The sequence below is a fragment of the Chroicocephalus ridibundus genome, chromosome 2 (genome assembly GCF_963924245.1).
Source record: "Chroicocephalus ridibundus chromosome 2, bChrRid1.1, whole genome shotgun sequence".
In the NCBI taxonomy this organism is placed as follows: domain Eukaryota; kingdom Metazoa; phylum Chordata; class Aves; order Charadriiformes; family Laridae; genus Chroicocephalus; species Chroicocephalus ridibundus.
The window spans coordinates 9,800,560-9,872,304 of NC_086285.1; the positions used below are offsets into that span (position 1 = coordinate 9,800,560).

General features: G+C 45.8%; 1 protein-coding gene across 1 annotated transcript; it reads right to left on the minus strand.

The window, feature by feature from the left end:
- Window positions 1-22,758: 22,758 nt before the first annotated feature.
- SHH (sonic hedgehog signaling molecule) lies at window positions 22,759-33,354 on the minus strand. Its single transcript, XM_063324411.1, has 3 exons — window positions 32,746-33,354; window positions 27,587-27,848; window positions 22,759-23,550 (listed from the first exon to the last, which is right to left on the minus strand). The coding sequence occupies exons 1-3, from the start codon at window positions 33,052-33,054 to the stop codon at window positions 22,844-22,846; spliced, it is 1,278 nt and encodes a 425-aa protein (XP_063180481.1). The 5' UTR covers window positions 33,055-33,354; the 3' UTR covers window positions 22,759-22,843.
- Between the last annotated feature and the right edge of the window lie 38,391 nt (window positions 33,355-71,745).

The following is a 71,745-nucleotide window of genomic DNA, read 5'->3' on the forward strand; positions in this document are numbered from 1 at the left end:
AATGCTTCCGAGAAAAAGGTAAAAGGAAGACGTTCTGTTTGTTTTGATAGTGGTCAAAAGGTATTCAGGGGGTTGGGATGCCTGGCTGCTCCTGCAGCCCTCGTCGCAGAGGAGGTTGGGCTCTTCAAGCTGGTTTTTTCCAAGATCCATCGCGGGGAGTTTGGGCACCTTCTCCGGTATGAAGCATCTATTTAGCGCTGCACAGAGCAAAATGGTCCTGGGTCGGGTACTCGTGAGCGTGGGATGCTCTCTGGGTAATATTTATGTTAGCAGTGGTGTTCGGCGTGCGGGCAAAATCGAGTTCGCTAGCATGGTCGGATCGTGGAGAAATTATAAAATCCTTCTGAAATCTAACACTTTAAGAGAAGTTGGTAGAAAATCAAATTACAAATAACGCTCTGAACACCCGTCATCTGAATCCTTACTATTTTGTGCTTAGATAGGTCTTTAATAAAACAGAGGGTCTGCTGTGAATTTTGCTCCGGGATGGATTTAAGATCTCTCCGCAGATATTCTTTGTCCCTGATATCTGTCTATTCTTCGATACTTCTTATCATTTGCTGTCCTTTTTTTTAATTATTATTATTATCATTATTAACCTTATTACTGAAACTGGGGCTTCTGCAAACAACGGCTGGATGCAAAATCTGGGTCCCGGGGAAATAACTGGGATTCGGTCGATGGGAGCCCGAGATGCTGTTTGAGAACCCCTGCACTGTAAATATGTCCTTTTTTATTTCTAGCCTGGATTTTTGGGTGAGAAAATCAGTCCTGGAAGCCCAATCCCATTTAACTGAATGAGGAGAATCATTTCTTCGTACATTCTCCATCTTAAAGACTGCCACAAACGGGCCTCTCTGCAAAGCGATACCTACGGTTCCTATTGCTGTAAACCTTCCAGGCTGTTTAAAGGTGCCGGCTTATTGGAAAGGGCTTGTTTTCATTCACTAAGGTCAGGAAAATTCATGGATCGCATCAAAACAGGGAAGACGCGGTTGTTCCCAGGTCTTCCCTGCGTTACTGTTAATCAGCTGTATCCAAAGGGAGGATGCACGTCGCTTTAATGGGGGTGAGGAGCAGGGGGAATGTAATCATCCCTCATCAGCGAGACCCTCAATCACTGCACTTCAAACAGCTGGGGGTACGTAACCTCATCTTCATTTGAAAATTTTAGTACCTTTTCTCTTAGCCGCCTCCATTTTATGCCTTTTCCCCCCCCCCCTCATAAATTTTTATGATTTTTTTTTTTTTTTTAAAGGAGAATTTATGGGCGAAATGGCAGAGACCGTGTGAAATGTGGAAGAGCTAAAAGGCTATCACGGCGGTAAATGAGGCTAAATGGTTCTCTACCACCAGCTGTTCAGAGTTCAGTGATTGAGCCTAACTGACAAGAAATAATTACCCCCTCTCAGAGAGGTGAAATGGGTCCTCACACAGTGAATGCTGCTGATGAAGGGGCCGTCCCGGGAGAAGGCAGGAGCCTTTCCGACAGCTTCTACGCCTACATCTCGGTTGCTTAAACCCCTGGCGAGCATCTTGCGCTAAGGTTTTTCCTGTATAGGGTGAAGTCCTTCGGTGACTCAGCGCGTCTCTGCCGTCTTTCAGGTCTCAGGGAGGTTCAAAACCTCGACGTATCCCTTGTCTTGCAGGGATGAGCCCAGGGCCAAAATATTCCCTGCATTATTGATTAAAACGTGCGTGTCTCAGCCCTTTTTATTTCAAAGCCGGAGACCTTGTGTTTCTTATTGCAAAGATGCGCATTAGCACCTAAAAGCACCTTTTTTTTTTTCTTCTTCTTCTTTTCTAATCAATTGCAGGGAACAAATGTGACAAGTGCGTTCGTTTGCAGGCTGGAGAGGGTGAATACCTTGATGTCGATTTGGGAAGGGAAGGTCTTGCAGTGCTCCAGTGTGAAACCTGCGTCCTCACAGACAACACTGAAGCCAAATCCTTTTTTTTAAACACAAATTAACCCTAAATGTTTTGAGCATGCAAGAAACATGAAATGAGACACAGAAATAAGCATGATTGTGGTGGCTTGAATGCCACTATGCTTCTCTGGCTTTATTAGTTACGCTACTGCCTTGATGAGGATGCAAACACTTTGGATGCAGGGAAGTAGACGGCTAAATTAATTATTACTGTGCAAGAGCCTGTCCAGAGCTTTGCTGCGTCCTGCCCAAGCAAAACCCGGTGCCATCACAGGTCAGCTCAGGAGGGTGGGAGGACGCTGTGGCCACAGCCTGGCAGTGCTCTGTCACCATCACTCATCTCGTTTCTTTAGACGACGATGGCCGTGGTCACCAGATGGCTGCCATGAACGACTATGGTGCAAACAGGGCTTGGTGGGAGCTTCAGCAGCGAAGGAACAATTTGGTGAGGCTCTGCTTTGGTCTCTGTTTCATTGCTCCTCTCTTAAGCTGCTGTTTCTGATGATACTCTGTGTTTGAAGATGAGAATTTCAGCCATGGGCTGAGGCCCCATGGGTTGCAGCAAGCCATTCAGGGCGCATGCAACGTGTCGCTGTTTTGGCCCTCTCCTGATATGCCGCCTGAGCTTCCTCCCTCTCGGTTTGGTCTTGGAAGGAGATGGCGTGGGCACTGGTGACAAGGCAGCATGCTAGAGACCGCCGAGCCTCACGGCCACCCCAGCGACAGCCCCTGGCTGAGCCCGGAGGTCTTCATCGGGGGGTGCATCTCCACCGAGCCCGGGGAGAGCAGCCATAGTGTCCCCCGAGCTCCTCTCCCTGCCGTGCTGACAGTGTTCTCTGTTTTGGTAGGAAAGGATTCACTCATTTTTCTTTGCTGGGAAAGGGAAGGGTTAAGAAATGTATCTGGGAGCTGCCGCATCCTCACTTTTCCCTCTCCTCCTGTGGGAACAGTTAAATGAAGCAAGGGGGTTTACTGAGCACAGAAACGCTTATTTTACCAAAAAAGTATAAACAAATACCCCCAAAAGCCTAAAAATATCCCCAAAGAACCCCAAAATCCCACCCACAAAACCAGCCAACCCACCAAATGAAAAGAGTCGAGCGGGAAAGGGCTCTGTCCGTCCATCCACCGCCGGTGGTGCTGCTCACCAGCAGATGCCCTGCGCCTCGCCCAGCTTCATGTGCCTGCCAAAAAGCAAACGTTGAGGAGATGAATCAGAGCCAGGATGGCCGGCCAAGGGGGCTTGGCCGCAGGGCGAGGAGCCAGGTGAAGGTGAGCCTCACCCCAGGGATCAGGAGGAGACCTGAAGGAAGGTGAGGAGAAACCTTCAATGCCAAAGGATGGTCCAGGTGACCAGACGCTCTGGTGAGGAGACAACCAGAAAGAAATGGGTTTTCCTCCCTCCTGGAAAAAGCAGAGTTTATTCCCCTTCAGGCTTTTTCCTGTGTATCTGTCTGCTTCTCTTTGCAAAGCAAAAGAAGGGATTGGGGTGACAGGAGCCCCCAGCAAACAGCCCTGGCCAGGGTTTGGGCCGCAGTGCGTGAGGGAGGCTCAGCTGGTGGGGAAACACCTTCTCACCACCCTCCAGAGCATCCTCAAATCTCCATCTCCAGGAGCCACGTCATCAGCACCTACCTCCTCACCGGCTCCTGTCCATGGGGTCAAGGTGTTGAAGGCAAGTGTTTCGAAGCATCAAAAACCTGAAAGCAAATTTAAAAAGTCCCGACATGCTCCATTCAAATCCCCTGGGTTTATAAAAGTGTGGAGTGGGCAACAGAAGGGATGGGAACCTTCTCCAGGAAGGTGTTATTTAGTTACAAGAGATTTGCATTTGCTTCCTGAGTGAAGGTGCGAAGTTACCCATGACAAGAAACACAAAAGCCAAGCTTCACAATATCCTCAGGGCTTTTTTTAGGTTGCCTTATGTTGGTGAGTGTATCTTCAGGGGGGATGTGCCCATGTGAGAGACAGAGCGAACGGCGGCTGCCAGCTCTCTAGAAGGTATGAAGGAAGGTGATTTTTGGCCCTGGTTGCGAGGCCTCATGTTGGGCATGATGGTACAAGGGCTTTTCTTCTTCCTCAACCTCATAAAGTTAAATAATTACGTCTGGTATATGTCCTTCAACCACACCTTTCCCATCCCCGGGACAGCAGTTCATGATGCAATTCCCGCAGCCGCGGGGAGAGATTCTGCCCCCGGGACGGCACCTCCCCATCCCCCTCCCCATCCCTCTGCCCTCTCCCAGCGCGGGCGGTGGGACGGGCATCCCAAGAAGATCCTGAGCCCCTCTCTAATCCATTGTTTGTTAAGCGCTTACCTTCCCCTTCCTCCTCCTGTCTCTACCATAAGATTTCACGATGGAGGGAGGTGGACGCACGTGGAGCAATGGGGTGGGCAGAGGCGATGCTGGGCCACCAGGGAGGAGCGATGCTGAACGTGGCGTTGGTCCTGCCAGAGTTTTTCCTGCTCCTGCCAGGCACAGCGGTGCCGGGAGAGGGGTCTGGGCAGGGGCTGGGGTCCGCCGAGAGGCGCTGGGGGTCCGGGCTGCCCGGCCGGGCGCTGCCCAGCTCCCCGTGGGCCAGGGGCTGCCACCAGGCGGGAAGAGTGAGACCACGTTTCCTGCAGGAATATGGTCCTTGTGCCACTATTAGAAGTGCTCCTGGGAAACACAAAAAAAAACCCAAAGAAGCCCTTGTTACAGCTTTAGACCAGCTTTGTTTATACCAAGTGCCCCAGAATATTTTCAGAGAACTGGTTTTAACACGTGATTTTGGAAAGGGCGTGAGAACCCTTAGGTCAGACTCAGATGAAGATGTAACCAGGTTTGAAACCCAGCTACAGGAACCAATTACAGGGAGTCCGGGTGTGGTTTTTTTCTCCCCCATTGCATCCCCAGCAAAGTCTTTAGACAGAAGCATAACGAAGAGGTAAGGAAGCGACCAGCTTTGGGAACGCCGCCCGCTGCGGCGCGGGGAGACAGGGACAATGCTCCTTGCAGGACACATCTCCAGGAGCTGGGGCCGTTGTGACCTGCGGAAACCAAATGAAACACCGGTGGCAGCTGGTTACCTGGTGCCGGCGCTGAGGAGCCCAAACCCCCCCAGCATGGGGAGGGGGGCTCAGCCCTGTCCCCCCATGCTGCCCTCGCTGCCCACCACAGCGGGGCTGCAGCCCACGGCGGGCATTTGGTCCTCTCTGTCACCCTCCTTGCTGTGGCCGAAGGAGGCCAGGGCAAGATTTGTACGTCCTCAGTCCTTTCACTGGGTTTTAGCTTCAGGGGAGAAGGTTCCCCAAGCTCTTGCGTCGTCCTGGCTGGAGGACTCAGTGGAAACACCGTCCAGCTCACGGCCCGCCTCCAGGTAGGAAAACAAAGTAGCAGATTTACAGAGATCGCGTAGAAGGCAATAATTTAACTCAATTTTGTTGCTCAGTTACAGTGTTCGAGGGATGCGGGAGCCTGGCTGGTGTGCGGCAGAGGGGAGGGTTAATTCAGGGAGAGGTGGAAGGAAGGAGAAGCGATCGCTGCCAGTGAAACCTCTTCACCTGCTGGTGGATGGCAGGGAAAACCCACAACACACCACAAAGCCGAGTCCACCGAGACGGTTTCTCCTCTGTTATTTGGCAGAGATGAAAACTCCCAGGCGTCGCGAGGCTGTTTTTAGGAGCGGTGTCGGCAGGTGGTGCTGGGTGGCAGAGCATCCCTCAGCCGCCGGCACGGCCGCATGCGGGGCAGGGGAGCGAAGCCCGGAGTGTCAGCCCAACCTGGAAAAAGTGATTTGGACGGCAGCGGGAAAGAGGCGAAAAGCCCGCAGTGTGATCCCCGTCCTGCTGGCTGCTTTCTAAATGAGCTTCATTATACACATAATTAAAGGAAGAGATATTTAGCGGCGGTTTAGGGGTATTAATTTCAAGACTAAGGGCACCTGGAGATTAAATGAATTAACTCACAACCGAATCAGGTTAATTGTCATTTTCTTTACCTGGAGTGAAGCCGAAAAAGGGGAGGTTTTGATTCAATAATAACTGTGGCTATATTAAAGAAAAGCAGGTTCTTGAGCAGAAGGAAACTCGCTGTGAGAAAGAGTGAACTGGGAACAGGAGCGGACACGAGCGGAGCCGGGCGGCAGCGTGGGCTCCAGGGCCGGGGGGGGATGGAGCAGGCACCCCCGGTGGGCAGCGGGGACGTGACTCAGCCACCCACATTCCCGACCAGGGAAGGGCCCCGACGCTCCCCTGCCCTCCTTGTTCCCTTCTGGCTGCCTTGAAATGGGCCTCTGTTGTGTAGTTGGATTGGAAGCTCCCAGTTCCTCCCAGGCAGGGGTTGGGGAATGTGGGATCGGACCCGCTGCCAGGCACATCGGTCCTGGGGAGGACTCAGGGCAGGGGAAAAGCAAACACGGAGCCCGGCTCTATATGCTCGGCCTGGAAGCGTCCTTCCCGCTGATCAAAGCACTAACCCAGCAAATCTAACAGAAAACGAAGTGCCAACGCGACATGCAAATTAATCTTAAATAATTACGGGTTTTCAGTCTCAGCTCTCTCTGTCAGCTGCTTTGGAGCTCTGCCCAGGCACGGCAGGTCCCACAGCAGGACACGGGGCAGGCAGGGATGCTGCTGAGCGCAGAGACCTGCTCGGGGCTGGGGGCAGATATTTGGGGTGGGTTTTTTGCACTTGAAGGTTTGTCCAGGGAAAGGTGCCTTCATCACACTGGGGAGAAACTGGGCTCTGCTCTGAGCAGTGCACTCTGGTTCTCCATGCAGGAACAGCCCAAAATTGGACCCTCCATTGGGTGCTGCCCTGTGCACCCTTCTGTGGTGGGGTGATGCCCCTGGACAGGAGCAGAGCTGGCCTGTGCCCGCACCGCAGAGGTCATAATGTTATTTTCTAATCCACGTCATGCCAGCCCTTTCACTGCAGCCATCCAAAATAACAGTGGCTGTAAGCAAGCCCTGCGGGCATCCCACCTGAGCATCCCACCTGAGCCTCCCATCTGAGCATCCCGTCCAGGCTGCAACTCTGCACACCCACCCTGCCGCTGAGTCCGGAGCTCTCGCCTGCCAAACAGCCAGCCTCTGGTTTGACGTGCCTGATTTACCAGTGCTTGAACCTGGCTGGATATCTTCAGTGTGACCCACGCATCCACCCATCCCTTAACCACTGCTCCCGCACCTATAGGTTGGGCTTGTCAGCCCTGAAAATCTGTTCTGACCTATAAGTGCAAGCTGAACACTGCTAACAAGTAATTCGCTTTATGGATGTCTGTGAAACCTGGTGAACCTCCTACAGAAATGTGATGTATTGCTGAGTGCTTATTTTTCCATGACTGGTGTGACTGACCAGTGTTAATGTGCATGAAGGACAGGCCACCTTTCAGTAAAGGACCCATCTCTAAGCCTTCATCTTTCAGTGTTCACAAGCCCCTGGGTTTCTTCCTACATCTCTGTCATCACCACATTCACGCTAATCCTAAGCAAAAATGTCAACTTCAAACCCCCTTCCTTCCTATGCATATGTGCTGCTTCCCAGAGCTTTTCCCCTAACTCTGGTGGCAATACCTTGCCTGGTACCTCCTAGCATCATATTAGCTTTTTGCACGGGCATGCCACAGTCATGACAGTTATATGGTGGTAGCCGATGCCTGTAGGACTCATTTCTCCTCTCTTACCTCCAGTTTCTAAAGGAATAACTGCTTTTTACTCCTTATGTGGCCCAGGAGCACCTTTGATTATTTTGTTTTTACATAATTTCTATTATCTAGTCAAGGTTATCTCATGCATCCTGACTGGCCTTTTGGTCACCTTTATTGACCTTGGCGGCTCTCGCCACCCATCACAGCATACTCCTAAATTTCTGCCAGGGGTATTAGAATAGATGAGTGAAACGATCAATGCTTGAGGAAATCCATTTTGTCTCCTTCCATTCTCACGGTGAGCCCTTCCCAACCCTTGTTGCCAAGCTTTCAGCTCGCGCACTTGTTTCCATCGTCTTGGGCTTAGGTAGCATATACTAATGTAACACTGCTGCAAATTCTTCTTAGATCAATTGTTCTGTCTAAAAATAAAATAAAATTGCTGACTTGTATCAAAGAACCGTTCTACATTAACTGACACAATCAATCCGGTACTATATATCCCATTTTCTGTTTGGCTCGCTGTTTTTGATCCTTCTTTCATCTAAAACCTGTTCTGATTTCTTGTGCAATGTTGGGGTCAAGGCACTCACCCCGTGACTGCTCAGGCCCCTTTCTCCCTACCACAAATTGCAGTTTCTGCCTTTGCAGTTGTCCAGTCGCCTGCCAACACAGGCAATCTGATGGATGTGTTGAACATCATCCTTCCTGGACGCTCCATCTCACGTGTTAGTCCTCTCCTGCTCTTGGATGGAGAGCAGCAAAGCTTCTCGTTTTAAGGCCATTGAAGAACAAGTTTCATTTCCATGGTGGATGCAGTCATTTTCCATACCTTTCCTTGTCACCATTAGCCATTTTTCTGTTCCTCCCACGTTCAACACCAGCTTCCTCCTGCAAACCATGGCAAGGAACTTTTTAAGCCATACCTCAGAAGAAAGTTATCCTTGCACAGCTTCGTCTTTATCTGGGCATTTCAAGAACATTTGGCTTTTTCCTATGCAAAGCTGAGCTACAAAACCTGACTCCTGGCAATTTTCCTTGTAAAGCCTCAAAAAGATTGGTTTCTCTGCTGTTCAGTGGCTTGCCAAATTGTCTCCAGGAGTTTGGTCTCCCTGCAGTTATGTTGGTATCTGGTTCTGCTTTGTGCAACGGTGCCTAAAGAGGACTAGAACCGCTTTACTGATATCCCAAAACTGGCTCAGGAAACCTTGGCCGTATCTTCCTTTGCCCAAAACACGGCCAAGGAAGACATGGAGCAAATGGTCATTGGTTTCAGTATCTCCAAAGGGCTTCACAGTGCATTTGGGCAGCGCATCAGGACATTGTTGTTTCAGTTAACGCAAGGTTTTGTTGATAGACTGGGGGTTTTTTTTGCTTTTGGCCCCAAAATGTGTTTGTGCAGCCCCACTGGAGCCAGGGAGCCTTGTGCTGTTATTTTGTGATTTGCTCACCTCTGGTAGGAGGGAAATGGGGGAGGTAAGTTCCATTTGGAAACCCACGTGAGGAGGTTCTGGCTTCCTCCTCTGGCATTTCTAAACCCACTCTTGGGTGCCAGGGCAAGAAAAATGAAACTCCACAGATAGTCATGAAGGATCCACAGGAGCATATTATGCACCTCTTACTTCTCCAGGCTGTTTGAGTAGTCTCTGTGTCTGCTCTCCACTGTCACTCTCGTTCCCAATAAATCCGATGAAACCTTTTCTAAGGAACAGGTTGTCAAACCTAGTTTCCTTAGGAAAACTTTCCTTCAGACAGCGGTGAACCTTTTATAAAATATGCAATACCATCATGTTTCACCTCTTTCAAAAACGCCCATGGAGGGCCAGGGTGACCTACTCTCTCGCAGACAGGCTGAGCTGGGCGCGCTGCTTTCCAGACAGCGGGTTTATACTTTTCTGTAGCTTCCAGCATCAAAGAATTTAAATGTTCCACTGTGCTACTTTTGACTCCTCTCCTGATGCCAACTTCAACTGTGCAAAATTTGCCATGACACAAATACAAGATTCAAAATCAAGTTTTATTTTTAATTTCCTTTTTTTTTTTTTTTTTTTTTGCCTCCAGGTCATCAAGATTTCAGGTTAACACCTTTGCTGCAAACAGTGAAGGCTGTAAGATAACTTGAAAAAAACCAACTTAATCTGAAATTTGCATGCAATCACCTGGCCCACAAAGTCAGGAATTAAAAAATGCCTCTAAGTATTAGGATACTCAAAACAAACAAAAAAGAGGTTTAGTAAAAATACTCTAAAAAGTCCAACTATTATGCGCTGTTGTTATCTAAGAAGTTCTGTCATCAAGATGATATTTCAGCAGCTTTAGACAGCTGAGATTTCTAAAGGGGATTTCTAATTTGTATTTGTTTTTAATTTGGGGTTTGGATGACAGCAGCAGCAACAATTTGTTTTGTTGTGTATTTATGGCTGCACATGTTTAAAATGGTAAATCTGCACTGACCTATTAAACCACAAAAGTGAAACCAGCTTCTGTATTCTCATTCCTTAGCTGGAAAAATAAACCTACAGCATGCATGTATAAAATAAATTATATTTTTACAGCTTTCAGGTTTGGGATTCAAAGGCTGTGCAAGTATTTTGGATTATCACAGCCCTGGCTTTAAAAACAGGGAAATGGTTCTTAAGCAGAAAGTGACTCTTGCAAGACAAAATGCATTTTTCTAGCTGTTGCCTTTCATTAAAATTGTATCGTTTTATCCAAAATGAAAATAAAATTAATAAGGAGCTTAATAGAATGTGCAAGTTTATTTGGGAAAGAAATTAACTAAAAATGCAGGAAGACTCTGGTTTGTTTTAATACCAATAAAGATATCTAGGTGTAAAAGATAACTCGCGTTGAGCACCCCGCTTCTTCTTACCGACCTCTTTTTATTGGATACGCTCTTCGTGACAAATAAAAACTTTTTCCTTCGGTCTCTAAGCCTTAAAAGCAAACACAGGTCGAGTTGTATTTGACTTAACAGAGAAACATGAACATGGCCTGTTACTTGGCCCCCCCCAACTGTGACTCTGAAGAAGGCTTATCCAGGCTGAGCAGAGAGCCTGGGCTGGGGCTCTCTGGTAGCTGGGTTCATTATTTGATGGCAAATCCATCTTCTCTGGCTCATTTCTAAGCCCTGGACAAACACGTGCATAATTTTATTCATTCAAGTCATTTCATGCCCCAGGATGGAGGAGGCTGAATCCAGAAGATGCTCCTGAGCGGCGGCAGGTGAAACCACGGGTTGACAATTAATAACAGCCCAGCATCCACATCTCACCGGGGCATTTTGGGGGTAGAAAGCAGCAGTTATTAGGAATACGGCCCAGTTTTACATGATGGACCACCTCCAGAGAGGCAGGGGGCTCCCCCATCATCCCTCGCAGGGCAGGCAGAGCATCGGGCCGAGCTGGCGAGTCAAACACCACCAGTTGCAAAACTTCTCAGCTCCATGAGAAGTCCTTCTGAAACGTATCTCAGGAATGTCCTAAATAATACTTGCTGGTGGGAGTGGAAGGTGCTGACGAATACAGGCAAAAAAAAAAAAAAAGAAGCTTTATTGCAAATGGCTGATGAAAGTAGCACTGACCACAACAAGGGAGCACGTTTCATTACAGCGGCTGCGGCAGAGCCGCCGCGAAAATTACAGGGAATGCTGAAGGAGCCCTGGAAAGGATTCAAACAGCAGTTTGCTCTCGGCATGACCATTGCCGAGAGCCGGTAACAGGGAAAGAGAGCAAGAGGGAAGCAATGTTCTTGTCCTTCTTCCTGCAGATGCCAAACCTTGCGGTCTTTAATGGAGATGGGAAGGGAAAGAATCAAAGAGCAGGTTGGAGATGAAGTTCTTCGAAACCCATATGAAACTAAAGAAGTTAGGTGATTTTTTTCTGGCAGGAAAAGCGTCCTGGTTTTCACCCAGTTCTGGTTCAGAGATTGACATATCTAACCTATGGAAGATTTTAAAAAAAATTAAAAAATCTGCATTTTGAGTCTCAGCAGAGCTCAGCATCTCCTTCGTGCCTGTCCCTATCTCCTGCGCCAAAAGAATCAATGGTTTTCGCTGCTTTCCCCAACCCTGAAATATCCCTGGGGGATATTAAGCCAGAGCACGCAACCGTCTAGCTCCTGACAGAGCTTCCCCTGCACTGCCCCTGAATGATTACATCCCATTTCTAACCCCTTTTTCTATTGATTTTCATGGTAAACCGACACAATTTGACTGACATATATTTTTAGTTTCCCCCACCGCTGATGAATTGTCACATCCTCTCCCTACGCTCTTTTTTTTTTTTTTTAAACTTGATAGTTTGGAAGGAAAAAGATGACCTTGTCGAGGGGAAAATCTCTCTCCCGTTGTCCAGCCCGGCTGAACCCAGGGATGGGTATGGCTTGGACCCGCAGGAGCACTCCACGCTTGCTGCACAACTGGTAATAATTTTCCGATCAGCCTGCGATTGTTCCAAAAAGTAGGAACAAACGAGTTAAATCACAAATCTAGCGCACTTCCTATCCTGCCTATTCCCAAAGAACAGCACGTCAGCAGTGCCAGAAGACACATGGATGATAAGTTCCTAATAAATTCATTGTGTCGCTTATTTTTAATGGGCTAATAAAAACAATCCTCTTCTTTTAACAGTGCGCGACTTGCATGAAAAGAAACGGTAGAGTTTGGGAAAATATTTCATACTTGAATTGTAGGAATGGTCATTGGAACAGGCATCGATCGCTATAATTTAGCTTTAATCAGGTACTGATTGCGTTTCTAGCAGATGAGGGAGCGTGGTACCGTTGCACCACTCCTGCTCTGTGCTGGCGGCTGCCGAGCTGCACGGCTAACGGGGAATCACTAGAGGTCACTTCGATTCCACCTAAAGGAACAAATCCTAAAAAGGTCTGGGGTTTTGTTACGTTCTTCTTTTCTTCGGTGAGACATTTTTTAAAAGCAAACTCTTTTTGCACGTGTGCGTAGTACTGGTTCATATAAGCTCCTTGGGCTGAATTTTATTCTGGTGTAAAGAGTGAAACTTTAAAGAAGTTTATAAAACTCTGCCCGTATTCATCGAGAGGAAATTTGGCCCTGAGCTCCTATTTTAATATGAAACAGCTTCCACTGGGGTTGATGTTCTTGATAACAGATGTCATTATTTAACTCTCAATAAATACTTCTGTCCTGTCAGGATCCCTATAAATAGGAAAAGAATAGCTCCAATGCATAAAACTGCAAGAAGATGTTCTAATTCGGCTGCTTATCCTGTTACACCCAAAGGTGAAATAATATTTAGGTGTGTTTCATTCTCAGCTTCGGTTGATAACTGAAGTGCAGACATTTCCTTAATGTGAGAAAAAAACCCTAAAACTGAACACCTCGTGATCAGCTGAAACATTTCCCTGCTGCAAAGAGGAACTCAAGGGGAGCCCAAACTTGACTTCTTTTACATTCGTAAAGCGACAGTTTGCCTCCTCGGGAACCTATAGCATGAAATCCAACTTTTCTTTCATTTTCGACATCTGGGCTTGCATGGGCCCTACCCTGCCGGCTCATCTCAGTGGGGGGGTCACAAGTGCCTGAGTCCCAGGTGAGGAACCCATGTCACAGCTCCCTCCGAAATGGCATTGGTGCCACCCCACTGCCCCCCCACTCAGTCCCCGTTGGAGCAGGGGCTATACGGAGACATCCCCTTGCCCCAGTGAGCAGCAGCATCCTACCCGTCACTAAACACAGTCGTTTTATTCCTGGTTTTGGGAAAAGCAAAGCCCCCTTGCACCTCCGGGATCTTACCCAGGGAGGTGGCAATCCCTCAGTGGTGCCTGGCTCCTTCTTGTTGTCAGCTTCTGCTGCAAACTGCTGCAGCATCAGCCAGGGCCCACCGGCAAAGTCCCACAAAGCTTCACCTTTTCTTCTGCACCTGGTGTTGTTCTACACGTGATGGAAGGCCCCAAGGGACCTGATGAAACACAACAGCCCTATGTGCTGCTGGGTACGGGCTGCGTCCCTCCCACGGCAGCACCACCAGCTCAGTGCCACACTGCTCAGCGCTGACAAAAGCAAGACACCGGAGCTGATTCGAGAAGAAAACTTTTCAGAAGGGCTTGCGTCATGTCGCGTGCTCAGTACATAGGATGCCTGCTTGGGAACTAAGCCTCTCCCAGAGGTGGAAAACAGCCCTGCATGTCACAGTGTTGGTTGCACAGACCAGCGCACTTGCTTTCCATGAACAAGCCCTTTCGCACCCACACACCACAAAATAAAAGCCTGAGCAACTCCCTGGTGTCTCCATGAGTAAGTCGGGGAGCAGCAGGCGGGAGAGCTGTAGGCTGTTCTTGTTCTGTGTCTGATGCCCGGAACAGGTCCTGGCGTCAGGGCTGAGTCACCGGGACCAAGCACCGGTGCACAGACCTGGCTGTGTCATGCCCACACCCAGCCCTTTCTGACTTCTGTCCTTTCCATGAGTTGCACAAAATCTGGGCTTTGGAGGATGGGAGTTTCCTGAGATCCCAAAAGTCCCGAGCAATACGTCAGTGTTGGGTGGGTGTCAGGGCAAACCTCCATCCACACCTCCTGGCCTTGGAGAGCAGGTGGTCTTGGTCTCTTGCTTTCTCTCCTGGAAACACACAGCACTTCTTCCCTTCGGCAGCACACAGAGTAAGGAAAATCTCTTTCCAGCTCTCCATGCACTCCATGGTGCTCCCTTAGCCCTCCACAGCTTTTTATCCCCACAGCGCTGCGTGTGCCCCCCCAGAACACGTGAAGCAATGAGATGAGCACCTCTCCCATGAGCATGTATCTATTCTCCTTTCCTTCCCCCAGGGGAAAATCGAGTGGGAATAGTTTTAATTAACTACACTGTACGTGCGTGGTGTTTATACCAACGCAGGCAAGGCTGAACAAGCGTGCCTCGCTCTTGGAAACAGAGATGCTGAGGTTTGTGGCCTCTCTGAAGTCCTGAGCTCGTCCCACAGTGGAGGACCAGCCCTAGAGAAATCTCTGGCTTTGGACTACACCGGGCTTACCCTGGCATGGACACAGGGGGTGAATATGTCAACACCCAGAGCTCTGTCACTTTGTAGAGCTACGGGAAGTCTATACACTTCCCACACCAGGACAACTGGATGAGTCAAGGATGTCCCAAATGTAACATAGTACCCCATGGGGAACCTCCCCAGAAAGCAGAGGGCTGAAGTGACCTTTTGGGCAGGATTCAGCTCAAAGTTAGGACACCTACATTCAGAAACATGATTGCAGATGTCTGTGTGAACTCTTGGTGTCCCAGCTCCCTCGTTAGTCCGTGGAGATCTTGTCCACCTCGACTGCTTCAGCCAGCCATCAGGTACCTAATTCAGGGGAACAAAACTGCCCTCTGGGCCCCACTGACTGCACGAAGAGACACAATCAGAAGCCAAAATCGTGTCTTAATCTTGAGCTGGCTACTGCCTTGTGATTCCTCCTTGTGACTTACGTGCACAGGGTAAAGTTTAACACCGTGTAGAAAGCCAGCTGTCCTCTTTTCCAAAGGTATTTAGAATGGACTTAAAAATCCCGTAGGAAACATGCTTTTTTTATATATACAGATGGCTTATACTGGCAGTTGTGAGAGATTTAAAAATTAAATGCAATTTGTTAACCAGTGTATAAATAAGAGGGCTTTCAAATAGGCTGCCATGTACAGGTTCTGGATCGTCCTTGGGTTTCACCACGCACACACAGAGGAGATCCCTCAGAGTGGCACACAGCAGTAGATAATATCTGACTCGCTGTGTTTCTCATCATGTAGACCACATAGACCACAGAAAATTATCCTCAGAGATGTTTTTCTGCACATCTCTGATGAAGGCAGAGAGACAACAAGCTACTTGCTCAAAATCAGAAGAAACCCCATCAAAGGGGTAAGGACCAAACCCGGTTCACTCAAAGCACAGCATCGTTCTGGCAACTCGTTTGTACTGAGGGGTTTTTTACTGCTTTCTCCTTCAGCTGGCATTCCTACGGCTATTTATAGTTTCACTTCATAACCAGTGGTTAATATTTTCAAAGTAGTCTAGCATGTGGTCACCCACACAGAAGATGTGGCCGATTCTCCTGCGCTGCCTAAAAAGCGTTGCCCGCGATATCCAGGATCTTTCTGCAAGGGGCTGTGGGGAGCTGCTGGCGGAGGGCAGGGAAGACGCCTTGGGAAGAAATTCTTGCCGAGGCCGCGGAATCACAGAACCACACAGAATCGTTGGAAAGGACCTCTGCCACCGTGCTCTGCAGGGCTGCGTGTGAGCTCGCAAAGCCGTCACCTTCTCCAGAAGATGCCCCACTTTGGGATTTCATAGATTTACTTTTTTTTTTTCTCCTACTGAGTTTAGCCCCTCTTTTCAAAGTGCAGCTGCGTGCTCCTGAACGCATGAGTTAAACCTTACTGCACTCCAGATCAAAGACTAGTATCTCCTGCCTTCTCCCTCGCTGTCGTGTAGTGACAAAGTTCCTGGTGACTTAAGTGGGAGGGAGGCTGCCTCCTGGGAGACAAAACTTAATTGAGTGTAATACCACAGGGCACCTAAAGTAGGACAACACAGCCTGACCTCATTTTGCCCATGCATAACCCTACTGACATCAGTGGGAGCTGCACATATGCCATCAGGAGGTGACATTTGCCCACTCTTGGCTGCTCTAGGAAATTCCTGCTTGCCCGATAAATTCTATTATTTAATCATGCAATATGAAAGCGAGGGATACAGCAGGTAAAGCTGAGCAAACACAGCTCAGCTCCCTGCCTGTTTGAAGTTGTGGAAAGACTCCTTTTGACGCTGGTGGTTGTTGGATTGAGCCCACGGTACACAGTGATTCATAATCATTTTCCTCAATGAAAGCAACCAGGTTGGTTTGTTGTTATTTGTGGGATCACATGATTCATTATTTGCAAATATTTGAATGGCAGTTGGACTTTCTGATGCCTGTGAACCCCGTAGCTTCCACCGGCTTTAGCACAAAATGGTTATTCATACAAATACTGTGCCAGAACAGACTTGTTTGATACTGTACATTTATTATGCCCCTGTTTCTAGAAAAACTTTGCAGAGTAGAAAGGGCATCATTTGGCAAAGCCAACAAAGCTTACACCAAACTGGTGACTATTCCAAGAGAATTCATGAGCAATCCCGAGACTAATATTTATTTACATTCATCACAGTCTAATAATTAAAACCAGTGCTTACTGCTGTGGAAAACAGGACGGGACTGACTTCCAGAGAAGAGGTTAGCTGGGCGAGTAAAGTTTCGGCTGCCTCTGCTCAGTGCAGGCTGCAGGAGCAGAAGCAGAGCTCAGCAGACCTCTGAACGTCCCAGATTTGGAACCTGGGATTTCTTAAAACTAATCTGCTTTTAACTCTTGTGTGTCCTTCCCCCCAGAAGAAATACAACGAGAATACAAAGGGAGATTCTTGGTAGATGGAGCGTGACGCTGCAATATTTAGGCAAAGCGTTAGCTTATTTAACAAAACCAGTTACCCAGAGGGGTGGTGGCTCTCCATCCTTGGAGACACGTGGGACCTGAAGGAAGATGGCCCCCAGTAACACGCTCTAAGATGGCCCCGTATGGGCTAGAGTTGGGCTTGGGACCACAAGAGACCCCTTCCAGCCTAAACGGTTCGAAAAACCATATTGTAATGCTCCAAACTGGCCAAAGCCTGCACTATACCCTGCTTGTAAAATAAACTCCCTCCACCCAGTGAAACCCTGTGGCAGGTCTGTGACATAGTGCCTGTGTGTGATGATACCAAAAGGATGTTGCTGTAATTGCATACAGATTTATCATCCGTTCCCTTGCAGTGAATGCCATCAAAAGACTCAAAACTTGGAACGATACAGCATTCCCAAGTATATTTTTCCTGTGAGCACATCCCCTCTTCAAGGGAGACATCACGGTGTCCCAGAGAGCTGGTCCAGACGAGCATTGCCCCAAGCGAGGGGGCGAGGAAGGGCTCCCCGTGCCATCCCCAGAGCCGAGCAAGCTGGGCAGAGCCGCACAAAGCACACGGTGCTCCCGCAGCATCCCTGCTCCCCTGCCCACCTCCCAGCCCTCCTGCCCTTGGGCAGCAGCCAGATGCGAGTTTGGTGGCCAGGGGACCCTCCGCGGTCACGCCACAGAGAGCATCCCTTGTCACCTCTCCTCCTCGGTAATAGGAACGGACATTTGTTTACACCAAACTGAGCAAATCTAATATTTATTTCACATTTAGGTCACAGGACATCAAAACAAATATTTTTACCCCAAACAGATTTCCTGACCTTGTGGTTTCGCTCCTGATTTGCAGCAGCATTTGTCTGAAGAGCCAGCTTGCTCTCACTTAAAAATGGAAGGAAAAGAAGTTATACAGGGTCCTGCACTGGGCTTTAAGGTGACAGCACAACTCCCTGTGCACCCGGATCAGCTCTGGATGCCGCTCTTGATTTTACTGGCACCAGGACAGCATTATTAAACTCATATTTCCTGGATTTGCTCTCTTCTTTTCTGTCCCGAAAACCAAAATTATTGAAATACGTAAACCTAAACATCCCAAATGCAAAGGATTAAAAATTATATTTAACAGTCTCAGCATAAACAGTGCCTGTGGGCCTCGTCCTGCTGCCGTCAAAACCTGAGACAGTTCCATCGCTTGTAAAGATGCACTTTTTAAAGATGATTTTTCCCTTCCAGCCTGCGTAGGCCAAGGATTGCGTTAACAGTGCTCCACTGAAAGCTCTGAAATGTTCTGTACATGGAAAATTTACCTTTTTTTTTTTTTTGGTATAGCTTGCACTAGTTTTAAAGCAGAAATTGCTGAAGAGAGAATTTCAAAAGCTTAGGAAATCTAGTGGTCCCTTATGGCTTGCAGTAATGAGTAAAATAAAATGCTCTTTCTGATTTCCTTCCCCCTGTAATTGAAATAGATGTTGGATTGGAGCTGCAAATCTGCTGCCCAATTATCGCCCAACTGGGCTGATTTACACCGCCTGCTCAACCTCGGCGTGATGTGGAATGCTCAGGAGGGCCAATGTAAATATATTTATAGCCCAGTAGGATATGCTGAGCTCTTAATATAGGGATAATAATATTATATATGTATACATGTATGTGCATATGTATATGAAACGATATAGCTAAGCAAACTTTCGTATGTGAGGGCACAAAGAGCTGCTGGCTGTGGTACAGCGTGGCTGCCTGGCTGTGAAAGACGTGGTTTACTTCAGTGCTTTGTTTGGATTTTAATTACATAGTGAACATGATCCTCTTTTCACTGGGGTGTCCAAGCTTCCCTTTGGTTGGTTTACCTGATGTCTGAGCACCGGGGCACTGCGTGAAAGACCGGTCAGATAAACACGAGCTAGCCCCAGTCTCATTAGGGTCACTTCTCACGTTGGGTTGGATGGGGGAGGCTGGGGAGGACACACAGCCACTGGTGGGCTGACCTTCAGGGCATCTCTGCCCCCCAACAAAACCCTGCCAAATGAGTTGGCTTTGCGGAGCCACGAGGTATTTCACAGGTAAATGCTAGACTGTCTACGTGGCTCTAGGTGGAAGAAGAGGGAGGATGCCACCATCCCATGAGGCGGCAAGGGCACAATTCCTACTGTGTTTGAAGGTTCCCATGCCAAATCCCACAGGACCAAGCGCTGGGCTCCCCACAACCCATTGCAATGTCACCAGGGTAAAAACCACGGAACTGAGAGTGTGCGAGAGGAATGCCATCACATAACAGACATTTCAGGAAGTCTCTGTAATTTCTTTAATTATTCAGACAACAGAGCACAAGGATAATAGCTTCAAGTACATTCTTATACATTATTTTAACAGTAATAGATATGTATTTAGTCATAAACTATTCTGTAGCCACCACTATGTGTACATTTTATACAAACTATTGCCGTACTCAGACCCTGAAAATGGACAGTGACATTTCCTAGACGTTTTGCACAATGTTATGAGAGTACATCCTTCATACGAGAGCTGTAGCTATAGGTTGGATTGGTCCATCTAACGAAGCACTTCTAATGCACACCACGGAGGGGTGATCCGGACGTGAGGCGCCGAAGGAAGAGATGGAATAAATATATGGTGAGAGGGAGGCATACAGTCACACGAAATACGTGCGATGGAGAACACGGCACAGCATTTCTTTGCTTGGCAAACAGGTTGATCATATTATAAGACAGCATCTCAGCTTCTCTCACACTGCAAAGCTCTGAGCTCGTCTCAGCCTTTCAATGAAGATTAAACGTGGCAATGTCTCGTATGGTCCCTACTGGGGCACGTACCCTCCCCTGACACAAGCATGGGCTCTGGTCTAAAGGATCTTTTTCATTTTAGTTACCATTTAGACCAAAGCCCCCAAGCCAATGGCTTAAGGTCTATCACTGATATCCCTAAACACCTCCACCACCTGACCTCTGGAGAAAGTAGGCTCTGACACAGTCATTTTTTGACCATAAAGGGCTTACAAAATGCCAGCCACTGTTCAGAGACAGGGGTAAGAGAGCTCAGATGCCCAGACAGTACCATACAAAGGCCATACTCTTACAGCAGAGACTCATTTGTTCCACGATCACATTTTTACATGCCCCAAACCAGGCCCCGATGTACCAGCAGACCCCAAAGACATGAAGGTGTCAGAGTCCGAGCCAGGGTGGGAAGCAGGTCCACGGCACCCACCAGGCAATCCGCAGTCCCCCGTGATGCTCCACATCACATGGGCATTAGGGTGGCTTGGTTCCTGTCCCAGTGGTTCACACGGGCACTGCAACACGCAGGCGGTTGTACTGAAGTCTCACCATCATCAAGCTTCAGAGCATGGAGGCGACCATGTGAAGCTGCCGAGAAGCAGAGACCACATCCATCTGTTAGGGCTTGACACGGGGTGCTTGTGCCCGGGGCTCAGCCACCGGATCCTGGCACCGCTCTGGAAGATCCCAGGCTTTGAGCGTGGAAGAGCGTGTTCTACACTCTCTGGAGGTGGTCCCAGGCAGGGACATCCCCGGAGACCAGCTGGAGCTGCCGTCCATCTTGGTGGAGGACGTGGCTGTGTCTCTGGAGCAAAAGGTTGCCCGATGGATGAACGTCCTAGACCGGCGAGTAATGAAAACCGAAGAAAAGGTGAGAAGACATTCAAGGAAAGCTCCCTTCTGGCACGGTCCTGTCGCAGACGCGCACACACACGCACACACAATGTTTTGCGAAATTTTTAAAGGGATCCTGGAAACCCTTCGGGGAGGAGCACGCGGCGCAGCAGAACCTCACTCATCGGCACCCGGCCAGGACAAGCCCCTCGGTGGGGCTGGGAGCTGGGACCGGGCAGGGGACGCAGTACTGGCCCCACCACTCATCTAAAACACATCTCCAAAACATTCACCTATTGATGGCTCAGGATGGACTGTGATGCATTACAGCTAAGGAATGTCTCTTAGAATAAATGAATAAATTTTTATGCCTTTTTTTTTGTTTTGCAAAGGATGTTTTGTTCTTTTCTCCGTGGCCACAAGCCCCACATCTTTATTCCGGCAAGGTGGCCAGTGAAATCCAGTGGTGATCTCCTTCTTCAAGCATCAGCCGCATGAAAGCCAGTTAATTCACCAAAGTCAGTGTCGCTCCCCCAGATTTCCATCTTCCGGGCACCCAAATTAAAGCCGATTAAAATCCCGGAGCTGCCTCAAGGTGAAGGCAGCTGCCTGCTTTCAGGTTAACTTGCTTCAAAGGGCAAACTTGATTTAACGCCCTCAGAAATCAATTTTAAGAGATGTCTGTGATCTCTGGACCAGACTGGGAGGTGGACCTGGAGCCAGGGCTGGAGCTGGAAGAAGGAGCATCACCTGAGCACAGACGAGGAGCCGGGGCTCCGGCGAAGGGAAATCGCGTCTCCCGGTCACTCGTGCAAATAAGTGAGGTTCTACTGTTAGTACAAGAGATTCCAGGTTACGCGCAGGTGTGATGGATTCATTTCCCTAATTAAAGTTCCAAAATTAAAAGTTATAAGCAACACATCTAAACAAAATAACGGGCACTCCTTTAGGCATCATGTTTCCTAAATCAATAAGCAAAAAGGAAAAAAAAAAATGGGATGCACCAGGAACTCTTAGTTATTATATACTAACCAGACTGTGCATGGCACATTTTATTTCTATAAAACTATTAAAACTATTACAAAATATTCAAAAATACATTTTAGTAAATTTACAGCAGTTATTTCTCAATTTATTAATGCAAAACATCCTTTTCTCCCCTCTGTACAAACTACCATCTCCATCGTCACAGAATTGCCGCCATGTGCGCTTTTTAAAAAATATTATTTTCTAATAAATTTTTTTTTTGAAGTTAAAAATAACAAAGTTTCTTACGGTTTTTGCAAATAAAAAGTTTGTGTAACAGTCTTGACTTCCATGAACGTGGCCAAATGGTGTTTTTACAAAGCAAAACATGGAAAACAATACAGGAAATGACATTACATTTGAAACTATTTAAATTAAAATAATATATTCTCATATTTTACACTATTTCAAAAAACGAAATGTGATTCAGTTAAGTATTGATCTCTCAAAAAAATCTAATTTACAATTCTGTGTATAAAAATATAATTTACGGACCCCCATGAAGTTTGTCTTTTTTTTGTTGTTGTTGTGTATTTGTTTGTTTGCTTGCTTGATTTTTAGGCTTGCTGAAATGAAGGAGCAATGTCATGGAGAGATGGGAAAGTACAGAATTTCGCTTTCTGAAAGTCAGGACACACGTGACATGTAGAAAAATAGACTCTGCGCAGTTTTGCTTGGCCTCACAAAATAATTTTTTCCCCTGTGAGTACAGTTCACATGATAATAAATTATCAAAGAAACTATTTAAGGCTCTTGAAGGTCCGGTTCATATCATTTAAAACATCTATTCAAAATACCAAAGAAATAAATATCCAGGAGAGGAGGAAAAAAAATAATAAAACAACAAACAAAACAACAAAACAAAAGAACAAATAAAAATATATATATATTTATAAACTAAACAGAACAGAACTTCCCGGGGTCTTTGTTTCCCTTAAAGTCTACTTTGGACTGTCCTACTTAATTATTATTATTTTATTATTATTATTTTTAAGTCTTAATCCGTGCTCTCTTTTAAAAATATGTAATTTTTTTTTCGTTTAGGTTTTTCTTTTCTTTTTTTTTTTTCCTTTTTTTTTCTCCTTTCTCTCTTTTTTTCTCTCTCTTTCTCTCTCTCTCTCTCTCTCTCTGTGTCTCTGTCTCTCCCTCGGTGGCCGGCGGGTGGCCGGGGCAGTGCGGGATGCTCTCAGCTGGATGGCACCACCATGCCCAGCGGGTGCAGAGAGTCACTATCCAGCACCCAGCTGCCGATGCGGTAGAGGAGGCGAGAGTACCAGTGGATGCCGGGGGAGGCGGGGGCACCCTCCGGAGCCCCCCCTGCGGAGGGGCAGAGGGCGGCCAGCATCCCCTGGAGCAGGCGGAAGGGAGCGAACGCCCAGTGCGCCCAGCTGTGCTCCTCGATGACGGCGTAGCAGGAGGCCAGCACCCGGTTGATGAGGATGGTGCCCTGGGCGGTGAGCGGGGCGTACGCCCCCGAAGCCTCCTCCCGCAGCGAGACGCTGTGCACGGCCGCCGGCAGCAGCTGCCGCCCGCCCTCGCCCAACACGTAGACCCGTTGGCCCGGCCGTACGCGGCTGGCGAAGAGCGCCTGGCTGCTGGGGGTCCCCTCCTGCGACTGGTTGTGTTGGGGGGCCACGAAGAGGAGGTGGGCGGCTGTCAGCAACAGCCGGGCCCGGGGCTGCCGTGTCTCGATGACATAGAAGAGCTTGTGGGAGCCGTCCTCCCGGTCGAGGAAGGTGAGGAAGTCGCTGTAGAGCAGCCGGCCCTCTGCGTCGGCCGCCAGCACCCGGTCCCCAGGGCTCAGGTCCTTCACCAGCTTGGTGCCGCCTTGCTCCAGGTGCACCGTGGCCGAGCCAGGGAAGCAACCCCCCGATTTGGCCGCCACCGAGTTTTCTGTGCAAGGAGAGAGGCACAGAGAGGTTAGTGGGGTCACCCACCAGGCCGGGGCATGGGGGTATGGGGCCATGTGCCGCTTCCCTGGCAGCCCAGACCCCCCCAAGAGGCACAAGTGCAGGATGTGACCTTGCTCCCCACTGAAATTCCTCCATCCTCATCTATGAACTTGCCCCGTTTGCACTCAATGGGTCAAGGGAGAGTCCCCCTTCCAGATTTCTTCTGGTGCATCTCACTCTGGGTTAGGAGTTACAGGGGCCCTTTGTCTCATTGAGGAAATGGGCCAAAATGTTTTCCCTGAAAAAGCTGTTCCAGGACATGGACCTGTTGGACCAAGTCCAGAGGAGGGCCAAGAAGACAATCAGAGGGTTGGAGCACCTCTCTTATGAAGAATGGCTGAGAGTTAGGGTTGTTCAGCCTGGAGAAGAGAAAGCTCCGAGGAGACCTTATAACCCCTTCCAGTAAAGGGGGCTATAGGAAGTGTGGGGGGACTCTTTATCAGGGAGTGTAATGATAGGACACGGCGTAATGGTTTTAAACTGAAAGAAGGTAGACTTAGGTTAGATATTAGGAAGAAATTCTTTACTGCGAGGGTGGTGAGACACTGGAACAGGTTGCTGAGAGAAGCTGTGGATGCCCCATCCCTGGAGGTGTTCAAGGCCAGGCTGGATGGGGCTTTGAGCAGCCTGGTCTAGTGGGAGGTGTCCCTGCCCATGGCAGGGGGGTTGTAACGAGATGCCCTTTAAGGTCCCTTCCAACCCAAACCATTCTATGATTCTATAAATCTCTTCTGGAAGAGCTTCCCACTTGCAAACTGCACCCAACACCTGATGTTGGATAACTCGCAGGCTCTCAAAGATGAGTGGTTCTGCTGGGATAAGGTTTCACCTCCTCTAGGCAAGTGTCTCTGCTCACAATGCTTTGGGTCCCCACATAGCTCTTATGCAAGGAGCCCATGTAGGGCAACAAAGAGTAGAGAGCTGGAGGAGGCTTTGCCCCGAGGAGCACACGGATTTGCCCATTGCCCCACTGGAAAGCAACAGCCTGGATTTTCTGAGCCCCGCTCCACCAGCCTGTGTATGACCCTATGCTGCCCCCCAGCACTCCAGCCCTCCTGCTCGGCACGGCAGCTGCTGGGGCATACATCCCCCTCTGGGTGTGTGGGGCATACATCACTACCTGGCATCCCCAGAATTCCAGTTCACTCCTCTTTCCAAAAAAAACCGCCTCTCCCACCCCACTGGAAGGAGGATGCTGTTCCCTGTCCCAGGGCGCATGGTCCCTGGGCAGCCCCATGCCTGTGCCAGACCCAAGCACATCCCTCCTTCACCTCCTCCTGCTCTCGGAGTGACTCAGAATTTAGCTACTAAATGCTGTGGCTCTGCTGCTGCTTTCCGGTGCTCCCAAGAGGAATAATCACAGGTTTAAAGAGAGCAGAAATGGTGCCAAGACTTTTAAGTCTCTCTTGCAAATACCTTTCTGGAAGTTCAGCAACGTGTAGGGCGGTGGAGGATCTCTGCCTTTCTCCAAGCTGGTTTCTGACTTAACCGAGGGACTCTGGGGTGTTCCTAAAACCTCTGATTTTGTATATATTGGGTTGTAGCCCACGGTATGTCATGGTAGCAAGTGTCTTTTCTACAGCTGTTGACATTCCACATGCTTCCCTTGCCCTCCCCTGGTCTCTCCCAGTTACTCCCTATACCAGTTTAGAGTCCTGGTGATTTATCTCCTAAAGGTGGTCAGGTTTTATATTTTGCCTCTGCGGCTGGTAGTGAAGCTCTTATGATTTAAATAAATCCTCAGAGCGTCTCCTAATGACTTTCTCAGGAAGGACAGGAAAGGCAAAAATTAGACCGTTATTGATTTGCTAACGACTTTATCACTTCTCCTTCAGAAATGAAGCAGCGAGATCTCCAAGGCCTCTTCAGGGAGGACATGGCAACAAACAAGCTATGTGCTTTGTGTGGAGCCCTCCGCTAGCAAACTACACCTTCCTACAAGCCGGCGGTAAAGGTCTGGCTTGAGCTTTGTTTGCATATTCAGGGACTTGATGAATAGATCTAGTAGTGTAGCAGCTCTACAAACATGCCAGTGAATTGGCAGAGGTGTGAAAATCTGCTTCTTTGAGCAGCGCTTGTTTGGGTTCTCTAATTAAAATCCAATAAAGGATCAGCATTGTCATTCTGATTCATGTAATAAATGCAGACACTCTTGGAAGAGAGGACACTTCCATTTTTTTCCCAGCTTCTTCCCCCCCTTTTCTCCCCCTCCCTATTTGTTCAGGTGCAGAAACCCTATGTGCCAATTCACACACATACTCTCCAAAAAACCCAGGACCTTCCAAGCACTATTTGCACAGCAGAGCCACTTTTCCAAGGCACTCAAGATGTGTATTTGAATTTTAAATGTAGAAGCTTGCTCTAAATACTTGCTGTAGCGCATTATCAATGTCCCTTTTACCACCCCTGCCTCTCCCTCCTCTGTCCTGGTGACAATAATTCAGGCCTTGGGGGAACTCTTCTTTGCATTCCAGTCTCCGGGATCATACTTTTTGCAAACAGAGATCTAGATAAAGAATCTTCCTGCCTGGCTTTATGGGGTTTAATCTTCTCATAAGATGCTCTGTCATGAAACGAGGTTTGGACAGTTTGAAATCAGGCTGAGCGGGTGGAATTCAAGCCTGCTCCCTGTCAGCCCGTGTAGTACAGTCACACGACCCTGCCTGACACACTCTAAATATTGCCCCCGAGTCCGTGTGTGCCGAATCTCAATGAGCAGCTTGGGGTTGCTCCTCTCCTATGAAATACCCGTGGGGGTGGATTAAGGGGTGCGCTCGGGCTAAGGTCACCGTGCGCCACAATCGGACACCTTGCTCTCTAAAGCCCATCTTTGCTATTGAAAGGGATGTTTCATATCACCGCGCGGCTGACAGCTTTGCAGGGCCTCTTTTGGGCTAGAAAGGACCAGGGAGCTGAACAAAAGCAGTAGCGGGCACTCAGGACAAAGCCCGAATTGGCCGGGAGAGGTGCTACCTCGGCTCAGCCCCTGGGGAGCTTCGGGCGGGAGTGGTGGGATGAATCCCTCTTACAGTTCAGGCATGGCCAGGCCAGGCCAGTTTTGCCGCTGTGGGGCTGCTGGTTTCGAAGCAAACGGCTATGTTTAAAGACAGCCCATTATTCTCTTTTGCAAGCAAGTGTTTCTTGACACTTCCAGTGGGCTGCTGGCCTAGAGGATGCTGTTAAAAAGCGCTGTAGCTGCCATACAGACAGGAGGTGGTGGTGGTGGGGTGGTACTTGCCAACCGTTTTGCTCCCCCAAAAAAGTGTCAAGTGTCAAGAAAATTAACTCGGCGAGTCGGGGATTTCTTGTGAGCTGTTCCCGGGTTGAGACAGCGTGTGGCGTTGTAAGCACAGGGGAGGGAAAAAAATTTTATGTATGTGTATCCCTATCTGGGAATTTCCTAGCGGCTACCGCTGAAGAAGGCAGGGGACCACGTTCCTTATTTATTTTCCTGGCCGGCTCCCACTCGGAGATTAGCGATCGCGAGTAAGGCGTGCAGCCAGCGGGGCGGCTGGAGACGGCCACTAGTGTTTGTGTTGAACATGCTCTTTGGATGGGGAAAGCATCGAATCCCACGGGGGGAGGAGAAGGGTGTGTGGCTGCGGCGCAGCGCTGGTGGGGAGGCTGGGCAAGCAAATCACCCAGAGAAAGGTGCTGTCAAAAAGTGCTGCAGCTGGCTGGGCTTTTCCACCCCCTATTTTTCCCCCCTCTCCTTCCTTTCCCCCACCCCTGCGCCGGCGGGATCGCTAAGAGGCGGGGGGGGGGCGGGGGGAGAGGTAGACTGAGCCCTCGGGGGCTCCGCTCCGCATCCCCGGAGGAGCCCCGACGGGGCGGGCAGGGATGGGGACCCTGCGGGGACGGGGAGAAGGGAGCCGGGCGGCACCGGGCAGGGCGGGGAAGGCTCTGGGGGGCTGAGCCGTGACCTGGGGCTGTCCCCCCACACCCCGACGTGTCCTTGGGCGGGCTGCCCGCCTTACCTGCTTTGACGGAGCAGTGGATGTGCGCCTTGGATTCGTAGTAGACCCAGTCGAAGCCGGCCTCGACGGCCAGGCGGGCCAGCATGCCGTACTTGCTGCGGTCCCGGTCCGAGGTGGTGATGTCCACGGCGCGGCCCTCGTAGTGCAGGGACTCCTCGGAGTGGTGGCCGTCCTCGTCCCAGCCCTCGGTCACCCGCAGCTTCACCCCGGGCCACTGGTTCATCACCGAGATCGCCAGGGCGTTCAGCTTGTCCTTGCAGCGCTGCGGGGATACGGGCACACGGGGAAGGGAGCGTTGCGGGGGGTGCTGCAGCCAGGGGAAGACCCCCCTTCACCACCTACCCCCCCCAGGGCCGCATCCTGCCCTCCCTCCCCAGCCAAAGCCGTGGCAGGTTCCCCCCTCCCCCAAAACGCGCCGCAAGATGGACCGAGTCAGGGCTGAGCGTCTTCTCCCCCGCTGCCAGGGAGGGACGGGGAGGCAGGTGAGGAGGAGGAGGAGGGTGAAACATGGGGACACGGAAGGAAGAGGGGGCGAAACACCACGAAGGCCCACCGGGAGGGAGCAGCCCCGTCCTCCGGCGTCTGCCGCAGGGACAGGGAGACACCCCCCCCCCGCCCCATCACCGGCGCTGGGACGTGAGTGTGGCGGTTCAAAGCCACCTGTACGGAGGAAATTCCTGCCTTTAAGTGCCCTGTCCCCTTCCCGAGACCAAAGTTTCTGCCGAGAACAAACACTCGCCATGTATCTCGGAGTCACGGATTCCCCCCCGGAATGTCTCTCCGGGTCTTTTCAGCTCTAATTCTGTGTTGAAAGGGGGCTCAATACATGTTAACAGCCTTTATGTGCTGGAGGGAGGGGTGTTTTGTTGTGGTGTTGTTTTTTCTTTTTTTTTTTTTCTCGCTCCCTTCTCCCATCACTCATTAGAGCCCTCAAAGCAGCATGGGCTGGGAGCATTCACTCCGCTTCAAACATACATCCGCGCTCGCCTACAAAGCCCAGCAAATCCATACAATAATATAGCTCTTAGTGGGAAGATGAAAAGCAAGGGAGGGCCAAGGAGGGAAGTTAAGCGAAGCAGGGATGCTATGCAAGCTAGGAGACCCTTTGTGTGAAGTGAGACGTTTTCCAACTCCGTGGAGAAGCACTACACGGTTTTCCATCTCCCCTCCGGAGCCACCGGCCTTCCCCGGGCTAAACTGGGCCCTGCAGCACCGGGGGCCCGCGGGGACCGAGGACATGAGAGGGGCGGGATGAGGGGGGAGGGAGGGGAAGAGGGGCTGCATCTCTACCTGAAAGGGGGGCGAGCTCTACGTGAAACCCTCAGAGTCTGGGGGGGAGGGATTCCTATCTTAGCCAGGGGAGGGATAAAACAAGCCGGCGACAGGGAGAAACGACTCGCAGCCTCCCCCCCTCCGCCCCCGAAATAGGAAATCAGCACCGAAAGCATTGAAAACCGTTTGGCCAAAAGTACGGAGCTGGAAATACACAAGTTGACAACTTTTTTCCCCCCCTTTTTGAGAGGAAAATAACTCGTGGATATACACCATGGGGCCCGTTTGATGCAAATATCGATGTGGATTAAAGCCACGGGGGGATGCAGTGAGGTGCTCTTCCCTCACTTTTGCTGGCCTGACTGGGATGCTTGGCCTTCTGCAGGACCATTCTCCCCAGCGGGATCCCAGCAAGTCCAATAACAGACCGCACAGGCCCCCTTCACAGCTCCCAGAAAGGCAAAACCCCTCCATTATCCCGGCGACGCCACTTCTAGGGACGTGACAAGGTTGCTCAACAAGAAAGTTCCCCTGTGTCTATCAACAGCCATAAAAAGCAATTCCAGCAATACACAGGTCCCCGAGAGATATAAAACGCAATCCTGAGCTCACTTTGGACTCTGTGGCCTACCGTTTTATGGAAAGAGCCGGGTGTTTGGGTTTCGGCACCGTTCCCGGCAGCAAAGCGCAGCAACACAAGGAAGCTGAGTTTGATTTATTTTTCCTCCTCTCTCCCTCGCACACCTGAGAGGATGGAAACGCTCCTCCACTGATTTACGAGGGGAGAGGGGGCGAAGGATCAAACGTCTCGGCTACCGATAAAGCGACAGCCCTGCGCCACACGGCGATGTCTTTGCCCCGCCGCTGCGCAGGCGAGCAGCGGGCGCGGAGCGGCGGGCGGCGGGGCGGGCAGCGCAGGGGGACCCCCGCCGCTCCGGCCCTGCCAGCACCAGCTCCCGGCTTCAGGCGAAATAAAGAAGAAGAAACGACCTCCTAAAGGACTTTCCTCCCTTTTATACTGCCTGAGCTGGATTGTCGGAGTCAAAAGCCGTGAAGCCCAGACTATTTATTAATTCATTGGGTCGTGTGCCACAAATCAAGCCCAATTCTGTTCAGCCACCGTGAAGCTCAGCAGGGCTGCCTCCACTAACGCTTTGTGTGGAGGCAAAGTTGTTCAACAAGCCCTCTCCTGCCAGCTCCTAATCTCTTCACAAATGAATTGCTTGAAGGAAACACTTAACAGGTACCTGTCAGTGTAAACAACCTGGTGGGCTTCCTAAATGCCAAGTTGATCTCTAAATTCCTCACATCACGCACCGGTTGTGTGCCTGCAGTACACGATTGCTATTTTATTTCATACAAATTCCAGCTTTATCAATACTGACCTGGCCTCCTTATCTCTCCCCCGGATCCAGCCAATGGCTGGGGTGGGGGGGAGGAAGGGGGGAGCCTTCAGCAAACTGCTGTTGTCACCTGCAAAGTTGAGAACCTGACTTACCTACCTCTGTTTGCGGTTTTTTTTTTTTCAACATCCCCCCCCCCTTCTGGAGTTAATATTAACTAGCGGCTAATGCATTCGGCAACTATTCTGCAAGTTTAACGATTCTATTCAGGGAAGATCTCTCCATGCTTGAAGGGCTCGCGAAGCAGGCGTTTAAAGGCTGGGATTTAACGAGAGGTTGCTGGCCGAGGGAGGGAGGGAGGGAGGGAGAGAAAAGCAAGGCAGGGAGGCCGGCGGCAGGACGGCACCTCGGGGCGCTGCGGACCCGGCCGTGCCCGGGGGAGGGTGGGTAGGGGCAGCCCCGCTCCCCGCCTCGCCCAGGGGTGCCGGAGCCCGGCTTGTTCCCCCCACCTCGCTCCCCTCTTTACCGCCGGGTACCCAGCCTTGCGGCCTCCCGGTCCCCGCTGCCCTCAGCACACACCACCGCCACCCCCCACCCCCCCCCGCGCTTTGTGTCTAAGGCACGGCAATAAGCACTGAAGGAGAAAGGAAAAAAAAAAAAAAGTATTTGTTTTCGTTTCGTTCGTCTGAGGGAAGTTGACAGAAGGTCAGGAGTTCAGACGCTGCCAGCTAATGCAGCGAGAGCGCGGCCAGCCGCGTAGCCGGCGCGGCGTGCCCCGGGAGAGCCGCGGGGCCGGGGGTCAGCCCGCACGCCGCCCCCCGGCCCGCAGCCCACCTCTCCCGGCCGCCTTTCCCCCCCGCTCTCCTCGCCCGCCCTCCCCCCCACCCCAGCGCCTTGCCCCGCTCCGCCGCCGCGCACACGCACCGGCGCAGCCGCGCAGGGAGGGATGCGCCGAGGCCCCGGCGGGAGCCCCGTCTCCCGCGGAGCCGCCGCCGGGCTGCGGAGGGAAGGGTGAAACCCGAGCAGCCGCGATCGATACGCGAGGGGGGAGTTAAGTGGAGCTGAAAATGCGAGAGATGCGGCTGGACTCGCCTCGCCGGGGCGGAGGAGCGCGGGTGCGCAGAAGGGGCGCGGAGCCGGGGTGGAGGAGGCGGGGGAAGGGGTGCGGGGGAGAGGATACAGACGGGAAAGCCGCGGAGCTTGCGCGCCGCTCCGCACCCCTTGCGCGGGGCAGCGGCGGGCGGAGGCGCGCCGCCGCGCTGGGAGGGAGGGTGCGATTTAAGGTGGTCGGGAGGAGATGGTGGCGGCCGCTGGTCCCTCGCCCCCGGGAGACCCGGCAAACGTGCGGAAAATCAGGCCGAGGAACGGGGAGAGTTTGGGAAATTCCACCCCCCCACCACCCGCACCCCCCCCCCCGCCTTTCCCCGCGTCCACTCCCCGCCTAGTCCTTCCAGGCGAGTCCTGTTCTAGCACTGAAGGTGGGGCTTAAATGTATTAATATTAAAAAAGCGCTGTTGACCTATATTTGGAGGAAACCCATTTCCAGTGTCTAGATTGCATGTAGTTTCAGAAACTCCGGGATTGGCAGAGCAATTGACTTCACCGAGCTCTCTGTTGAGCATGAATAATAATTATGAGGTGACTCTCGGAGAGGTTCTCTTTCTTTCTCTCTCTCTCTCTCTTTTTTTTTTTTTGCATAAAATGGTTCCGCAATCTGATTCCACCCGAGATCCAATATTTACCCAGTTGTAAACCTTGTGCCATCAGATTTTTTAAAACAGAAGGTGATGCAATGCCGATAAGTTGCAAGTCCCTCCCCTATGGAAGTACCAGAGCATTGGAGGCGAGCATCCTTAAAGAAATATCAATATATTTACGCTCTGATGGGCACAATTGCAAATGATGGTATTGCAATACGAGCTATATAATACGGAATCAGGAGAGGAATGGTCGATCCGGCTTCAGCTGCCTTTTGTGAGTGCACGACTGCATGCCTACTAAATTTAGAATACGCTCGCGAGAGAAAAAATAATAATAGTAATAATGAAGGCTAAAATGAAATGAAGCAAAAAAAAAAAGAGAAATGAAATAAAAAAAATTATATATATATATATAAAATCAAGTCAGCAGGCGTAGCAACCGAGGACTGCGTTTGTAATAATGAGTGAGTGGCCTGGCGGTCACTATACACTTGGGGTCCTCTGAGCTGTATGCAATTCGTTTGATCAAAGTGCATCCTTGGGGACAAATGCAAACAGCAATCTCTAACCAAGTTACAGGGAACGCCATGGCACGGTAATGACTGTAAGTATCACACAGATTCCCCCACCAAATAATCTAGATAGCTCCGGCTCCAGCCCCTGCTAACTTGTCTGGATAGATGGTATTTACATTCAATGGGGGAAACTAGCCGAGTTTGGAGGGGCGGGGGGAGGAGGGGGAGAGGGAAAGGGGGGGGCTTTCAAAAATACTAAGACAGATGCGTCCTTTAGGATTGCTCAGAGAGGTTAACAAACACAAATACAGGTATCTCTGTGGCTCTACCTGAGTCATCAGTCTGTCAGCTCCCGTGTTCTCTTCATCCTTAAAAATAATGTCAGGGTTGTAATTTGGGGTTAGTTCTTTAAATCTCTCGGAGTTTCTTGTGATCTTCCCTTCATATCTTCCACTGGCCCCTAGGGTCTTCTCTGCCACATTGGGAATAAACTGCTTATAGGCTAAAGGGGTCAGCTTTTTGGGGTGTCTCCTTTTTCCAATGCCCCTGCCTGGTCCACAAGTCAGCCCAGAGGAGACTAAAAGAGCGCAGATGAAGCCCACCAAGAGAATTCTTGTCAACAGCAGCATTTCGTCCATTGAATCCAATTACTTCAAAGCTCTCTGTGCCTATCCCTGGCTGTCTCTCTAGAGCTCTCTCTCCTCCTATGTCCTTGTCTGCTTTCTGAATCGTATACTATCCACCGATCCCTAGCAAGACAGGTGCTGGAATGGCTGGCTTTAGGTCGCTGATAACGGAACACATCGGAGTTTGGTCGGGAGACAGCAATCGAGAGACAAAAAAAGGGTCTGATTTTAATGGTAGCAAAGCAAGACGCTTGTGAGAGGAGTCTGCCTTTAGTTCTATATTATAGCTGCCAGGGCCGAGAGCTGATTGGCCAAGGCGAGACAAGCTTGTCTTCTGATGTTTTAACCCTCAAAAAGGCAACAAATTCTTGAAAGATTTTTTTTTTTCCTTTTACCTGAAGGGCTTAGAGCTGAGAGGGGTGGAGATCGCGCTTTCTTGGGATAACATCAATTACACGCTGGTGGGGTTTTTTTTTGTTTTGTTTTGTTTTGTTTTTTTTTCAAAAACTTTCTTGGCAGAATGGTACATTTGTCAGCAAGAGGAACAGATGCCTGTGTGAAAGAGAAAAAAAAAATAATAAATAAGATTAGCAGGCTGCTTCAGTGCAAGTCAAGTTTCTAAGGGCAGTTACGGGTAAATAAAATGCCGAATTATCGGGGAGCCGTGCAAATAGAAACGTATTGGGGAAATATTAACGCCCAGGGTGGGAATAATGCCATTTAAGAGCGCACCCGCCTAAGTGGCTTTGTAACAGGTTTCTTCCCCCTGGAAAGGGAGATTGCTTTCCCTCCTAAAGACACCCATTTCTAAATACACTCGCCTTTTAGCTGATAAATGACTACTTTAAAGGCAGAAACAAGTAAGTCTGATGCGAGGCGGCAGCTATATGAAGTCAGCGTGTGTGACTTGTGTGTCACACAACTGCAATGTGGAGAGATCTAAATGGCACTTTAAAAACAAACAAACAAAAAAAAACCCCAAAACACAAACCCAACAGGACTGTCGCCCACTTTAAAATAATGCTATATATTCAGAAGTGCATGAAAAGTCAACTGATTAAAAATAGATGGTCTCCTGAGCACGCTGGGGCTATATTCTTTGTTTCTTTGGTCGAAGTCGAAGAGGAGCGTTTTAGACTCTTACACCTCCTTGCGGGGTGTCATTAAGTTTTTAAGAAAAGCACAGTGTTGAAAGCATCCGCAAACACAATTAACAGAGATCGATCCAAGCAAAGTGAATGGAAAGGGGATAAGTTTAATGTTAAATTAATTGTTATCTCATGCAGCGTGGCAAGTGATGTCTTTATCCCGATCTCCAAAAGCTACTAATCAGACAAAGGTGTTGAGAGACGAGCAAAATTGCAGAGATGGGGCTGATAGAGCAGGTTAGACAGAAAAGCAGGGTCCCATATGAACAAACACTTTTCTGCTTGTAAAGACCTCATTTACTTTTGCTCCTAAGAAGATACAATTTGTCCTAGGATCTAGAAACTTTCAGGAGTTTTTTAGGAGTTCTTAAAAACACCAGGACGACATGCTGAAGTAATTCAAAGTCCACTCTCTCAGAAAAAAAAAAAAAAGAAAAAAAAAACACCCAAAAAATCAACTTTATTTAAGTTTTTCTTTTCTTTTTTTTTTTTTTTTTTTAAAAAAAAAGTTCTTTGGGGCGAGCAATTATATGGGAGTTTTCCGGTCTGTGACATCGAGCTGAGTCGTAATCAACTTAAACCATGTGAAAATGGACTTTAAAATTAGTTTTTAAGTAGTAAAAAAGTTGTACATCCGCAAACTGTAGCAAGTAGAACAGCACGGACTTTTCAAGGGACAAAGTGGTCTTTTTACGTAAACTTTAGAAAATAGCCGAAAGAAGTGATCCGAAGCTCTCACACCGACTCTAACTGCTGCTCTCCCCTTTTTTAGCTTATCCTTTTCTTCTGCTACTTATGTTTCTTTGTAGAGTTTCAGTGAATCATTGATTTCTCTTTCCGAGCTGTAAATTTAGGAGTTTTGACTTGGGAACGGGTAAAAAGTTAGGAAGCCAGCAGCTTGGCTTCTAGGTTTTTATCAACAGTTGCAGAAACAAGTTGTATAACAGCTAAATACCTGCTTCATGCTATTAAAAAACAAACTTAAGTTTTATCTCCTCGTCTGCGTGCATGTGAGAAGACAGATACAAGGAATATATAATTTATACAAAAGAGGGTATGTTCTTTTGATGTGGTTGCTTAAACAGCATGACTTGATATAACAGTTGATTAAACAGTGCCAAGGAATAAAAGCTATTCTTAATGGTGTGGGATACTGCAAATCTTTTATCACCCCTCTTACCTTGTCCCCCTCCCCAGGGAAAGATGATCGATATCCCAGGCACTAGACGGGTGGACATCGCAATGAAGAAGTATAGAGAATAAGGATAAACTCCCCTCATTATCAGATTGCCATATGTACAAAGCAGTCACCCAAAGATTAACAGGAAAGGAAACGCAAAGAAGGAATTAATTAAATGCAAGTAATAAATGCTCGGGGAGGGGGAGGTGGGGGGGGGGGGCAAAGGGAGAAATCAAGAAAAGTTGTAACTGTGGGAAGCTCGAAATCACCCTCCTATCAAATTAGATGTGAAAGAAAGCAGAGCTGGGGGGTGCGGGGAGGCTCTGCTCAGTTTCAGCGCAGGCTGGAGCTGGACGCGGCCCCGCCGGGAGTCGGGCGGAGGGAGCCGGGGGGGGTCGGGGGGCGGCCGGGAGAGGCCGGGGGAGGCCGGGCCGCCGCTCCCGCCCGCCCGCCCCGCCGCTCCCCGGGCCTCCGGGATGCGCCCTGCCTCTCCTACCCACGTTAAGCTTTTCTTCTTTTTTCTTTTTTTTTTTTTTTCCTTTAAATACCATAGCTTCTGGGGAAAAATAACCCCCGATCCCCTCCACCCCCCCCCCAAATTCCCACCAGCGGGCAAAGGCAGCGGAGAGCGTTTCCCTCCGAGGTGTCCCTGTCCCTGTCCCTGTCCCGCCGCCCGCCCGCAGCCGCCCGCCCCAGCCCTGCGCTGCTGAGGGGAGCATCAATGCCCTTTAACAACCCACCCCTTCAACTGTCCACCCCTTTAACAACAACAACAACAGCAGAACCCCCAAACGGAGCACCAACAGCAGCCACCCGTCGGGCAGTGATGCCTTCTTCAGAGGGATTCATGCCTTGGTTGTGGATGATAAAAACCAACGTTGCGTCCTGGTGTCCCCCAAACCTGTAGGCCGCCCTTTGGCTCCCTGGGGAAAAACGCTGGGGCTGGCCCAGTCTTCTGGAGGGGGAGCGAGATGCTCTGCACCCCTCTGCCCGTGCCACCACAAACCAAAGCTGCTGCTGTCCCCCATGGGGAGCGGCCCCCAGGGTGCCTTCAGGGCTGCCCAGGGTGAGGGTACCAAGGAGGGCCCCGCGTGCAATTTCACTTGCTCCACAACCCCTGCCCATGGAGTGGCCACTGGGCTCCCTGTTGGTCCCCAAACTTCTGGTAGGGAGGTGGGGAGTCCCTTGGGTCACCCAGACCCCTGGTTCTCCTGGGTGCAGCAAGTGCCGCAGTCCCAGGAGCATCTACCGTTGACCCCACAGAGTCCTATTTTTCTTGCCCTTGTGCAAGCACCCATCACAGCCCCATGGCCCAGCTTTCCTCGCTGATGTGGCAGCTCCAAGGCTCTCCCCACCTTGCAGGGCCACGCACGGGGCCATAGGGCCACAGTGGCCTGGGCCATCCCCACGGGGCCCAGGCTGAGGAGGGGCAGCAGTGGGTGCACCAGGACCCAGGCCAAGCTATTTGAGAATCTCAGCTATTATTTGTCGTCTTTTTTTTTTTTTTTTAAATCTGGACTTGCTCCTGGCTGTTTGCTCTGCATAAAGCCAGGGGAAGGATCAGACCACAGTAGCGAGGTTGCTTGTTGGCCATTTTAAGCTCCCTGAGTTTTCTTGCACTGATATTTTGGCTGACGAATCCCAAAATACAGGATGTTTCCCTCAGAAAACTGGAGAGGCAAATTTTTGGGTCTTAATTTAATTACTTATCACACTGAACAGCCACCATTTGCACTCACACTTAATATAAGAGTTTTTAATAAATTATCCAATTTTAGAGTGTTAAAGCTTCATTCCCAAAGCCTCTTCGCACCTATGATGTTTCACGAGAAATTTGGTACCAAAATGATCATTGACAGAGAAGTAAATCATGAATAACTTCAGTGAAATCAGAGGTTATGCTGAGTAAAACTGGTGCAAATGGAAGGAGACTCGGGCACACTTTTCATCTGAAGCTTTGTTTGTTTCTTTTATATACCCCACCCTCCTTCATGAAGATGTTAAACTATTTTATTTAAAGGCATTATTACACATCTCTCATTGCCTGCCCTGGTGGTATTGCAAAATCTACCTTTAAAATCAGCTTAGAAATTTCAGTTCAGAGTTACTGGCTGGCTGGCAACAATACCTTTACAGTGACAAGCAGAACGGGTCTTATTCCTTGGAATTGCCTTCCAAAAAACCAAAGCCCTGGCACCAACAAGAAAAATTAAGCTCCTAGTTTTCCACTTAGTTTTGTTTGTCAGCAAAATTTAGGGAGTCACGCAACTGAAGCCCAGTATCTGCGCCAATGTACCCTTAGTCTGGCAGTAGTCTATAAGCATTTCTACTACAGGAAAAAATATTCTTTGCATATGGAGAGGCAGAAAATGGCAGAATAACTGTGTCTACGTGCATTGATTTTGCAGTTTTCATATCCATCTGCTTGTGGATTAATGCTAATCGTGGGCTTGAATATGGCCAATAAAGCCATCCATCATACACGCAAAATCAACGTAGGCAGCATGATTCATAAGACATTGTTATCTATGTTTTGACTGTATATTTACTGTTAGCTCAAACTTTAAAGCAGAGTTTCCCACAGGATTCCTTATATCCTCAGCAGGGCAATACGTGGTGCCTGATTATAGAGTTACAGAGAGACTCTTAGAGTTCTCTTCTAGGTCTTTTTGCTTCTCCTTGAATAACCCAACATTTTCCCATACCGAAAAGCCCAGGTAGGAATGATTATAACTTTTTTTTTTTTTTTTTTTTCCCTTCCTGGACTGTGATCCGCATCCCTTTTCAGTTACTTCCTTCTGATCATGAGTGGGGAAAATCCCAACCGAGGTGTTTCTGTCCAGGCAGGGGAGGTGGGAGGGAAGCAGCCACTAGGGGAGCTCGATGTTGGGAGTAACCTCCCAGCATCTTCCTCACAGTTTGCACAGCTTTCTGCAGTACCCAGCAGAGGAAGCCTGGAAGCAGGTCTTAAATTTAAAAAAAGCAGCAACAAACCACAACAAATGGGCACGTTTTGAAGCTTTTTTTTTTTTCCTTTAATAGCATTTTTTTATAGAATTTGAAAGTTATTTTCTTGTCCGTAGAATTGTGAAGCGTGTGTGTGAGCCTATCCAAGTGCACGGAGGCGAGCACTAATCATGACACGTATTTCTCAAGTTTGTGATGATGCATAAAATTAAAAGATATTGAAATGTAGCTGCTCAAGCACCAGCCGTGAGCACGAGAATATCCAGCGTTCAGTCCCAGTTGTAAAGTTGACTTGCTTTCCTGGTCGTTGGCAGGTGACTTAGATCCAATGTTTGCATCACATAAACATTGTTAAGAATAAACCTTCAAAAGAAATCTTTTTCTTGTTGTTGTTGTTGTTGTTATAAAAATTGTTAACTGGATTATTAATGGTTAGTATGTAAATTTGTGCTTTGGTTGTTTATCTAAGGAATTTATCTGGGCAACTGAGTCAATGATCATTAGAGGTTGTGGGTGTATGAAGAGCCAAAATAGATTTTTTCCCCATGCAGATCAATACCAGCAGGTTCTCACTTGGCTGTCTTGGGGTCCCACCTATTCTCAAATGTACCTCTGAGTATGAAGAAGCAATTTATTTTAACAGGCTTGCTCTCATTGCTTTCAGTACCAATGATTACTGAAGCTAATAAATGTGTTTAACATAAAAAAAGAGCCTATGTTTGATACATTGATACTCTCCACAAATGGCTAACGGAAGAATTACCTTTTAGCAAAATCTACATTTAAAGGTACTGTTTTCTGTTCAGAAAAAAAAAAAAAAAGGCAGATACATAAATAGCGTTGTGAAATGCAAGTAATGCTGGCTGCCTGACTTGCACTGCTCTTGCATTTCAGGGAAAAAGTGCAGAGTCATATTTTGGAATATGGAGTGATAATACATCTCCCGGTCTCTATGATATGACAGCCAGACAGGGGATGCTAAGAGAAACCTGAAGGCATGAGACAAATTCAAACTTCGCTTGCTGGCTCTTGCAGTGTGAGGTTGGCTTGCCCAAAGTACACAAACCAACAGACTGGATCAAGGCGCTCTGTTTGGGCAGAGATCAGAAACAAAGCTTGCCCTCTAAAGTCCACCTCATAGCCAGATCCAGCCATGGTAACCACTGTATTCACTGGGCCATGGTAGCAGGAGAGGTATGTGCATGATTGTCTTAGTTTTTCTTGTTTCCTTACGTTTGCAGACTATTTTTGAGCATAGTTTACATGTTTTCTTTCTTTTTTCCTGGCATATTTACACCCCAGCTTTTTAAAATGCTTTGTTCATGCCAGTCAGTTTAGCAATGCGCTTGTTAAAACAGTTCCTAATATATTGTATATGGCTGAAAATGACTTAATTGTTCTATTTCTTTCTGACCCCAATAAGAAATGTCCCTGTTACCGTTTGAGCCGCTCTCTGTTCACAAGCGCCTACATATATGTCACCGGGTGACTTTGAAACACTTCTTGGATACATCAGTTCAATTGCTCTTATTTATTTATTTAGATTTGTAATAATGACAGTAAATGGCCATCTGAATCAATCTGGGCACTTTGCAGTCATTAATACTGCAGCATCGATATCACATAACACAATTATAGTGCAATAAATTACCCATATGCCTCATCTGTTGCCCAACCAAAATAAGAGCTCCCCGTATCTATCACATTGCCCATTTATGTCCTTTCCCTCTAAAACACCTTGATAGTAAAAAAAAAAAAAAAAGGCTTTGAAATGTTCCTGAAAGCTTAACAAACCCCTGTCCTTTCCAATCCAAGAGGCAGATATGAGAGCTCAGGAAATTGCATGTGGGATGCTCCATCAGCTGATACATCCTCGTGAACGGAGAAGGACCCAATCCTCTGCACAGTCAACTCATGAAGTTACTTATATTAACATCAGAAAACCTCAGGAGAACCTCTTTCATCGATCACCTCTGCAACTGGGTTGTGTGACAGTTCAGGAAGTCTTCTGGTCACTCATTTCAAGCCTCGTGGGGCTTCCTATGCCAAAAACCAAAGCCTTGAATTTTGTGTAGAAACCCGTTCAAACTAAGTCACCAATAACGGTTGTGAAATCAGTGTGAAGACAGAAGTAGGAGCAGACCACTACACTCCACATCATCTTCAGTTTCCAGATTCGTTTCAGAAATGATGTAATGAAATTCCCATTTCATCAGCTTAATCTCCATGCGTGGAAGGTCTGGGTGCCTGTAGAAAGATTTGCATCTAGACCTCCCCCATCCTCTGTCAGGTGATGATGTAAGGAACTCTTTAGGGCAGCTTCTTCCTGGGTATACAGCAGCAGCATCCATCATTTTTACCTCAAATGGCTTTCTGGAGCATCTTTCCTGGGGGGCAGGAGGGAGGAAGGGCTCTTGGGTGCAAAGGGTCCTTTGCGCAACCATGAAGCTCTGCGCTCCTGTGCTGTTGTGTCATGGGCTGGAAGGGGAAAGAAGCTAAAGTTGAACCAATGATTTTGCAAAAGCAGTAGCTTGAAATTTTAGTAATCCCTGGATTCAAGAAATCGGAATCCTTTTTCCAATTTCCCACAGGATCCCCTTAGAAAACCCATTAGGACAGCAGACTTGACCCTGGTAGGCCTTGATTCAAAGTCCTCTGGATTCAGCCGGAGCCTTTCTGTTGTTTTCAGTGGATTTTGCATCACTTTGATGTTAAGTCGGTTACATTTGTGTTGCTCAGAGCAAACTGCTCTTGGTGCTGTTAACAATTCCTCAGATTCATACATAAAAGCAGAGAGGTAACACAATGGTTTTATAGCATCAAAGTAGCATGCCCTGCTCAGGTCCCTAGTGAGATTTCTTTGGGTAACTCAACAAGCAGCTCTAGAGGGTAACAAACTGTATTAACTATTCATGCTAGATGGTTACGTCTCCTTCACGACTGCGGCAGCATTGCCCCAATCTGCCGCAACGTGACAACTAATCCATTGGTCAAATTTGTTTGTAGAATTAATCAATTTCAATCAGTAATTGCCTTTGGGCAATAGTTCAATTATGCCCTCATCTTTTGGCTCTCGCTGTCGTAAAAACAGCTAAGTAAGTTTTGAAGAGTAATATGCCTCACTACTTCAGTGTTCAAAATCAGCCAGTGTTGATGTTGATGCTTATTTTATTCCTATAACCATGTTTTCTGCACATGGCTTCTCTCTGGGCATGCAATAACAATGCATTGACAGTACTGTAGCCACAGTGTACCCAGCTATATTTAAAATAACGTTAATGACCAAAGAAGGCCACTTTTGAGGAGTATGATGTATCTTTCACTCCAGTGCTAGAGTTATGAGAACTCAGCATCTCTCCTGGTTTGAACAAAGGATAATGTTTTCCTTTGTATTTCAGCTCTTCTCTGTGTATATTTTTTCAATATAGAAGAAAAAAATAAATTTGCTGGAAGTGCAGAGTTTTCTTCGTAAGAAAAAAACACACTCTTGAAATATTCATAGTAAAAAAACAAACCAAAAAACCCACACTCTATTACTTCACTCAGCCTTCCTTTCGGAAAGCAAAATAAATCATAATTTATGCATGGAGGCTTGAAAATCAAAATAGTCCCAAAGTAGCATAAGGGCAGCTTGACAAAATAAGGCTAGAAAATAACCCACCACGTAAACAAGGTAAGTGACACCGACAATTGGGCACTGAGAGCTTAGTGATTTTTGAGACAGGGGAAAACGTTTCGCTGATATAACCTAAGGGAATTTTGAAATCACTCCAAAATGCACTACCTGAAGACAGGCAATTTTTGGAATGCGTTCATATTATGTCATTATATCTAAATATGCTGAGCAAAGAGCAGGATAATATTTCCCCTTCCTCTATGCTGTTAAAATGAATTCAATTTGGGGCAAAATTACTCAGCCTTAATCAGTATTTCTTGCTATTAGTATCCAGTTGAATCCCGGGGCAAGTCAAGTAGGCTGCAGACATCAGTGCAGCTTGATACTGCTATTTTTATTCATTTCTGTTTATTGTGGCAAAGCTTAGTAGCCAAGAGAGAATCAAGCACCATTTTATCAGGCTCTACCCAAACAAATCCAAGAAGGTCTCTTCTTCAAAGAACCTCCCCTTTTATTTGTACTGTTTGTACTTCACCTTATCTGCGTGAAGACCCATTGACGTAAGTGGAACAATTTCCAGAATGAGGTATATTAACATTTCCATCCTGACGTAGCAAAAAGAAACTTCATAAAAGTCCTCAGCTGCTGTTAAAAGGATGTAGCGTGAGAAATGCCTCACTTGCCTTGGCTGAAGGTCTCATCCACACATTTTAAAGCTTTCTGGCCAACCTCCTCTCTAGATATCGCTGGGGCAATTATATTCAGAGTGTTTCAGAAAGGACTGGATACTTGCAAAATTGGAGTATCTACGCTGAGTAGACAGTTTTAAATGATGTGTGAGCTTTAGTAATTTTTGACAGAAAGTTCCATTGATTACCTGGAGCCAGAAGGAAACTCTCCCTTTAAACACCTTGCCGTGTAAATACCCGTTTTGAGGGTAAGCCAACAGTAGTCACCGGGCCTGGCCAGAGCCAAGGGGGGAAAAGTTTCAAAGACCCCTGGTGACTTGGTAGCACAGAGGCCCTTCTTAAGGAGTGATTTGGTCATCTGCAAGCTCTGGCACAAGTTTGAATGGCAGCAGCTTCACAAGTCACTTCATGGTGACTGGCCGAGGGGGGGATCCTCATTAGGGGACAGTCTAAGCAAGCTCCTGTTGAGTGGTAGGTGCAGTAAGCCAGGAGAGCATGCGTGAGTGACCTGCAGCGTAGTAACTTATTCAGCCTTGTCACCGCAGTGCTTCTTTGAATCCTACAGATCCATAACAGGCTTTTGAAAATGTCACTTAGTTATGAAAACGTCCAAGTTGTTCAGCCAATGAAGGGTCAGACTGTGGATGGCAAGTCTTCTACAGGAAAGAAGAAAAAGGACACCACATCTTTCTTTCTTCAAGTCACAAACACCACAGAGACAATTGATATCTTTAATTTGTATTGCCATTTTCTAATCTGATGTCTTGGAGTTCATTACATGAAATTATATTTTCACTAGAAATAAGGATTCTTTCAAGCTATGCTTATAAGATATTATCAGCCTCCAAAAAATCTCTGCTAACATCTTCAGTTTTCTGTGCGGCAGCCACTTAGAAAAACAAGATTTTTTTTGTTCTTGCACTGTACAGTTTTTATTCCCTGTTGAATACATTTATTATACGTCTACATAATTACTTCAATTTATTACCTTAGTAAATATCAGGGCCATAAGAAGATGTCAGCGTATTATGTGCATTACACTGCACTCATTCTGTTTAACAAAGAGCCTCGAACAAATGATCAAACTAAGCGTCAAGTTTCTACTTCAGGTAGGCATTTTTGAGAGAGTATTGTGCAATAAAATGTGCGCTCGTAATTAAATTCTGCCTTTGTTTATACCTACGTACCTCTGTTGGGATCCATGCAGTCTGAGACCCGCAAAGCCATGTCCCACTGGCTGGGATGCTGGAAAGCCCTGTGTTGCTACTTCTAACCATAGTCCTTTTAATATAATAAATGTCTCTCACACCCCAAATTTAAGGACAGAATTTTTCCTTGTTTATTTTTTCCCCCCTTAAGTTAAAAAATATTAAACCCCTCAAATTTGCTATTAAAAAAAGCCCCTAGGTTCTGGTTAACGCAATTATGGGGTAGAATCAGAAACGGCCTGATAAGTTTATCTAGTTTTGCTTCTTGTGCCACATCAGGATCACCTATTTAAACATATAGACGGCTTCATTACTAAAAATGCAGATTTTGGAACAAGTGCATGTTAGAAGCACTGTCTACAACACTGTGCATCCTCTTGTGCTTCATCAAGAGAGAACTGCAACATCCCCTTTCAGCCCTTTTGCAGATGCCCCAGCAGCAGGTACTTCATAGGTAATTGCTGACCATTCCTCCTTCTTGGAGGTGGGCTGAAGTGTTCTTCCATATCCTCTTCAAACTCTTTGACCTTTTGTGCAATTTTCCCCCCCCTAAGGAAAATGCATAACTTCCTGTTGAGGATTATATACTCATATTTTTTCAAAAGAACACTATTTCTGATCTGCATTGGCAGAATTCTCTGGAATGACTCCATAGAAGTCATGTTTAGTTCATATAGTGTCAATAATTGTAAGAGTAATATCCTAACCTGGCATATTCACATACTATATCATTTCAAAAATTTAACTCTGATTGTGTTGGTGCAACCCATTGACAGGCTCTAGGAAGGCAGAGCTCTTCTTGACAAAGCATCTGTACTGTATATTTCCATAAAATATCACAATGACTTTGGAGAGGCCCTCTAAAAACAAGGCATAGTTTCTAAGCTCTGTGCTACAGTATTTAAGATAAGTTATTTCTACTCTGGATTTTCTACAGAATACCTTCAAAACAAAAAAGCGTTAGGGGTTGAGATCAAGGGAAATGAAAGCAAAACTACCAGAGAACCTACTTCTCTCCAGACTGGAAAGAAAAATCAGTATTTTCTTCACACTGTTCACCGCACTGTGAGGACAGCACTTGGTGGGAAGGATATCTGCTGAACTCTTGGGCACCTCTCTGTACAAACCTGTCTCCAGAGATCCCCTCCAATCCCCATCATTCTGTGATTCTGTGTGACTCTGTTAGACCAGATTTTCTATATGTGCAAGGCCCACAGAATGCCCCCATGAGGGTTATTGGAGCCTAATATAGTTTATGAGAGATTGTAAATATTTCCTCTCCAATCAACTGAATTTATTTTTGTATCCGATAGAGTTCCCAGAACAAATACAAATTTTTTTTAAAATGCAGAGCTCAACTCAAAAGACTTGTTTCTAAGCAGCAAAGCCACGGACATTTTTGATCAAAATCTAAAATTATTTTTCTTGACATAGAAACCCAACATTTTTTCACTGATAATTTTTTAAAAAGAAATGTTTAAAATGATAACGATGGGAATTTTTTATAAATTAAGTTAATAAATTCGTCTCCAATCTGCCATTGTAATGACTGAAATCTCCCAATCCATTGTATTTTAGACAAGAAAGTTTGCACCTATTAGGTGCCAACTAAAGGCCAACTTCTTGCCAGTGCTTGGGGTGCTGCTACCAGTGCTCCCAGCTCCGATCATCACTGGGCTGCCCTCCTTCACCATCATTCCTGGAGCAACACAGATCTGCAGGTATCACCCTTTGCAACGAGTGCCTTTGTGGATGATTTGTCTTATATTCAAGAATGGAAATCTATGTTTTCTACCTATGTTTTTCTGAGAACTCTGTTACTTTCTTTGTCTCTGAGAAATGCAGAGGATTTGAACCTCAAGACATTTAAAAAAGTAATATGATCAAAAATAGCATGTCTGGTTTTTCCTTTCAGAATGGTAAATTTTACTAAGAGAAAAAAGCAGCATTTTCCCCTGCTATATAAGAACACTTTCTTTATTTGTAAACCATCAACTATCAGACTGTGAGGAACCTCAGCTGGCACTGCACTGGGTATGAAGGTGTAGGTCTTATTTTGGGTTGGGGTCCTGGATCTACTTTTGATCATAAATTAAACGCAGAGAAGTTCAACCCTGCAAATGCCTGTTTCCTGATCTAAGTGCTGTGGAAGGATGTGGCTTGGCTCAGATGAGCCCCCTTCCCTCCATGGACAGAGAACAAGGCACAGGTGGCAGTGACCTGTGGGACCTTTTCCTGGTTAGATGAATTGGACTGGCTTGGCCTGCTGACATCAGCTAAAATCTCAGTTTCATCTTCACAACCTCATACTGAGGACAATCATGGAATAAGAGACTATCACTGCGTTGTGGGGTAACCTGTTTTCATGCTTTTGTCTTCTTTCTGCTGGGATCTCCTGATGCATCCAGGATCTAAGGAGGAAGGACCCAGGATACACCTGGAAGGTGCCTCTGTTACTTGTGCAATTTGTGAGCTTGGTGTTATGAAGTATTTCAAGGCCAGGCTGGATGGGGCTTTGAGCAGCCTGGTCTAGTGGGAGGTGTCCCTGCCCATGGCAGGGGGGTTGGAACTAGATGATCTTTAAGGTCCCTTCCAACCCAAACCATTCTGTGATTCTATTCTATGACTCTGCTATGCCCTGGGCTTTCTTCTGCAGATCTTTGAGGGAAAAGAGAATCCCCCACAAATTACTAAAACATCCCTTACGATGAATGCCCACCACTCTTTTGGAACCTATGCTTAGCTACATCCTCTGAGTGCTTCAAGTACCTTCAAGTTTCAGCTGAATGTTAAGACTAATTAAAGATAGTTATCTTGGTGCTATACCTCTTGAGCAAAGTACAGTAGAATTTATCTCTGCATGAGCTTTCCAGGACAGCCGGGTCATTAGATTTCAGTCAGAAGTGGCTAGCAGCTCCAAGGTTTTTCTCTGAGCAGAGACTGCCAGTCACGTCAGATTTGATTGGTTTTTTGATGTGGATAAGCACCCAAAAAGTAACAGACTGAGACCAATAAACTCATTTCATTTTTAATCTATGGCAGACTTGAATGTGGCTTTTATACTGAAATACCAGGGCTCAAACCAGCTGGTTTCACCACATTCTTGGTGCTGCCCCCTCCTTTAACGCACAGTAGCAGAATCACATGTAACAATTTATGAGCTCGTGTTCGTCCAAGGGCTTGTGTTTCTTTGCTTACCGTACCTTTCTATCTATACAAAAATTAAATAAATATGCTTAAATGAGTCAGTGATTATTGAACTGGGAAGCAGATCTGAGTTTGACAATTAAACGTAACACGTCCATATTGGGGTGGGGGAAGTAAAGAAAAAACTCCAACAGAACTTTAACATTTTCACATGCCAGAAAAACTAGCTTTCATGTACTTTAAATAAAAGAAAGGTAAGACATGTTTGGGAATAAAGCCGTAGCCATCAAATTCACTCTTCAAGTATACTCTGTTACAGCAGCATGATTCCTTTTATGATTGTATCCATCATGCTGTCAAAAAAAGAAATCTTATCTTCACTCATTACTAAATATACAAAGAGCTGGGATTTCCACTTGGCAAATGCTCCTGTTTACCTGAAGGCTCGATTTTACCTGCACTTTGATAAAGTTCATTTGCAGAGATAGACTAAACTTTTTAATCCTTAAACTACTTGAGTTTGTAAACCAAGTTTTGCTCTGAAGTAAGCAGCATGCGCATGAAGTTGCTATTTTCTTTCGGAAAATTACAGATTTTATGATGGAAGGAAGCCAAAGGGCCCATCTGGATCCGTCCTGTCTGAGTTGTGAGTTACAGCTCCTGTTTACAACTGCTCTGCAAAAAGAAGTCTAGGTGAGGATGCTTTCAGTAGTCATCTTCAGCCTTGTCTTCTCAAGTTTTTTTTGTCTTCAGGAAAGGTCTATCAATAAAGGAGACAATCTCTTGGCGTCCCTAGTATGCTTAGACTTTTTTAACACTCTCTCATCACCGAAACCTTACAATAAATATATCAGAAGAACTTTGCCAGTTTAAAAGACACAGAATCAGGCCCCGCATGTGCCATATGTGTCCTTTCCTTTACAATGAATGTGAACAACCCTCTCTGCACATGCTGATGCAGATGAACTTCCTGAATCTAAGTATTGCTCCGAGTGCCCTTGATTGCTTCTCTTTCTGTTGCATCCTTTTAAAACTAAATGAACATTTATTATTATTATTTCTGTTGTAATGCCAACCGCAAACCATCAATGAAATCATGGTCCCATTTTTTTGAGCTATGTTTAAATACTAAATCACAAACAACACTCTACCGTGTTGTTTAAACAAATACAACAGGGAAAGGGTGTTACTGTAACTCAAGTGCAGAAGTGATTTGCACAGTGGCAGAGGTGACAATATTCCCTTTGATTTGGGACTTCACCGTCCACTTTAGCGGTCTCTACTGTGTCTCTGTCTCAGGTTGGCAGAGCTCTGTGGCCTGTATATATCTCTACATCTCTACAACCACTACTGTCGAACATTTGTTCTGTCTGAAACCTGTCTCCTTTGATTTGCAGTCTTGGAGCTATGTGGATATTTTTTATTTCTTATTTTTATTTCTCATTTTTATTTCTCATGTTAATATTGTCCAGTTTCCTGCAGAATTCAGTCTCTAAACTTCACTCTGGAGCCACCAACCACTACAGCAACCTTGTCCTTCTTTTTCTAACATGGCATTGCACCAACAGCTGCTGCCACCCGGGGCAGTGCTAAAATTCACCCAGATTGAAAAGGAAGAGTTAGACCAACACAAAAGAAATTGCACTTCTATTTAATACTTCTGACTTGTCCTTAGTAATAGCTTCTATTATATAGCATATATCCCCTATAGCATTCAGATTCATTCACCTCGTGTTCTTAATTCAAGAAGTTAATCCCAGGTTTGGAGCACTCTTTAATGACCATCTCTCGAAGGAGGTACAGTCTGGCTAATTTAATCACCTGGTTCATTGGTCCTTTAGTGTCACTGGCATACCTACATTAGCAACTCTCATCCACACACTAATCCTTTTGAGTTTTCCCCTCCTACCCTCACCTGATTTCACATGGACTTAATCTGTAGGTCAGTTCTTTATCAACAGAGTGTCTTGCCCTTCAACCAATACTTACGCATGATGTTATGCTTTTGCATGGTGCTATATCCAAAAGTCAAGAATTCTGATTTGCTTACACATGATTTCTCTCTAGTTACGACTATCTTTAATTAAACGATAACTTTCTAGTGTTCCCCTACTGTGTTCCTGATTAATATTTCCAGTAACTTCCCAGTATATTAATCAAAATATGCAATCTGTTATCATTTTTATACTACCATTGACTGATTTTTTTTTCTGTAATAAAGCTGAACTTTGCAAACTCCAGAAGATTTTGCTGTGTGACGTGTGCGGGCGGTTGATTTTCAGTGAAGGAGATTTCAAAAAAAAATCCTTGTGGAAAGCCGCATTTTCCCCACACGTGGCTACTTCCACTGTGAGTGGCATATTTCATATGGGACAGAAGGCTGTTAGAATGACAATATTCAGCAAACGTCTTTTAATAATCCTGACATGAAGGCACTTAACCCAGGCAAGGATTAGAGGGTACCTTTGTAGCGCTTACACAAAAGTTGCATCATTCTGTTTGAGAGTCAGGGTGGTTTTTGGCAGGTGCGATGGTGCAATCAGACAGTGCTCATATTCAAAGGAGCCCCAGCATTTCCAGGTATTTCCTGGAATAGTGCACTCCTGTCCTTTCCCCACCCCATGACCCATAGTGGGTATTGCTCACTCCTGGGCCCTGCTCCTACCTGCCCTGCTGAAGGTTTAAATGAGGAAATTGCCATTACGTAGTTGAGTCCAGAGCTGTTTTTTCTAAAAGGAGTGATACTAGAAATGGCACAATTTCCTCCCAAAATACAGTAACTTAGCTTTTCTGCTGGCTCCCCTAGCAGAGGTGAGCCCAAGTGTCTGAAGGATGTGAGTCTTCAGTGGCAGAACCTGGTCTGAATTTTTCCCACCATAAAGCATAATGAGAACTTCAACCCCTTTCCACACTGGGATGAAAGCAAGAGCCAGCAGACTTTTCACATGAAAAGAAAAAAAACACAGAAAAGCGTACTTGATGGCAGCCTCCATCTGCAGCTGGGATGCAGAAGATTGCAGGAAGGTCTTGCTTTGCCTGCTGGAGAGCAGAGACCAAGGACGGGGCTTCCCATATTTCCAGTGTGCGTCCTAAACAGAGAGCTGTTTCGGGAGTGAATTTGCTTGGTCTTTCCTGTGAGAACTTGATCATTTATATAAATAATTAATCACCATAGGGACAGTATCCCACTTTTTTTTTTTTTTAATAATCCCTCATTATGTCCTAGCCGTTAGGTTATCAAGACTTTTCCTCTCTCTTATACACACACATGCGTACACACTTTTTATTTCTCCCAAAACCTCTGCTCCAGACTTAGTGTCATTATTGAATGAGGTTGCTTTTTCTTTTACAAGTACTGTTTACACCTAACTGGAGGCTTCCAAGGGAAAAATGTTTTTATTAAACCCATTTCTGACCGTGGGTGGGTTTAAGCAGCCAGGAAAGAGGAGTAATGCCATGCTGTGTGATCTAACCAACCGGCGTAATTCATACTTTCCAATTAGAAAGGAAACTAAAGGAGAAGTGTACAAAGGAGACAAAAGTGTACATATACATGGTATATTAATAATAACATTTGCAGACATTTTGATTGCTTGTTTCTCCACAAATTTTGAGTATGTTTCTGTGATTTTTTCCTTGGGAATGGAAAACAGGTAGCCAAGCCATGCTTGCTGCCATTCTGACTGCATCGTGCAGATGATGTGTCCTCCTCCCTTTGCCTGTTCTTTGGGTGAAATATTGCGCTTTGAAATTAATTGTTTTGTTTTGTTTTCTTTGCCGCTGTCTTTAATGGGACCAAATATTTCACCCATATTCTTTCAGGCTTGCAAGATCCTCAGGGTAAACCAAATCTTGGTACATCTATTCCCATTAAGTAACATACTCCTTGAGCAATCCCATTGGCTTCTGTGAGACTATTTAGGACTATCCAATGGGAGTAAAAGTACGTGAGTCTGGCCCCAAGGTACTTACACGCCCCCTCACTCAATGGCACCTCAGTTTCGGTCAGTGCCTTTGGGTACTGCTGCATTGCAGCCTTTAATAATCAGTTTGTTTCAATTCTCAGAGTGAAATTTTTATGAATAGTCTATGAGGTACATGTAGAAACCCAATCTGTGAAAGCGAGAAGATATTCAAGAAAATGTTTTCCTACGGATAGTTCACAGAAGAAGAAAGGATGAACTCATGCCAGCAACTATTTGCTTAGTTCTTGGACATTTACGCTTCTATGTCAATGGTTCAAAGGTTGTCTGAACTTGCAGTGGATTCAAATGTTCTGTATTTTCGTCCAAGACCTATTTTCCATCAGAGAGACATGTGGGTACCTACTGCCTGCTTTGTGATGGTGTTGGGCTCATCATTCTCAGAAGGCTTCTCTGCTTCCGCTTTGTTCAATCAAATCGTTCACGATTCTGGACCAAGGCTAGGAACAAACTTTATTAACAAGAACAGGCTTTAACAATAAGAGTAACAGAAGGGCCAGGTTTTGGCCTGCCATATCGAATATATACATTTTCCAAGGGGCAGGGATGGTGAGGTCTTGAAGATACTGCCAAGGCTGAGAAGTCAGGTCACAATCTCACCTCAATTTATCCCCTTGACACCCAGCTATCTAATCTAAATGGGTTGTCTATAGTCCCCCTGTTGTCAGTGAAAAAAGATAGAGTGCAATGAATGGCCTTCTGGAGGTGTTTGTGCCTCTTTATGCTGAACGTAGGTGGAGCTCAGACAGCTAGTTTAGAGTAAATGTCTAACTTCTCATGGGCTACAGTCGGAGATGAGATAACTGGATCCCACCCTTAATTTCCAACGGCCTCATCTTCTTCCACTGGTGACTCAGGAGAAAAAAAATCCGTGTCCACATGGAAGGAGTGTCTACACTAAAGGAAAATATCCTGGCCTAGGCTGAGGGTATCTCAGTGGGATGAAGCAGGAGCCCGTCACTGGGCTCACTAGGGGGAGCTAGGAAGAAACCTGTTGGTCTCACTGTGATAATGGAGTTCCTGCTGCAGAATTATTTAAGAGAAGGTAATTGTGGTGGAGAGTCCTCTGAGGTCTCCTTCCCACCAGCTCACAGACATAGTGCTGGATTTGTCGTATCTAATTTTCTAGCTGAATTGTAACTTCTTGTCCTTTTGATCTTAAGCGTTATTTTTGATCACATTTCCTGGATAAGACTTGTGTACAGAGGAAAACATGGTACAAGATAAGCATGTATTTGTCTTCAGAGAAACAACACCAACAATGACAACAATATATCTATCTGGCTGTAAGACTACATTTCTGTCTTGGAAAGGCTTTGGACACATGACCACTGAAGTACCTCTAGGGTTATAAGATGCGTATGCATGCGTACATATATATATATAGATATATGCATGCCCCATATCAAGATTTATATTTCTGAGGGTGCATCAGTAAAAAAGGCTGACCTGTCTCATTTCTTTCTAAATCATCCAGGCCAACTCACACTTTGAATCAGTGGTTCTCTAGATCTATAGTATTTTCCATCTTGGTGGAGTGAGACAAGAAGAAAAATCTTGCTTCTGAGATCACTGCTTTAGCAGCCTCTGTTCTGGGCTGCTGAACTCAGATGAGCATGAACTTTTCACAGGAGCAGTCCCAGCTCTGCTGGATCTAGCTGGTTTCCCTCAAAGTGCACGTCTGCCTGCAAAATTGATATCCCAAAGCATTCTATTTTTATGCTGCGAGTTGCTGTGTTGAGATCTAAAATGTTCAGAATTATTTTTATTGGACAAACACAAGTACTGAAATCATGAGGTTCTGGCAGGCTCCAAGCTCTGCCAGCTTAACACTTATTTGTGCTTGGCAGACAAAACAGGTTTTAATATTTTAGTTTTACTTTGCCAGTCTCCGCACAATGGGGATAATTCTTAGTGACTTTAATCAAAAGGTAGGAAGCATGCAAGTGCTACTGTGAGACTTTTAACTGAATTGAATTGAAATGAATTGAATATACCATTCTCTAATTGATTTTAACAGCAAAAATGCAAATTTATTATTTGCTGCAGCTTGTTAGCCAGCTGAATTACCTGGTGTGCCCTGTGTCTCACTGAACAGCTGACTGATTCTGATTTATTTCCAGTGCTGGTTGGGGGATTGAAACCTGCTCTCTGTAACTCAGTGGAACAGCCCAAAGAATTCCTTTGTTTCGAAGGAAGTTGTGTTCTGTTGACCTTGGACCTTCAGTCCCCTTCCTGCAAAATACAGGCTCGGTGAGGTAGGTTTAGTATTTGCTTCGTGCGACGAGAAGGAGGGGGTAAGGAAGGAAAGGAAAACCTGGATCATCTCCAGCAGTAAAAGAGCTCCAGGTAGATCATTGCCAGGTTCTTTTCTGCAGATAAGCTTAAATAAGTGTTACACCCAACGAATGCTACTGTGACCTGCGAATGCCACAGTGTGACGGAGGCCCATAAAAGAGGTACAAATGAGAGGGAAGGCAGAAAGATTGTGACCTGCAAAGGACCAGTTCCTCTCTTTTCTTCATAACGCTGGTACCAGTTTGGATTAATTCTCCCAAGATGACTACGAGACTGCAGCAGGACTGCTGAGCCAGGGCTGTGTTGTACAGGCAAAGTCATACATCCTTTTAGAAGCTGCTCTTGCAAAATATTTTCTTCCTGGTGACGTGCTCCTCTGCCTGCTGATTATTATTTCTTGGGTGCCTGTGTGTGCGTCCGACATAGAAGGCCGGTTGCATAAAACACAAACTGAAACCACGGCCTCAGCGAGGATGCGAGCGGCTGGGTGAGCTCATCATGGCTCAGCAGTCAGGCAGAACTGGAGATTGTAATTTACAGCGGAGCCCAAGCTCTTGAGCAGCAGATTCAATTTTATAAGTGCCTTTCTAGTTCAGCCTAGGTTAGAGTCTCTGGAAGAGACATCCTCTACGTGTCCTATAAATAGTGAGTGGTTAAATGTGTCATTCGGCTCCCTCAGTACACATCATCGATTGCGATGCAGAGCACACACTCGAGAATAGCCAGCCTCGCCCCCCTCATCAGGTACGGGGGTATTTATTTATTCCTTATTGTCATTACAGGCAAATACGAGGTTTGACCTAATGTAACAGAGAGGTGGAAGGCTGATTATTTTATTTCCACAGCTGTTGCCTTGCTGTGTCATAATATGTTTATAAATCATCAGCACACTGGCGTGTTATTATAGCTGGAAAGTTATATCTTCAAGGAAATATATTTTTATTTACTAAAAAGGAATACAAATAGCTGACTATCTTATCAGAAAGCCTGTCTTAAGTCCAAGAGCAAGGTCCACCCAGATACTGATTAATATCAACAGTATTGATTTTATTACTCATACTTTATAAATGACATTGATATTCTTGAAGACTGCAAACATTTGCTTTGTTGTGCTATTGTCTCGGTTGGAGTGTAAATCTCTCACTTTTGATATACACAGTGATTATTGTTCTGGTCATTGTTTCATGACTGGAGGCATTTTAATGATGATTTACGGGGTTATATATAGTCGGACTATAAACTTCTGATTGCAATTAAAATCTAGTTAAATTAAAACTTTCAGCTTGGAGGCAGTGTCTGTTTATCAGAGCAAGATATAAAGGGCTAAAATGTGGTATTTTGAAAAAAAAAATCAATACTTGCTTTTATTTTTCTCTTTTCATACTAAAAGGCAAAGGAAACTTCTAGAAATCCATGTTTTCTGTGGATTTTCCACAAGGAGTATTTTAGAAACATGCTACCCTACCACTCTTCAACAGCTACAGATGTCTCTTTTCATTATTTATACACCCAGTGTGTGCTCAGCCCAGAGAAAGAGACCTTCTTCTAAGGTTTTGTTAGAAGAACCGTGGACCAACAGAACAACCTGGGGTTCTCCCGAGTGCTCCTTGTTGAAGAACTAAAGTAAATCCTATAGGTCCTAATGAAGAGGGAAAGAACTTTATTTGGTATCACAATAAAAGACTCTCCTTCCGTTTGGGGGTTCTAGTTTCCCCAAATATTGTGTTCCCATTTCTATCAGTTAATAGTATTTCCCAGCGTGGCATTAGCCTGAGATGTTACTGTCTACACATGAAAAATATAACCTGCAAAATGCTCCTTGGGTATGTTGTTAGGTGATGGCATTGGCCAAGGTACAAGCAATTTTAGGTTGACTTTGCAAGGTATGAGCAGTGCAAGCAGGTGCAGGCAGTCCAGGAATGCCATTTCAACCTGTGTGTTCCAATATGTACGTATAGGTATATGTGTGTGCTACATTGTCATACCACTGCGGGTATACATGAGAGTGTATCAATCTATACCGTTCAAGGATTCTTCCACTGACGGTGAAAAGAAATTGCTATACAAGTCATCACGTAATCGTATGTTGTTTGTCACACACTTCACAAATTAATTTTTTTTAGAATTTTCTGAGTCTTTAGAAAACCCATCACGTTTCCTTCTTTCTCGTGTCTCATGGCTGTTTTGGCCACCAAAGACTTTTGCCACCAATGGGGAGGGCTGGGGGTGAGAGGGGTCGTTAGGCAGGCTGAATTTGAATTTTGCATGGCATTTTGCTGGTGCACCCTGTAAGTCTTGGTAGGACTACTGTCACTATCCAGTCCCAGATCCTTTGCCCAGCGTTATTGTAGTCTTGTTGTCTACAGGAGTAAAGTTTTATCCCTGGCAGCTACAGCAGTTTGTGAAATGCTATTGCTAGGGCAAGCGGACATTCCTGATCTGGAAACAGACTGAAAAGGCACAGAGAAGCGGAGCCTTTCCATGAGCTGTTTACCGCTTAAATCTCATAATTCTCCTACATTTTCTCTTAAAGTAGGGATTTCACACAGGTTGGTGTAATTTGATATATCCCTGCCAAATACTAATGTCCTGTCTAAACAGTGGATGCGCTGGAGCTGTGTCTTCCTTGTAGCAAATTTGCATTTTCCATCCTCAAAGGCCTTTTTTAATCACTAGAAGAATAGGCTTGAAAGGGAAGGTTGTATGAAGTTAATGTCTGCTGAGCTCCTCTGCACCTCCAAAACTTGAGCTCTTTTTTTGGAGACCTTCCAAATAATAAAATTTGACTGTTGATATCTCCTATTCACTTTGTCCGGACTGTATCTAGCACTGGACATGGGCTTGAGCGGAAACGTCGTGAGATGATTACAAGATCTAACAAGATATTTTTCACTAGCTTGGGTTTATAATAATATACTTGTTTATAATGAACCACATCCTCCTGAATGTGAGTATTTTGAAATGAGGATAATTTTTTTCAGCATACTGCCTTCTGTAATTCTGGTACCTACTTCATGTACCCAGTTCGTATTACCCAGTTACCGATGAGTGTTCAAGGACTTTCACAGTCTTGTTGCACTTGCAGAAATGTGAATTTCCTTGATGCCAGCATGAGGGCATCATTACTGCCTGAAATAGGCAACACTGGCACACAGCTGACAGTCCTACCACCTTAGCTTTATTCCAGTTGTTTTCTCCACCTGGCTAGGGCATCTTGGCGATCAAACAGTTCAGCTGATTTTCTCTTTTTTCGCCCTTTCTGATGATCACTGAGCCGGGAAAGATCCGTGTCTGCTGCGCTCTCCTTAGGGAGAAGCTACCCAGAGTGTACGTGGGCTGTGTTATGGCTCCCTATTCCTTACACTCAAAGGTGAACCTCATACCCATCTGCAGAGCTGTGGGGATTTTTCTTTTCTGTTTGTCCTTCCAACAACTTTTTTTCTTTAAATTCCTGCCACCTCCAGAAAATTCAGGGTGGGCTTTTTTGCCCTTCTGTTTCACTTGGCCAGAGGATCAAGGCTGGATTGTGAGGAGCTCCATTACATTGCAATTTAAGTAAGTTTATTGTTAGACTATCAGGTGTATTTGAAAGTAGTTAAAAAACAAAGCACCTGAGGGAAAGAACACCAAGAGTTGGTAGATTAATGCAGGTAGGATATACTTGGAGATATATAATGTAAAATCTCTGAACTCCTCACACCCCTTTTCGGGGACCTGTTTTTGCCATAGTGTTTTTCCTGCTTCATGCTGCTGTCACTGAAGGGAACCCCTTTCAATTACCCTGCTGTGATGGGAGAGAGCCACCAAAATTAACTGAGGGGGATCTTCACAGGCTTTAAATGCAAAAGCTGACAGCCTCCTAGTGCATAAAGCAGCTTGATGTTACCAACTGTCATGATTTTTACAAGTCATTGGGACAAACTCCTGGCCCTATATTGAAACACAGGCGAACTGCAGCGGGGTTGGGTGGTGTTTTGCATACCAGCTGTGAGAGTCATCTAGGTAAGGACTTTGTGTCTTCCTTCCTTCGTGAGGAAGAAATAAACTTTGATGATACAAAGGGAGACTAGACTGGAACGAAGCCTACCACTACACGCAATGAGATTGCAAAGAAAAAATAACTTTTTCTTAACCTCCTGAGGTTTGCAAGCCAGACTTATGTTTTCTGTCGCCTGACCGGTGATTTTTAAACACTTCTAGCTGCTGATACGTTGGGTAGCTCCACAGGGGATACTTACGAAAGGCGACACGAATGGGCGAGCTACCCCAGCTTGGGGTCCATGAACGTTGGGCAGCCACCTTACAACTTTGCAGCGACCCCAAAGTGCAGGGCGTAACATAGGGGGCAGTTGCACCCTTAGACCCAGCGGCAATCAGGGACGCGAACAGTTCTCAGGGGCTGAGGTTTAGCATTGTGTTAATTGTTAACCCAGGACTAGGACCAGATATATTCACTTCTTGACCCGTAATGGGATGAATCCGTGGTGTTACGGGTCTGCATCTGTACTGTTGTCTCCGCTGGTGTATTGTATGGGCTTGGGCTGCTTTGTAACGGGCACTTTAGGAAAGCTTGAGGAAAAGGCTTCAACATTTATTTGTGATGTGTTTGTACAACTCAGGCAATTTGCAAAATGCAATTTGTCTGGTGCTCTTCCTCTTTCGCCCCGGCATAAATGCAATAGATCCTTCTGACTCCATGGCAGTGAATCTCTCTGCTTCAGCTGCTCTGTTTTAGAACGTCTTGATTTAAATAATTGTCACTGTCTTCTGGATTTTTAGTAACAAATACGGTGAACTGACACACTAAATGAAGAACTAGACAAAACCTGCTGTACAGGTACAAAAAGCTGAAAATTTCCCTTTATTGTGGCTGTAAATTCACATCAACTTTTCTTAAATAATTGCTACACACTGCTATTTTGTGATTAGTCATAGGCTCCTGTATAAGCCAGCACAAATGAAGCCAATGTAGCTAATGAATTAGGCAATAAATACCTACAAAGAATAATCTTAATAAAAATGCTAAAAAAGCAATATTGTAAAGAAAGTCTCTGTCTACACAAATCAAATAGGAAATAATCTTGGAAAAATCTGAAAATGAGTACAATCGCTACTGACTGTTACTCAGAGCAAAGAATTATTGATCCTTGCCTGCTTCTATTGATTTTGTGTCACTTCTGTGATTTAATCATGTTTTCCTTGTTATCTCTTTGCAGTCTTTCTTCTATTGTCTGGTAAGAAATCTCAGCCAAGGCCTTTCAGCCTGTGGTGGTGGATCAAAATAACTTTGCCTCCCATTTGCATTGTTTTAAAGAAATGATTAAACAATCAAGCTTAGGTGATCCTTGGACAGGATTACACAGTATAAATGCATCTCTGAAAAATGAAAATGCCTCCTTGTTCCCCTTAGTCAGGGACTAAGAAAGGTTGTGAAATGCTTCGGCAGACAATCCAGTATGCAAACCTATGCACAAGTGTCTAAGCGCTTCGCTTTTGCGTTAATCCCTCTATTTGTTTCTTTTTAAAAATACTCAAATTGTGTTAGAGCTTCTGGCCGCTGAAGTCTATGGGAACAAATTTGCATGGGGGAGAGACAAAACTTGCATTTTATTAAATCAGTATGGCTACTCTCTTGCAAACTTCTCTCCAAGATGGTACCGTGTTTTTTCTACAAAGTGCTCAGATTTCATTTTCAGGAAAATGGCTGCAGTGAAGAGCAGGATTTGGCCTAATTCTTGGCTTACGTTTAGAAATACACTTTATGAATATGTTTTCATTATTGGTTTTGAAGGAAAAAAATTCTAGAAAAGATAATTTTTTAAAAAGAACAAATATGATTATGTATTAATAGGTATATACAGTGCGATATGTTAATAGGGCAGCATTTTGATATCCACTGCTCTACAACTCTGTCTTCAGAATGTATTTCTTGAATTTTTTGTCCCAGTTTGGATTAGAATGTTTAGTGTACTCCCTCCCAGGCACTTGAAATTGTTAACGTTAGATGTTTCTTGCTTTCTGATCTATTTCCATAATGGAGTACCTTTTTCACTCTTTGTATTAAGATTCCACTTAGGAAGGGTTCAGAGAGGTTTAATATAGAGTCAGTAGATTTATGAGAGTGTTACATACATAATTATTATAGATGGTTATAAGCACATCAAAAGGAAATGTAATAGATGTTTGTAAGCTCTGGTTACATGAAACCTGTTGGACTCTAACAACTGAATCACCATTTATGAAACGTACCTTAATAATCGATCATAGCCTTATTATAGCTTTTAACATAATGCTCAATTATTTATTTTTCCATTTGATTCTGGACTTTTTAACCTAACATGCAAAGACCGTAGTAAATTCCACACCAGGAGAGCGCTGCGTTGCCTGTGCACGGGAATTACAGAATATTATGTAGGTTTACACCAACCAAAGGTCTAGTCCATGCAAATATATACATACAGACAAACTTCTTGTGCTCTTATTTAAATCTCTTAATGAAATTGTGTTACACTGTATGAAGAATAGAAACATACTTTACCACGTTCATTCTTTGTAAACCATAATGCTGCACAAGTCCGTGGAGTCTTTTTGTATAAAATGGGCCACGCAAGCCTTTCAGCTCTCCTCCTGACATCACGGAATCACGGAATCACGGACTTTTTCAGAGTTGGAAGGGACCTCTAGAGATCATCGAGTCCAACTCCCCTGCTAAAGCAGGATTGCCCAGAGCACATCACTCAGGACCTCATCCAGGCGGGTCTTGAAAGTCTCCAGAGAAGGGGACTCCACACCCTCCCTGGGCAGCCTGTTCCAGTGCTCTGTCACCCTCACCGTAAAGAAGTTTTTCCGTGTATTTGAACGGAACTTCCTATGTTCCAGCTTGTGCCCGTTACCCCTCGTCCTGTTACTGGGAACCACTGAAAAGAGTCTGGCTCCGTCCTCCTTCAACCCACCCTTTAGATACTTGTATGCCATAACAAGGTCTCCCCTCAGCCTTCTCTTCTCCAGGCTAAAGAGTCCCAGCTCTCTCAGCCTTTCCTCATAAGGGAGATGTTCCAATCCCTCAACCATCTTTGTTGCCCTATGCTGGACTCTCTCATCTTTGAGCTGTAGTAGAAATGAAGTAGAAAAGTGTCTTGGAGACCACTAAACTTCTGCCCATCAAAATGGGCAAGGGCTGGTCTTAAGTGACGTGGCAACCCAGTTGGCTTTCCAATGGACATCTGTGGCAGACAAAAGGTCAAATTGGAGGCGGAAATGAGAGTGGGTGGGGAAAAAAACAACACATAAAAATGCCACTGTGCTACTTGTTGCCCTATGACAAAGATAGTGTGGGAGGATGGATTGGAAATACAAGTGAGACCTTCCCTGGGCATCGCAAGTTGTTCTTTGCAGCAGCCCAGCGTAACTTTTGTGTTCTAGTTAACAGCATGTGCTCTAAGCCCTCAAATATAAATAGTTATGGGTGACTCATTCAATGTAATTCTTCAACAATGTCAGTGGGATGCAAGGGTGGCCTTATGGGTAAAGGCATGGCTTTCAGGCAGGAAGTGCACATTTTATTCTTGCCACTTGCCACAAGATAAGTCATAAGGAATTTCTTTAACCTTTCCATTTGTAATTTTGTGAAAAAGAGAGAAAAAATGTTGCTCCCTTCAGAGCAGTATTGTGAATTCATCTGGGGTCAGCAAAGCATCCGTTTGTCTGTGTCAGGACTGCCAAGCACTGCCAGGGCCCCACTGCCCACTTTGCTCATGCCAGGGTGCTGGATGGCTAGCCTGGCTGCTGCTGCTGGTGGGACTGGGGTTTGGGCCATAGAGCTTTCCTGCTGGGAAAGGGGGAGATCCCTCTCAGGAAGCAGGAGGCACAACTGCCCCAACTCCTTCCACCGTTATAGATCCCCAAGCCCAGATCTCCTCCCATCCCTGGTACATCCACCACTTCTCTGCCATTATTTCCCATGAAAAAGCATCCCTCGTGCTCCTGCCACTCATCCTTGGACCAGCAGTAGTTGATTTTAAGATGGTGTTGAGAAGCCTTGGGCTAATTCAGGTTAAACTCTTTTGCATGTGTAACCTCTTGAGACCTTAGACTTGCTTGGGCACTTCAGGGATTGCTGAGTTCTGGAAAAGCAGATGCCATATAAAGCTATCCAGCGTGGATATGGGCTATGGACTATACCTCTCACATCAAGCATATCTGGAAAAGTATAAATTAAATAATACTTCAGAAGTGTTCAGCTTTGGATGGGAAAAGATGCTTCATTTCTTAGGATTTTACAGCTGCTCAGTATATGTGCCTATGATTACTTAAAATTGTACCGACCACAGGACAGTATTTGCTTTTAGACCTCAATCTCCTTTTCAGAAGGAGAAGAGGGTCACTCAGATGTTGAAGTTAGAAGGGTTTGCACTCAGTCTTTACAGCTCTTTGTATTTCAAAGTCTGCATAATTCGGGCCTGAGCGAGGAGAGAGCCTACTCTCTGAAAGACGACTGCACAGTGAAACCTGAAACAAAAGTTTTGAAATCAAATCATCAGCTGCACCCTTGTTTATTTGTCAGGGGAAAGCAGGATTTAACATTTAAGAACGCTAAATGTTAAGAATGTATTCAGAGCATGTTAGGCACCGTCAGGTTTTGGTCAAATGTAGAGAATAATGCCAGTTGATTTAATTTGCACCTTATTCAAGCCGAGACTCCCTTATGACTTAAATTTGCTTTCATTTAGGTATGCATAATGTACGTCCCTGGCATGGCTCCTCTCCCTGGGCATCACCACTCCTGAATGGTATAATTCTGGACTGGGAGTCACATAAGCAGAAACCCCTCACTCAAGGAGCTACGCTCAATGGAAAGCCTTGCCCTGTTCCCACGCAGGGCTTCAACCTCCCTCTTGTTTCTTGCATGTTTGATATCAGAGTTTTCAGATGGAGCATTTCAATAGCAACACACAGCTTACTCCCATATATTCAACAAATTGACAGGCTTAGACTAGGGTAACAGATAAAAAAGGGCAAATATTTTCACAGTGCAATAGCGAGTGCAGCTCTATTGTAAAGCCGGACTCCTCTCATGCAGAGGAAGGACTTGATATATAGCGAGAAAGCCTCACAGTGCGTGTATCTAGCTGCCTTCCCTAAAAGGCTCCCGACTTGATGTAATGTCTGTATAGTTGCTATTCTTTGCAAGTTCACTTCAACAGCTACATCCTGGTATCGAGTTTTGTTATATTATACTGCCGCGCTAACGCTTACACGTTTGTTCTTGCTGATGAATGTCTCCTAATATTGAGTTATGTATCAGGTTATTGCAGGAAATCTGAGTGAAGATGTAATATTTCACATGCTTACCTTAAGAGGAAAGAACTGCTAATATCATGAATAATTTCTTACAATAGAGATCCAAGCTGTCAGCTCCAACTATAATATCTGGGCCCCAAGGGAACTCAGGTTTTCATCTGGAGGTGTACAGATCCAAAGGAAAATTTGGCAGTGTTATCTTGACAGTGGTGGAGAGTTCTACTTCCTTACTCCAGAGTTCCGTTAAATACATCAATAGATACACCGTATTATGAATTTTTAAGCACCTCTCCAGAGACAGTACTTAATACAGAATATTTGAGGACCCAGCCACTGCAGGGTTTGTTCGGTGCCTTAGAAATGTTTCTGCTGGGTAAATTTCTGTGGGAGTAGAGTTCGGCCCTTTATTTTAGTCTGTCTTCTTTCAAGATGAATGTGTTTGTTCTTAAGGTCCAGGTGACATTGGCAGATTCTTTTAGCATCTCCAGACACCGTGGCTGGAAAATACTATAAAATTGTTTTAAAGTGTAAGATTTTTTTAGCAATGACCAAGACAAAATGAAATGCTCTACTATTTTAAGTGTTCTTACCATTTTCCTTAAAAAAAATAATCAAAGTTACACAGTGAAATTATTTCCCTATTGCCCCAGTTTTTAACAAAAGACAGGAATGACCTTCAGCATCACCTGCAAGAAATGGGCTTGATTTTTGCATGGTGGGGTGCACAGTTGAACTTAACGGCTGCTTAGAGAGGGCTCCGCAGAAACTTTTGTGCTTAGAGGTTTGGTGGCAACCTCCGAAAGTTTCAGAGACAGGGTGGAAGAGCCCAACTGTGCCCATCTGGCAGTCTATGTGATTCTGCAATCATTCCTAACCTGTGTACCAACAAATACACGGAACTTTGTCATTTGAAAAGACTGAAATATTTCGTAATATAGAATTTGCTTCACTTGCCCCGACAAAGGTCTTGCTCTGCAGCCTGAAGTTCAGCGTATTCTGGCATCTTAGTAGGGGAAGTGAATTTTTTTAAATGCATGACTTCATAGTATATAAAGTCAGCTCCACCATTAAGCTTAATATATGGCATTAATTATGTCAGAATTCTTTAAAGCAACAAAATTCTTCCCAGTGCTATGGTTCAATTAGAAGAGCTAGCTTTTAAAGCTGGGTAAAAAAATCCCAAACATTTCAAAACCCAGTATCTTATTTTGGTGTTGGGCATTGCTTTGTCTTCAGCCTCTGGGCCTGCTGCTCAGCTGATGTAAACGTGGTAGATTTCTCACTTGCTTGTGCCAGCTTATTCTGAAACTAGCTGCCCTATTTAAAACCAAAACAAAGCACTGATGACTGTATTTTTGGTGCATGTACAGAAAGCATGTGAAAATAAGCAAAGAAAATGAACTTGCAGCTAAATTTAAAGAAACTAAAAGGCACACAGGGCAGCAAGCAGGAACATGCACCACTTCTGCAAGGAAAAAGCTTTGCACTCTGATGTAAAGATCAGCCAAGGAGAAAATGGTTAAAGAGGCAGGAGGACTCATCGGAGAGGCTGGTGACCTGACGGCAGGCGCTCAGAGGCGTCTCGCATACCCACATGACATTCCTTGAGCTAGCAAACACGGCAAGGGCAAAACCATGTTTGCAATTAGCAGGTAAAGAAAGGCTGTATTTAAGCTAATTTATCACCTGAGGTATTTCTCTGTATCAGTATAAGCTTTCCAGCCAGGCTTAAACTGCAAGATCAGATACTGCTCGCAGAGCTGGTATGTTCGAACAGAAATTGTGGTGCAAATCCTGTCCACTTACAGCAGGCTCCCGCCTTGAGTCACTGTGGTCGTCTTGTCTGCTTATAGGCTCAGAGATTGATCTGGGCATCTCAAACATCTCCGCACAATCATGGCTGGTGGCTATTTTCAGTCTGCGCATACTTGGTGCGAAGTGGTGGCGTGAACCTGTATCCAAATGCGCATGGGGTGGTATCCAATGTTTGACCACTTCCTTGAGTATGCCACCGCTCTCCTCGGCATGTTTGACCAAACAGATGTGTGTGAGCCATACGTTCTAGCTCTTCTTGCCAATCCAGAAACGCACATCTCTGAAAGGCTCAGGGTTTTTTTGGCTTGGTCTATCAACATGTGTTTGATATGATAGTGCTGGCGGTTTGGAGTTGCTTACATGTGATAACTGCACGCGTTTGCTTTCAAATTAAACCTTGTTTCAGAAGATTTGTAACAGTTGTGATGTTTTTTATTTCACAACATAAGGAGGCTGCTTATGTGTTGGAATAAGAAAGATGTCCTATGCAAATAGTAGCTCCCTTATGGAAGGAAGAGTAGTCACTTAGGAGCCGCGAACAGAATTATTTCAAAGAGGAAATATCTACCTCTCATTCATAAAACATTGAAATTATCCTAAAATGTAAGATCTGGATTCATAGCGGGGGTTAGGCTCCTAAGGACTATTGATTTAACGGGAAAGAAGGGTTGGTACCTGGACAGATTTAGCATTATGGCTTAAATTAAGAAAAAACATGCCTAATTGAAGGCAAACACCTTATCCCATCGCACTCAGTGGGATGTAAGTGCACGCCTGTGTTAGACACGGAGGGAGAGACTGCTGAATTGGTGCCTGAGCGAGGGACAAAACTAGTTTATTTATAAGCGCTCTATTTATAGCTTTTGCTGTGTTGGAATACACTAATTCATTTTAAGTGCTCTATCTCTGCAAATGAGCTCATAGCTCTCAAGAAGGTGAAGTTCTCCATCTGTGCTGCCTTTTCTGATGCGGTCCTTCCTGCTCTCATTGAAGACGTCTGAGCTCCTCGCCATGGAAGATAACACCTAGAAGGGAATGAAAAAAATACGCATGCCCCATAACAACCTGTTAAATCAGGAATATATACAGGGAGGGCAATAGTGTGCTTTTTTGCCATGGGATAGGTGGTCCAACAGGGCAGAAGTAGGCTTGTGGAAGGGCTTCGTTGAAGACAGCTTGATACAAGTGGAGCAGAGCACGATGCAGGACCCGTCCATGGAAATGTGTCGAGAGGCTGCAGGGTCGCAATGAGCCCAGGCATACAACACAGAACACATCTCTCAGACTGTAGTTATCACCACAGGATTGATGGTGTTTCAGCAAAAGCAGCAGAGACTATTCCCTCCCTGTGGCAGGGTGGCCACTGGGGAACAGCACGGGGGAAGGTGCTGTCCCGCCAGCCCCAAGGTCATCCCAAAACCCTTCACAAAAGCCTGTTTACTAAAGCCTTTCCATGCATTTGAGGATTTGTCCCACAGGTAGTAGGATGAGCAGTCTACAACATGGCTCTTGCTGAGCACCACTTGCCTGTTGATTTAGCCTAGAGTAGGCTCTGTGTGGGAGAAAAGCAAACCCTTGGTGTGATTCCAGCATTATGGAAGAGATGATATGGCTGGGCAGAGACGAGCCTTCTGTGTCCAAGGAACAGAAAATGTAAAATCAGCTGAAGCTGAGGCTGTAAGAGATGCAGGGGATTTCTCTTCCTCCCTTTTAAACATGATCTGCATGTGAAGCCATTGTCCACATCCCTGGTGACATATGCATGAATATCAGGACATCTACTTCAAAGGACGCACCCCTGGAAGCGGGAGGAGGTGTGTTTCATGTGGGACAGGCTCCTGACTGGCATCTCTTTCAAGGAGCTCTGAGTCATTATTTGATCCTGGTGAGCCTGGCAAAGGCGGTTCTGGGCTGCTCCCATATTTCGGGCTCAACTCTTTCCTCATTTGTGGTCCTCTCCTAATGGCATCTTGAATTTCCAGTTTGGCCCTCGTCTAAATTTGAAACCAGACCAACCAGTCAAATCCCATCCCCAAGCCAGACAGCCCCTAAGAAAACCCCACAGTCTTACTTTATAAATGGATACGTTCTTAGGGAAGTCCTTGTCGAGATGCCATCTAAAACTCCAGGAGAGGATGAGCGAACGGAAGCGGGTGACAGAATTATATGCAAATTTCACGATATAACCACAGTCTCGTGTTTACAAACCGCACAGCCTCACCTTTGATCGCTTTCTCTTAAGCCCTGAGCACATAAAAGCGAGGAAATTAGACGTGGCAAAGTATGTGCATTCCCCATGCTTGTTCCTTTCCAAAAATAAAGCAAAGGTTAAAAAGGGCTCAAAAAACCCCCCCAAAAACACAAAACAAAGAGGTTGTGATTTATTTTTTAAAAAAATACTAATACCAGTTTAACTAAGGTGGCCGCCTCTTACGCTTCTCTCTTGAACACAAAAGAAACATTTTCAGGAGCACTGAGGATTTTTTCAATGCTCTTGGCTTTATCTTTATTTTCTATCAAGTAATTGAAAACGAAACAAAGATCTCAGACATAGGTACATCTTTAAGAGAATTTGCTCACTCTTAACTTTGTTTGAATGGGTAAACCTCCTCACTGTTTGCCCTTAAAGCTATTCCAACAGAGAGCTGTTTTATCAACACTGGCTGCTCAGTAAGGAGAGGCATTTTCTTCCACCTTCAGCGCAGTTTTCTATGCCACTGTTGGGGGGTGGGAAGTTGACCTTATGTGGACCCTCAAGACAAAACCAGAGGCTTTAAGCAAGTGAAGAATAGGCAAACACTAGCCAGCAGTTGCCATATACAGAGTACACTGCTCAAAAATCCCAGAAATCTCACTGATAGAGCATTACACTGTGACTGGATAGGGCTTCTCCCCTTGTAGTTTATACATGTGTCAATAGGAGATTACGCCTGTAAGTACAGACTCGGCAAACTCACTTCTAGTGTTTATTATGGAATTTTGGGGGGAGAAAAGTAAAAGAAATACTGCAGGCATTTTATCCAGTCACGGTGCCTTGGAATGACGAAACTGCCTCTGGAGCTGTTTTGTAAAAACGATTAAACAATGAGTTTAAACAATTTTTTTAAACAACCGACATTATTCCGGGCTTTGGGGAGAGTGGTTGTCGCTAAGAGTTTAATGTTAAAATTCACCAAGAAGCAGATCTGTAACAAATGGTCTGCTTGTAATTATTAATTCCTAAATCCAAATACCTCTGAATTTTGCAAAGGGTGCGAAGCAGATCTGAATTCTTCAGGCCCACGTCTCAGGGCTATGAGAAATCATCAACAGTTAAACACTGGGCTTAAAAATAAAACTTATACCTGCATTGCAGAGATGCTTTGATTTATCTCAAGCCTAATGGGAACAGGTTCAAGATAAACTGAATTAAGCTACTATTTAAACTGTAGCAAGAATGTCCACAGACCTTTTGTAGTCATTTAATGGAATAAATTGGGGGGTGGGGGGTGGGGAAAGTATGGTATACTTCCTGGGTTTTTCCCAGGAACCGGTTTGTGGTTGAGGCATTGGAATGGTTTTTAGGAAATCTTGATTCTATTTCTGGCTCTGCCCAGTCATTTATCCTCTCTGTGCTTCTATTCTTTGCCGTTCAAACAGCCATAATTAATACAGCTTTGCCAGGCATGGACTGAGGGTGAAATCGCATTGGCTCAAGGACTAAATGACGTGTATTAGAGGAAAAACATAAACATGTACAGGTGAAGTTTTTTGACATACTGGCTGTTACCATTCAAAAAATTCCAGATCCTGGACATTTTCCACATTCTATTAGAAACTGACGTTTCTAACTGTTAGAAACTGTTAGCTGTTGGAAACTACTAACTGTTAGAAAATTTTAACTATTAGAAACGGAAGTTTCTAAGTGAGGTTTCTAACTGCATTGATATGTTTAGTTCTGCTACAAGAAAGTGCAGGGGGTTCTGCCGTACTGCGAATGTCCCACAGCTCTCCAGGCAGAACCATGGCGGTTTGGCGTTCACATGCCATAAATCAGGGATATTTGTACACTTTCACATAAAAAAAAAAATCCAGATCTCCGTATTTGAAGCTTTCTCATGGACATGAGGACTCTCCAGTGGATTCCAATGGATTTTCACCATATTTCAGGGGCTCAAGATAAGTCCTAAACTAAGACTGCGTATAAAAATAACCACCTCCGCATTCCAAAAAACCAAAATTATTTTTAAGTTGATTTAAACACAAAAAAAGTTTTAAAAAAACCCTGATGCTGAAGTACATCTTCATCTTCCTTCCCCAAGCTTAATTTTAAAAATCCCAAAGCCAACATGACCGTTTCCTTTTTTTTGGTCTTTTTTCATTATTGAATTTCGGCGTCGGTAACGCAGACATCACAGTGCTGTCCTCTAGAAAGCGCAACTTGCCCTTCATTCAGCTGCAATGATGTAACGTGCTGCTTTGCCTTGCAGCTGCATTACATAAATATTATTAATGACAAAAAGTGGGCTGGGCGTTAAAGTATTATGTTAGAGCAATCCAAGGCAATATCAGTGATGAGGGGGTTTTTTAAACATGATCTAAAATACGGCAGATGAGTCTCCCATTAGGAAAAAAGTCTCTCGGGAGACAGGATCGCGTATTGGTAATTTTTGTTTTGTTTGATCTGCTGGTGAAAAGTATGGAGAGAGATGTCTTGGTATGTGGAACCCAGCCGTGCCTATTTGTGGACGGAGGTGTGGTTTACTGCAAGATATCTCGGTACAGCAATGAATAAAATACTTTTTTTTCAGAGTTTGCATAATATTAGGGACAGCCATGCAAACACAGGCTCCACTGTCATCAAAACTCTTAATCAAGGGCCTAATAAAAACTCTCCACAAAGTCAATGGACTTTAGGAAGCAATTCATCTCAGCCTGAGCTAGACATTTACAATAAGTCAGATGAAGCGGTCCCTTTGCCTCTGGAAGCAGACAGACAACAGGTAAGCTATGCATTGTGTCTGAACTGGTTTGGTGGGAATTTTTAGCTTTCAGGTCTTCTACGTGAACTCTTGCTCCGACAGAAATTGCTTTACGGTCTTTGTTGACTATACGGAGGAAATGGGATCTTAGATCTAAAGGGCTCATTTGAAAGGCATGTATATGCACAAACGCACAGGCTCAAATATTCACACATCACACACACGGGCAATAAAATCCATAGTTTGAAAACACACTTTCGGAGCCGTTGCTCCCACCGTACCGCTAAAAAGATGCTGTCAGCTCAAGTACTGGAAACCTCAGGGTTTTAGCTCTCTAGATTTTCAAAATGGAAATAATGCCAAAAAGACGCACATTTTCTGCTAGCTTTTATTATTTTATTGTGTTGGGACAATGATGAACAGCAGAATCCTCTGTCTTTTTGTTCCCAGTCTTTTTTGCAGTCACTGTAGATTTGATTTCAGACTGCACTGGGTGGTGCTCATTCAGACTGACTGCTTTCAATGAGATTTTTTTTTTTTTTAATGTCAGATCACATCTATTGATTTAAGAATTTGCCACAGTGGGCTGTTGTTGTTGTTATTAATATAAACTAAATTGATAATCTCCCCTTAGTGCTGAGTAGCGAAAAAACAGGTTTATTTTGAAACTGAGCTCCATCAAAACACAAATCCCACAACGAATAGAGGACCGAATGATTACAACAGCCATATGTTTATAAATGAGTAATAACCTTTACATCAGCAGAGTCCTTCACCAGGAACATCACAGATGGCGATATTTACAGTAGTTCTCTCTGAAGGGCTGACACCTATGGTGGGTGAGCCTCTGTTAGCACAAGCAATCTTAAAATGGCAATTTTTGACCTTCCAGGCCGGACAATGGAGGAGTTTCATTTTCCAGAGATTTTTTTGCCTCCCTTCTGTCATCAGTTTTGCCACGTTGCTTAGTGACCTTCCGGCACTTGACCAGTCGGCGATTTTCAGAATGCAGGAAAATGTTCATCGAGAACAATGCAAATCCGTGTGCCAGCTTTCCTCAATACCCTGCTTTTGTATCTGTACAATTCAAAACCTGTAGGAGTTGGAGAGATATAATACTGCAGCAAGTAGGCCTCTAAACCAGCTATTGAAAATTCATATGTTTTGATGAGATAGCACATAAAACAGTGACTGGCACCAGGCCACAGTCTGATTGCAAATGTTCATATTTGTTGGCAAAAACGAGTCTTCTGTGACCTCCCAAGGTCACCTCTCCAGATTTCTCTCTCTGATTCATCAGTAGCAGTTTTGTCAGTGTGTGCAAGCACACAACTATGAGCTCTTCTCTTTCTCCTCTGCTGGCTGAGTGCCACTTCTGAGCAATAAAGTTTCCGGAATTGCTTCTGAATATTGCCTGTGACACTTGCCCCACTCCGGCTCCCGCTGCTTGCAGAGAGATGGCAAGAGAGCGAGCAAAAGCTCACCCACGTGCAACATCAGAAAGTCAGCTGGCTGCCAGAATGCCACGCAGTCTGCAAAAATGCTGTGAATTTGGGGCATTCTAAGGCCGAGAAATTCTGTCCAAGGAGAAGCAGCATCTTCTGAACGGGGAAGGGGATTGGGATGCCTGAGGCACACTGAGATGCCCTGGTTTCTGGAAGATGCATGAGGTTTCTGCTCTTGTTTGACCAGTCAGGTTCTGCCAAGGTCCAGTTTCAGCACGCACCAGGGTTGTCTGTGTTCGCAGCAGGCAGGGGCCAGGAGGATTTCTGGAGACACCTCAACTCCCCGGCCTACACTGTCGTTGGCTTCATGGGAAGGTGCATCTTTCCATTCAGTCCTTGGACTGTCCCTTTGCAGTGCTGGTTGGCTTGTGAGGAGGTGATTGTTTCAGGAGCACTAAATGCGAATGACAGGGTGGTTCCCAAATCCCGGATCTCCACACCCATGGATGAAGACCCTGCCTGGACGCCAACCACTCTCTGAACAGGTTTCCCTTGCTGCCCTGTTGGATTTTCCATCACTTCACTGTTGGAGCTGACCTCTCATGAATCAAAATCCTGGTACTGCCCTTTTCCTCACATACTGGAGCATTTTAGCTCAGGGTCTTCTCTGTTTTCACTGTTTTTAAGTTCATTGGAACCTGTTTACATCTTCCCTTGTCAGTGAGGCACCATTCATTTCCCCTTCACCATGGTGAAGGGCTCAGGAAACTGATCCTATGAGTCAAGTCACACATTTTCATAGTCATTTTGTCCACAGCTAACCCAGCTCTGAGTTCCTTACTCCCCTCTGTGCCTCAAGGTAAAACACTGTCCCTTCCAGTGAAATCAGCTAAGTAGAAACACCATAACTGCCACAGGTCCCCTGATGGTACCTTTGACTCCTCCT

What these genes read in the sequence shown, in the direction of transcription:
- SHH (XM_063324411.1), bottom strand. Translation starts at nt 33,054, where the DNA reads ATGGACGAAATGCTGCTGTTGACAAGAATTCTCTTGGTGGGCTTCATC. An exon ending in CTGACAGACTGATGACTCAG is followed by an intron (nt 27,849 to 32,745) that starts GTAGAGCCACAG and finishes GTATCCCCGCAG; the next exon opens with CGCTGCAAGGACAAGCTGAA. An exon ending in CCACTGCTCCGTCAAAGCAG is followed by an intron (nt 23,551 to 27,586) that starts GTAAGGCGGGCA and finishes CTCCTTGCACAG; the next exon opens with AAAACTCGGTGGCGGCCAAA.